General features: G+C 37.5%; 1 long non-coding RNA gene across 1 annotated transcript; it reads left to right on the top strand.

Annotated features, from left to right (window-relative positions):
* The first annotated feature begins 42,807 nt into the window (after nt 1-42,807).
* On the top strand, nt 42,808-45,198 carry LOC127132812 (uncharacterized). The gene is made up of 2 exons (XR_007806855.1): nt 42,808-43,243; nt 44,767-45,198. It is a non-coding gene; the product is annotated as an uncharacterized LOC127132812 (long non-coding RNA).
* The last annotated feature ends 26,891 nt before the right edge of the window (nt 45,199-72,089 follow it).

Below are 72,089 nucleotides of genomic sequence, written 5' to 3'. Positions count from 1 at the left end.
ATGATTTTATTGATTGAATGGCCTCTGAATAGGCATTTACATCAGGAAGCAATCCCTGGAAAGAGGTAATCGCACAAAAGATAAAAACAGAAATTAATCTAATGGCAATGTGAAATGGATTTCTATTGGGTTCCAATTCTGCTATGACCTGCCCATCTTCAAGATCCTCCAGATGATCAGCCTTCTGAAAAGGTGATTGGACTGTTTCCTACCTTTCGAAAATTTCCAGTCATCGACATGAGATGAGATTCAGAACTAACTCAGAACGCAGTCATTCGCTTAATCCCTAACTTTTGCCTGGATCGCCCTTTTCGGGTTTTCAATCCACCGGGATACCCATTTTTGCCTAAGTTGCCTTTTCAGGTTTTCAACTTACCGGGTGTACGATCTTTTCATTTTTAATCCCTAATTTTTGCCCGAACCTTTTCATTTTCTTGGTTCGTCGGGATGCCCATTTTTGCCTGGACTACTCTTTTTATTGTCCAGCGGGTCTATTTTATGCGAAGTATTTTTTAACTGCGTCTGAGTTCACAGGGGAAGTGAAGTTTTCACCATCCATAGTTGCAAGCATTAAGGCCCCACCATCCAAAACCTTGGTGACAATATACGGTCCATCATAGTTAGGAGTCCACTTGCCCCTGTGATCTGTCTGAGGAGGAAGGATCCTTTTCAACACTCAATCTCCGACTTGGAAACAATGAGGACGCACTTCCTGATCAAAGGCTCTCTTCATCTGACTCTGATACAACTGCCCATGACAAATGGCTTCCATTCGCTTCTCTTCGATAAGACTCAACTCATTGAACCTTGTCCGAATCCATTCGGCTTCGTCTAACTTGACATCCAACAAGACTCTTAGAGAAGGAATCTCCACTTCAACAGGTAGGACTGCTTCCATACCATACACCAGGGAGTAAGGGGTTGCCCCGGTCGATGTACGTACTGAAGTGCGGTACCCATGCAAGGCGAAAGGTAGCATCTCATGCCAATCTCTGTACGTGACGACCATCTTCTGCATAATCTTCTTTATGTTCTTATTTGCCGCCTCAACAGCGCCGTTCATCTTAGGGCGGTAAGGGGAAGAATTGTGATGCTGAATGTTGAAGTTCTGACACAACTCCTTCATCATTTTGTTGTTGAGATTAGAACCATTATCAGTAATGATTCTTTCGGGAATCCCATAGCGACAAATGATTTCTTTCTTGATGAAACGGGCAACCACATGTCTGGTGACATTCGCGAACGACGCTGCCTCGACCACTTGGTGAAATAGTCGATGGCAACAAGGATGAAGTGATGCCCATTGGAAGCAGTCGGTTCAATCTTCCCAATCATGTCAATACCCCACATAGAAAACGGCCACGGCGAAGACATCACATTCAGAGGATTCGGCGGTACATGCACCTTATCAGCATAAATCTGGCATTTATGACACTTCCGAGCATATTTGAAGCAATCTGACTCCATGGTCATCCAATAATAACCCGCTCTCAACAATTTCTTAGCCATTGCATGTCCGCCGGCATGAGTACCGAAGGAACCTTCATGAACTTCCTGCATTAACATGTCCTCCTCGTGTCTGTCCACGCATCTGAGCAAAACCATGTCGAAGTTCCTCTTATACAGCACATCATCTTTGTTCAAGAAGAAACTGCCTACCAATCTTCTCAAAGTCTTTCTGTCATTGTTGGAGGCCCCTGCAGGGTACTCTTGATTCTTCAGAAAGCACTTGATATCGTGATACCAGGGCTTGTCATCGACTACCAGTTCAGCAGCAAACACATACGCGGCCCTGTCAAGGCGCATCACATCGATCCTGGGAGCATGGTTCCAACGAATTACCTTGATCATGGAGGATAGAGTAGCAAGTGCGTCTGCCATCTGGTTCTCATCACGAGGTATATGATACAATTTTACTGTTGTGAAGAAAGTCAACAGTCTTCTCGTGTAATCTCTGTAGGGGACCAGAGTGGGTTGGAGAGTATTCCAATCACCATTCACTTGATTGATCACCAGAGTTGAATCTCCGAAGATGTCCAGAGTCTTGATTCTCAGATCGATGGCTTGCTCAATACCCAAAATACAAGCCTCGTACTCAGCTTCATTATTTGTGCACTCAAAAGTCAAACGAGCGGTGAAAGGTATGTGGGCACCTTTTGGAGTTGTAATGACAGCACCAATTCCACTTCCTCTGGCGTTGACAGCCCCATCGAACAACAAAGTCCACTTTTCGTTTGGATCAGGTCCCTCCTCAACAACTGGCTCTTCACAGTCTTTCCTCTTGAGGAACATGATGTCTTCATCTGGAAAATCAAACTTCATCGGCTCATAATCATCAATCGGCTGCTGAGCAAGATAGTCCGACAGAATACTCCCTTTGATGGCTTTCTAGGATGTATATTGGATATCGTACTCTGTCAGTACCACTTGCCAACGAGCAACCCTTCCGGTGAGAGCTGGCTTCTCGAATATGTATTTGACTGGATCCATCTTAGAAATCAACAAGGTAGTATGGATCAACATATACTGCCTCAGTCGGCGAGCAGCCCAGGCCAAAGCACAGCAAGTTTTCTCAAGCTGCGAATATTTGATTTCACAATCGGTAAACTTTTTGCTAAGGTAGTATATGGCATGCTCTTTTCGACCAGACTCGTCATGCTGTCCCAATACACACCCCATCGAGTTCTCAGTTACTGACAGGTACATTATCAGAGGTCTCCCAGGAACTGGAGGTATAAGGATTTGAGGTTTCTGTAGATACTCTTTTATCTTCTCGAAAGCCCTTTGACAATCTTCATTCCACCTGATAGCCTGATCTTTCCTCAGCAATTTGAAAATTGGCTCACACGTGGTTGTTAGGTGAGAGATGAACCTTGCAATATAGTTCAACCTCCCTAAGAAACTACGAACTTGCTTCTCTGTTCTTGGCTCTGGCATTTCCTGTATCGCTTTTACTTTGTCGGGATCCACCTCAATCCCTTTTCCGCTAACAATAAAACCCAGCAATTTTCCCGATCTCACCCCGAAAGTGCACTTGTTCGGGTTAAGTCTCAGTTTGAATTTCCTTAAACGCTCAAACAGTTTCTGCAAATTCACCAAATGTTCTTCTTCTGTCTGAGATTTGGCAATCATATCATCCACATAAACCTCGATTTCATGATGAATCATATCATGGAACAGAGTTACCATAGCTCGTTGATATGTTGCTCCGGCATTTTTCAGACCAAACGGCATCACCTTGTAGCAGAAGGTGCCCCATGGGGTTATGAAAGTTGTCTTTTCCATGTCTTCTGGTGCCATCTTGATTTGGTTATAGCCAGAAAAGCCATCCATGAAGGAGAATACCGAGAACTGAGCTGTATTATCACCAAAACGTCGATGTGAGGTAATGGGAAATCATCTTTAGGGCTAGCTCTGTTCAGATCCCGGTAGTCGACACACATCCGTACCTTTCCATCCTTCTTAGGTACTGGGACGATGTTTGCAACCCATGGCGGATAATTGGTGACTGCTAGAAACCCTGCATCCAACTGCTTTTGCATTTCTTCCTTTATCTTGACAGCCATCTCTGGTCTTGTTCTTCTGAGCTTCTGCTTGACCGGAGGACAACCTTCTTTGAGAGGCAAGCGGTGTACCACGATGTCTGTGTCCAGCCCAGGCATGTCCTGATAAGACCAGGCGAAGATGTCAACGTATTCTTGCAGCAATTCAATCAGCCCTTTCTTCACATTGTCTTCTAAAGCAGCCCCTATCTTGATTTCTCTCTTGGCGTCTTCGGTGCCGAGATTAATCACTTCAACAGACTCTTGATGCGGTTGAATAACCCCTTCCTCTTGTTTTAATAACCTGGTAAGCTCTTCAGGGAGTTCACAGTCTTCATCACCCTCTTCTTCAGCTTGAAAGATTGGATTTTCAAAGTCGAAACGAGCCGTAGCAGAAACGTTATCAATAGGATCCGGTGACGTGCATCTGCATGAGTGATGGTATGTGCTTATGAGTGTGAAAGAAAAAAGTGGACACTAAATAAAACATTGTCATTTTTTTTATTTTGAAAAACTGCAAAAATAGAAAGACAGGGAACGAAATATTTGAATGCAAAAATACGTCCTTTATTTATGATAAAAATGCAAGTGTCATATAGACGGGCCCTACAATGAGTCATTACGCCCTGGGCGGAACGTAAGACTTGGATATGCATGAATAAACAAAGAAAATTACTCTTCAAGAAGAGTGACTTGGATAATCTCTTCAGAAGACCAATTGTTGATGACTTCACCCGGGATCCTCGGACGCACCAGTTGTCGATGTCACAATCATTATCCCCATCTTCATTGTTGACCGCAGAGACCTCACTGGGAATCACAAAATTAACAGGAACAACATCTACGAATTCATCAGTAGCATCTTCAAACCCTTCTTCCTCAACCCCTTCCACAGACTCTTGGACAGACAAATCTTCAACCTGGAGGATACCTTTGTCGAGCGAGGCCTGGATACCCTGTTGTAGCTTCAAACAACCTCCACTCTGCGTGGCACAATCCAAACAATCCTTCCCACAACCGGGGAAAACATCGGCCTTCAGCAAGCATCCTTTAATATCCAACAATGGAGTCTTCAACTTCAACACATCCTTAATGGACTTGGCTTTTCCTTCCATCATATTAATGTTTGCACCACCATGTTGCGGCATGGGATTGTTGACGACATTAGGAGCCGGTGCAAGGTTGATGGCTTTTGAATCTATGAGGTCCTGAACTACGTGCTTAAAATCTTTGCAGTTCTCAATGTTATGGCCAGGTGCCCCAGAGTGGAAGCTACACCTAGCGTTGGCGTCGTAACCCACCGGAAGTCTACCAACAGGAGGAGCCAGAGTGCGCAATTGCACAAGTTGTAGTTGTTGAAGACTAGAAATCAACTGAGCGTACGACATTGGAAGGGTGTCGAAACGCCGGTCCATCATCCTTTGCCTCTGTTGATAAGCGGGTCTGTTACCCGGTTGCTGCTGCTGTTGATACTGAGCTGGTTGACGTTGTGGTTGTTGTTGTTGTAGTGGTGCTGCAGCTGGAATGGTCACAGCCGCAACATACGGTTGCTGATGATAATTCTGAAAATTATTCCTCTGGTTATCCCTGTTCTGATAAGAAGATATGGCATTTGCATCCCCTTCTCTCCTCTTCTGTCCCTGAATGAACGACTTCTTCACCCCTGATGAAGATCCATCTCCGCTCTGGGTCTTGTATGTCTTCAGGTAATTCTCCACCCTCTCTCCGGTAGAGACCACATCAGCAAAGTTGGAAGCATTGCACCCCACCAGACGCTCCAGATAAGGTCCAGGCAGCGTATTCATGAACATGTTGGCCATTTCCTTTTCCAACATAGGAGGCTGAACACGGGAAGTTGTATCCCTCCAGCGTTGAGCGTATTCCCTGAAGCACTCATTGCTTTTAAGAGACAGATTCTGAAGTTGAGTTCTATCCGGAGCCATGTCTGTATTATACTGATACTGCTTCACGAAAGCCTCTGCCAAATCCCTCCAGCAATGGATGTGGGCTCTGTCCAGCCTCATATACCATTCCAAGGATGCCCCAGCTAGGATATCCTGGAAGAAGTACATAAGTAGCTTCTCGTCATCAGAGTATGCAACCATTTTACGGAAATAGGCTTGCACGTGAGTTTTGGGGCAAGAGCTGCCATGGTATTTGTCAAATATCGGGACCTTGAATTTCGGTGGCACTCTCACACCTGGGACCAGCCCCAAGTCAGCAACATCTACTCCCAGAAGATTATGTCCTTCCACTGCTTTCAACCTCTCTTCCAATCTTCTAAACATGGGGTCCATGCCAAAGTCTTCCTGAAGCAAGGGGAACTGATCATCCTGACCATCCTGAATGGGTTGTTGATCTAGGTTGACATGCGGGATCGGGATAGGCCCCGGTCCATTGGGACCATTAGCCTCTCCAGCTGGAGGATCAGCCAACGTCTCCGGTTGAGTAATAGGGGGATCCCTCTGTACCAACAATCTAAGATCCTGCTGTCCTTGAGCCACCCCTTGAACCAAATCCATGAATTGATTCATGCGAATCTTCATCTCGGCGAGCTCTGCTTGTAGGCTCTCTATCGCTCTCTGTTGATTCCTTCGGGTACCGTATCGGTGAATGCCTGAGTCAGCTATCCTGCTAGTGGGACACCAAACAATATGAGAACACTGCAGCGGTACCTGTTATGCAAGATATGACAATGAATATGTAAATGCAATGCCATGTTTATCAAATCCAAAAGGTATTCTACCCCCTTGATTCCAGTCTCACATCAGGCGAATAGTGCAAGAAGACTGAGTCATGGATAAACTTCTGAGATCAAGATGCAACAAAGGGAAACCAACATACAAATGAGTTCCAGGAAAGGGGCCTTAGCCAAAAGTACATCAAAAGAGGATCCCCACAACAAGCCTGTGGATTATCACTACACAGCAACAAAACAAAAAGTAAAGGGAGGAACATAAACTAGGGATCAGCCTCCTGTATACAACCCATAAGGACTGCTCCTCACTTCATCCAGTAATGCCACCGTGTCAGGATGATCTGGAGATTCTGTCAAATGCCGGATAAGTAGATTCCTCTTGTGAATGATCCCATCCAGTTCGTTGATGTGCTCTCTGTAGTAATTCCCATCATCTTCTCCGAATACCTCTTCAACTCATGGAGTTGATCTGTGATGTAGCCATTAGTAGAACGGGCGCACAGAAGCTCATTGTTTTTCCCCTTCAGCAAAGTCGTCAATTTCTCTATCTGACCAGTCAGTTCGGCTACTGTCTCCTCCTCATTTGCCTTCCGAGAAGTTGAAAATGCATCCCATTGCTCCTGCCACCCAGCTAATTTACCATGAGCATCTACTAACTGCTGCTTGACTCGCCTCAACTCAGAACTGGATGATCTCAAGGCTTCGTCTGTCTTCCTGAAGAAGTCCGCCTCCACAGCAAATCTCCTCTCTGCTTCCTTTTGCACTCTGACGGCTTCCCCCTTCTGATATTCTGCCTCCTGGAATCGATGCATACAGTCTTGCAACTTCTCACTTAACTCTGAGTTCTTGGTTTGAAGTCCCTCCATGGCACTCTTCAACTTGTCGTACTCCTCTCGGCTCACCATTGTTGACTGCTCAGGAGTAGGTGGATACAAAGGTTCTTCAATAGGGAACGGCAGACCAAACTCTTCGACTCTTCCTTGAAGCCACTCTTCATACCGAGGGTAAGTTCTACAATCTCCTTTTCCAAGGACGGTTCTTCCTCTCTTGATCACCTTGAGCCAGGCCTCAGCTGCCTTACGGGATACCGTCAAATCAGGCGAAGAATGGAAAAACAGAGATTCTTCCACATCCTTTTCCAAAGGCGGAGTTCTTAAAGCATATCCAAACTGTCTAACTGCTAGAGAAGGATTATAGTTGATTCCTCCTCTTCTTCCTACCAACGGAACATTTGGGAAGTTCCCACAACTATGAATAATATATGCCCGAAGCAAGCTCCGGTCGGACCACCAAGGAATATCTTCAGCTCTCAACCCCATCAATCTCTTCGACCAACTCAACGAGTCCTTGACATTAACGAACACTCCTGATTTGGGTAGGTGAGAACTGAACCACCTATAAAACAAAGGCACACAACAATTCAACAATCCCCCTTTTCTATTCTTATTTCTGTGGTGCACTGAATGAAAGAAATCTCCTAGCAAGGTCGGTACTGGATTTCTCAACACGAAGAGGCGTATTGCGTCCATGTCCACAAATTTGGCGACATTAGGGAACAAGACAATCCCATACACGCAAAGAGCCAACACAGCATTGAAACCCCTCTGGTTACCGTCTTCCAGCTTCTTCTTTGCTTCTCCCAGTAAGAAACTCAGATGAAAACCACTAACTTCTCCCTTCTGACACATATTAGCCTTCCAGACTGATTCCTCCAAATATGTGGCTGAAGCAACCATGCTGAGATCGGACAGAAACTCAGAACTGTAGAACAATAACTGTGACCTGATAGGAACTCTGAGAAAACTGGCAATCTCCTCCAGAGTAGGGACCAAAATATAATCCGGGAAAGTGAAACATCTAAGTGGAGGGTCATAGAACTGTAGCAGTGTGAATAGGGCGTCATGTTGATCTTTGGAAAAAACCGTGACGAAACTTAGAATCAGACCGTAATCCTCTCGGAATCCTTCTAGAGAACCAGGATCCATTAACTGCATCAACTGTTGGATGGGCTCCAGACAGACCACCGGAAACTTGTAGGCGACAAGTCTCTTTCTGCCAATATCCATCGTAAGAGAACCAGAAAAACTCCGACTGGAATCAAGAAGAAGTTGTAAACCCCCTTGAAATGGATAAACATGTGTTAAATGATATGAATGCAAATGATGTGATGATGTGAATGCAATGCAGTGGCATGTCAATCAGGATTGTTGTATCTGCTTGAACATCTGTCGGGTTACACTGTCTGAAGAGAAAACCACTGAGGAATATAATACAAGATCAAAGCTCTGCTCTAGAAAACCGGGTTGGTTGGAGGTTAAGGTTTCCTGAATTTAGCCCGCCCCTCACTGGTAGGTTCTAAGAACAGAAGTTCGTCAACTTCAGCCCTTCAGTCGCGAATAATACGTTTACCACTGAAGGTTTGGCATTATCACGGGATAAAAGACCTCCACTGACTCCCCTCAACAGGACATCCAAAAGCAAGTTCCCAGTCTCGGGGTCCTCGGATTGATCAGCGAGAATGCGCCCACCAGAGCTAACATAATCACGTCTCGGAGGAGAGGCCTCGACTGAGTTCTCGGGAAATGGTCACCAGAGTCGACGATTTCTAAAGGAACATCATGTCGTTACGGAACATCCGTAGGACATAATATATCCAAAAGAAACCTCGTCTGGGTGTGGTTCTTCACGAACGACTTAACGTAGCAACATGCCACGCAAGCCTCATGATTATCCACTCTAAAACCTGTGTGTACACTCAAGCCTGGGTAATGGGCTTATCTCTCGTAGAATATCCCATCCTAACAAACAAACAACAGCTCCAACAGATACAGCAGATGAATGCAAGCAAGTAAGTAAATAAATGTACAAAAGCATGAACACCCAATAAACAAGAAAATCACACAAGCTAGGAGGGACTCGCTTAGGGAAGATGGACCAGCAAGAGGTCAACTTCTTGGTCCCCAGCAGAGTCGCCAGTTGTCGCAACCTGAAAAATACAGTGCACGAAAAAAACAACCGGCGAAAGAAAAAGACAGAAGAGTCGCCACCGTGCGTTATTCATCCCAAAGGAGGGAAAGGAAACGCTCGAAGTAAACCTGAAAAAGGAAAGGACAAGACGGGGTCTCACAACCAAATCATGGGTTCGGAAGTCGGTTATGCGAAGGGAAGGTATTAGCACCCCTACGTATCCATAGTACTCTACGGGATCCACTTTTGTGGTTTTTGTCTAAAGGGTGTGGGTTTACCTAATGTGTTTATTTACTAAAAAGGTTAAGAGAAATGACTCGCGCGGATGTCGCATCCACTGCATACGTATCTCATCTGAATATGAGAATCAGAGTCTTCGTAGCTCGGCTGACCTATGGGTTGGGGGATGTGTGCTCGCTAAGACATCGCGTCTTATGCCTACGTATCTCATCTGGAATGAGAATCAGAGCAAGCCGTAGTTCGGCTAACTACGGGGTTGTGGATTGGGTTTTGGATGAACGACGTTACTACGCAATCTACCAGATGCTCGACCTTTGGAGACTTACTCACCTGTAGTAGAAGGAGTAAACGTGTGTTATGGATTTTAGGGTTTGGGATGCTCGAGGGCAAACAGGCAGTCCTTGACGAAGGAACCGCGCTACATGTGGGGATATGAATACAAAACACAAAACATGTATCTCAAAGTAAAATGCCACCAAGGGGCTCAAACATTGCCTCCTATTGAGGTCTTCCAGCTAAGAAAGCGATAAAGTACGAGAAAAGGAAAAAATTACCACACGGATAAAGATCCGAAGTTACAGCAATTAAAGGATTAGCAACCCTGAGATCTCTCCAGCTAGACCATCAAAGAAAATCAGTCAATACGAGTAATCAGAATAAACCTCCGGATGGTATCCCTGCAAGAGTATGTGAGCCCTCACAAAAACTCAACAAAAGGGTTAGTGAAACACGATAAGCATTTTTTCATGGATAATAGTATGGTTTCAGAAACCTCAAACCCTGTGGCATACACTTCAGAAATTAAACGATTAAGCATTCAAGGCATTATTTATACATTCATACATAATTATGAACTCGTGGGCAAAAACCTAATGAAATTCATCCATCATACCTCAAACATTCAGATGATCCAAATTAAGAGCATAAAGGTAATGGGAATAAGGGCAAACCTGATTGGAGAGCTTGATTGAAATTGAGTTGCACCCGTGAGGTTTACAAAACAATCTTTAGGGTTTATGTGAGGCGGTGTGAACTTCTTAGGGCTGCCTGAAGATCGCTGCAGAGTAGTTCCTAGGTTTCCTTCTCTCAAAATCTTTCTCCAGTGAATCTTCCAGTGTAACTCCAAGTGTGTTTTCCTCTACTGAAACTTCAGTATTTATAGATTGATTTTCGTGGGTAGTGGGCTCAAATGAGGGAGACCCAAGTCCAAAAAAATTTGTTATATTTTATTTATTTATTTAATTAATTTTATTTATTTATTTATTTTTAACTTTTTTTTTTCATTTTTTTTTTCATTTTTTTTTTCAGGAAAAATGAAGGGTAAATTTTGGGGTATTACACCGGATTACGTAAAGCCACCGTTCCCGATAATTAAAAAGAAACGGGTTCAAGATGATGAAGTAGAGTTGTTTACAAAGTTTAAGGAAATTCTAGATACTCTCCAGGTAAGTATTTCGTTCCATGAAATTTTAGAACTAATGCCCAAATTTGCTAAATTTATGAAGGCATTACTAAAGGGAACAAAAGAAAAAGTGGTCAAGGAACATGTAAACATGACCGAAAAGGATGAAGTGGTAATACCTCAAGCTTTGCCACCAAAATTAAAAGATCTAGATAAGTTTACTATTTCTTGCAATATCAGTGAGGTGAATATTTCACATGCTCTGTGTGATCTTGGATCTAGCATAAATGGCATGCCACTGAAAACAATAAAAGAATTGAAAGTGGGTGAGATCACACCGAGTAACATGACTCTTGTCATACCCCAATTTTGTCCCATTTTATTTTTCTCATGGATGCCACAACACATGCATTTCCAGTCATCATAACCTTAATTCCCTTATCTCTTCGCATTTTGGAACTTTACCAGCTTGCACCTGGGGTTTAGGATTCACCAAGATCTTCTAAGTGAAAGTCTCATTGCACGTTCCCTTAATGATCACATGGGTGTGTACTTGGCTGAAGTTTGATATTAAGTGCATTGTTTGATTATTCGGTGGGAACCTTTTCATTTGTCCCCGTGATTCCATGGACTAAAGGTCATTTAAAAACATGGTATAGTTCATAATAGCAAAGTGTAAATACAAGTCTAGTTGGTTGGCATCATTTACAAGTTTCATCGATTTTTGTTTTCTTCTTTCGTTAACATCTCATTTTGAAGCATTCCATATTTGAATTTACATTTTTCCCACCTAAGTGGACCAAGGTCAACAAGCTGATGATGAGTTACCTAAGATAGATTCATGGCGTCCCGTTTACATCTTTCCTATCTAAAGTCATTTGGGCCAGAACATGAAAAGTTTATTAGTTTATGGGTAAGAGTCCATTTTTGTAGTGAATAATCCGGGAATAGTAACGGGGCCAGTCCGTAAAATCTCATGCATAACATCATGTAATTTGACCTTAAACGTGAATCATTGATTTCGGTTTTCATAAGTAAACTCTGATTAATAACCGTATTTGTTCCAATTCCATTATGAGAAAACATAACATATTTCATCATTTACATGGAATTCTCTTTATCTATTACCACAGAGCCGAACGAAAGGATTAAATTTCTATAAAAAAAACAAAAACTAAAAAATTAAAACTACGCATCAACCTGCAGCAGCCATGCGAAGTCAACCAGTGGACTGCCCAAATATTTCTACCATTGCTTGCAAACATGCTGCAATCTTTCAAGAATTTCTACAGCACACTAAATTACAAGTTTGGAACAGATTTAAAATTATGTATTTTGGCATCAATTGACGGTCCAAGAGGGGAGGTCAAATGGGGATGTTGTTGATGCTGAGTTTAATGCACTTGTTGCCGAGAAGTCATACTCCCTTGCTGGAGATTGGGCATGTTTAGGTCCTGATATGTTGCTATTTGATATATGTTGTGGGACAGGAGCAATTGGCTTGACATTAGCGCATTGTGTTGGAATGGTTATTGGAATTAACTAACCATAATTTGCAGCAGATCCAAACTGAACATAGGCAACACACGTGACCAAACTCTATTACCATAGTATGAACAACCTTTCCAGTCATATCGAAAGTGTGATGCACAAGTCGCGATGAACCACTGGTGGAAGACCAAGAAGAGCAAACAGCAAGTAGTCCACGCCTGTAAAAAAGGGTCATCGACAGAACATAAGTAGAGTGCAAACAAATGGGAAGTAATTCATTTTTCCATGGATGTTTTGCACCAACTCACAGGGTTTGAGTTATTATTGAAATTGAATTAACCAAACCATAGGGATTTGAGTCCAAGCATAATTGTTTCAAATACCATTAAAGAACCCCACATTGTAGGTAATAACAATCATAAAACCTAAAGCTATGGCGCAATATAAGTAAGAAGGAATAAAGTGATGCCTCATTTGGATGTCGTTTGTGTCCATTTCTCAGGATGTACTAAGGTGTTCCAGATCTGCAAGATTAAACACCAGTAAAAAAACCATGTCACGAAGAGTCAGTACGCCAGTAAAACAGAACATTTACCGCAATGAAAACTGAAATAAATGGTTACCACAGAGCATCATCAAGAAATTCTTGCAAGCGCCACGTAATCGCAGAAGAGAAGTTCTCACTCACTACAGACAAGAACGAATCCTCGTCACCTTCATTTCTAGGACCACACCAAGATCTAGAAAGGATTTTATCCTAACGGATTTTTGGAATCTTTTCCAGCTCATGGATGAGAAAACCTCGTACCCCCAAAGCTCTATATAAAGACCATCCATCATTGTAATGAGAGGACCCTTTTCCAGCACCGTTACTCTGCACAAATAGAAGCAAAAACATCACTAAATCTCTAATCTTTCTTTTGGAGTTTGTTGAAATTTCATATTGAAACTCAGCAAACTCGAGCTAAAGCCACGGTTTACCCCAAAGATGGTTACGCAGCAGTAACGGCGACGTAAGAACCAAAAAGAAGGAGTAGAGGCAAGAAGCACAAGAGGTTGAGAAGAAAAGGAAAGGAACTTGAAGGAGGAATAAAAGGAACCACCGCGTGGCCGAAGGAGAATACTTACTCGAGGTAATTTCGGACACCGGAATCTTGCCAGATTTTTAAGGCTCTGATGAGGTGTTTACTTATCGATCTATGTCTCTGAGTCCATTGTAGTTGGGTTTTATTTTTCGCTTACAGGCTTGATATGATATTTGTGAACGTTTCATCGTTGGTGTATGATGATTTCTTGAACTAAGCATCTTTTTAGATTGTTAGATCTATCGAATCCATTGGACAAGCTTGTGAGGCTAATGTTGTTTTTTAGAACCAGTATACATTTGAACTTGTTTGCTTCGTCTTTCTGGATTGGCCATTGTTGGATGAAATCTGTTTGAGATGGGGGAATGAAAAAGGATTAGTCACGAAAATTGCATGAGAATTTTTTTTATATAACGGGTGTGTGTCTGTTTTGTTCGTATGTGTTTGTTTTTCTTTCTAAAGTAGCAAAGAGTGTAGAATGGAATTGATTTTCATTTGGATGGTCAAGTGGAAAATGGTAGGTGAAGTTTATAAAAGTGAGAGGTAAATAAATAATTCATGATCCATTATTTTATTTCGGTTATAATGAATTTTCTTTCTTATTTATTTAACGGTAACGCGTTCATTGATGTGGTAATAACTTGGTCAAACTTCCATTAGGTAATAACTTATTTATGATATTAGGGTAATATGTGTACAGGTTTTAATATATTATTTAAAGATCATTTCAAATTCTCAGACAACACTTATTAGTAAGTTGGTAGAATCTTTTGTGAAAAGCCAGGGAACCATCATGAAGGAAAGGGCGTCTGCCCCTATCTCCCATTTCATTTTTTTTTAGTCTTGAGTTTTAAGAGTTATTTGGATTTGGGCCGGGCCTCACCAGAATTGGTTCCTCATGTCATCATGGAATCATTTTCTTCACCCCCCAGCGCCCATCAGGAATAAGCGGGCCTCATGCTTTCAAAAGCCCATTCAGTGTTTACTAGTCAGCATTCTCTCTTCCTCATTATTATTCTACACATTTTTTAATTAAGCATGATTAAGTTAATGTAAACTTTTAAATCTCATTTTCAATGGGGATAGTTAAGTAGTTTAGAATCCATCCTATTAATTAATTTTGTTGGATTGACCTTAGAATAATTTAATTAATTAAATATTTGCATTTCTTTAATTAAACTATCTAGGTAATTTTGATCAAACCATTTCCCGACTAATTTCATGAAAACTTACAAATTCAAAAACCTATTTCCAAATTAAATTATTTCTAAAGACTTTGTAACTTTAATTTTGGATGAAAAGAAGAATAGTGAGCATTCGCTTCACTATCTCTCGATTATTCGAATAATTGGCGTTCGTCATATTGCTCAAATTTTCGTCATTCAATTAAAACCCTAAAACTCCATAAAATTAAAATCACTCACCCAAATTAATTATAAATTCTAAAAGCTTTATTTTAATAATTAATCTTTGAATGAAAAGGGGAATAATAAGCGTCTGCTTCACTATCTCTCATTTATTCGGATAATTGGCGTTCACCACATTGCTCGAATCTTCGTCATTCAATTAAAACCCTAAAAAACTTACAAATGCAAATCATCTTCCTAAATTAATGTAATACTTAAAAATATATTTCTTTTATAAACATTGGATGAAAAAGGTATAGTAAGCGTTCGCTTCACTCTTGCTCAAGTACTCAAGCGATTGACGCACGTCATATTGCTCAAATTCTTGTCATCCAATTAAAACCTTAATCATACAAATTCAAAATTATTTTCCTATATAAACTAAGACTTCTAAAGACCTTTTTTGTATAAATTACATTTTGGATGACAAAAGAATGGGAGGCGTTCGCCTCACCATTTCTCGAATAATTGAATGATTGGCGCTTGCCATATTGCTCGATTTCCTTTCGAATTCTGATTAAGATACTCTAATTAAATTTGGATAAAGGAATGAGTGGCGCACGCCTTATTGTTCCTTGAGTAAGCAAGTGGGAGGTGTATGCCTCACTACCGCGCATATTCGATTTCCGCAAATAACTTTCGATAATAATTTGAATGAAAAGGGAGTAGAAGGCGTTCGCCTTATTACTCTTAGAAAGAATTGAATGATTGGTGTGCACCATATTGCTTAATCTTTTGTCGTTCTTCAAAAAAATATCTCAAACATATTAAACCCAATTTCTCGCCCCTGTGCGGTCGAAACCAATCAAACAAAACATCTAACATATCAATTCAACTTGTCGCCCCCGTGTGACCAAAACTCTTTTTCAAAAAGAACACTGTTAATCCTTTCTAATGCGTACAACAAACTAGTGCTTAAGAGTCCGCCGAGAGTAGACAAGCCAATGTTTAGCCTTTAGAACTCAATCTAAACAGTCGTTCATTAAAAGACACCAACCAACTGTAGTTCCCCGAACTAAGAATGCTCTGATTTCCTTATTGCACCATAAGGATACGTAGGCACGAGATTGCGAGATCTTGGCGAGCACACTAATAAAAAACATCCCTTTCCCCCTTTCTGAGGTTTCCATCCATCTCTATTTTTAATCCTTTATTCACTCGAATAAAAACAAACAACATAAGCTAACATTCAAACCGCAAATTGAACTAAAAGGTTCTCGTTGAGTACAGCGGACGTGAGGCGTGCTAATACCTTCCCCTTGCGTAATCGACTCCCGAATCCAAATATGGTTGCGACGACCATTATTCTATTTTTCAAAGGTTTTATCAATATTTTGCTATTCCTTTATTGGAAAAAATAAAGTTCGGTGGCGACTCTGTTCGAACAATATTTTTTCTACAACCATCACGAGGAATTGTATTTTTCGAGATGCAACAACTCTAAATTTAGCTGACTCGTCTATTACTCAACCAGTTGGTATTTTACACGATGTGTTAGTACATGTCGATGGATTTGTGTTTCATGCAAATTTTGTAGTGCTTGATACAAAAGGAGATTCAGGGGGATCTTTTATTCTCAGGCGTCCATTCTTGGCAACCGGGAAAGCAAAGATTGATGTAGAAATGGGTGAGCTTATCTTAAAGTTCAATAAAAAGAAAGTTGTTTTCAAAGTGTATGGCTGGACACTGTATGTTGAGAATTTTGATACCTGCTGCCATCTGGAGGAGAAAGGTAGCAAGGTAGGCAAAGGACAAAGAAGAGGTGAAGTGACTGGTGTGAGGGTATCCCTTGCATATGACGTACCTTAGACATGGACCGTTAAGCTAGTGACGTAAAAATAGCGCTTGATGGGAGGCAACCCATTGGTAAGAATTTATTTTTACGTCATAGTGAATTTTTAGTTTTCTAACCTTGTCAATTTTTGTGTTATATTGTTGGAACAGAAAATAAGTGAATGAAGAAAAGAAAGAAAAAATAAAAAGGGAAGAAAATAGAAAAAGAAAAGAGAGGGGAAACTTCCATCCCATGGAATCATCACGCAACCTATCACGTGTGTGATAAGACTCCATTGTGCACACGATATAAGCATCGCACGCGCGATAAAGACGTTAGGGGAGATTCTATGTACCATTGGCATCGCTTATGCAATGAGGCTATGGCGTGCGTGATATGGCCGTTTGTGAGAGACGTTGGAGGTAACCGTTGCCATCAGGCACGCGATGCAGGTATAATGTGCGCGATGGGCAATGGTTAGTTGGCATATAAATAGTGATTTTTCAAATCACTTTTTCCTCACAATTCTCTTCTACTCGTTTGCTTTCTACTCTTCATTCTGATCTATCTCTGCGCAATTTTCTTCCTCTCTTTTTTCTCTGCGTGTATTGTTTTTGATGTTGTTGTAGGTATTATGGATTCCAAAAGAGGATGCATGTCAAGAGGCTCATCATCAAGGGCTTCCCCAACGCCTAGTGCTTTAACCTTCCCAAATCTCAAATTTTTATCCGAAGCGCATGCTGAAAAATTTCTCAAGATAGTGGATTACCATATTATGAAAGAAAGAACATTTGATTTGAATTATTTGCGAGGTTTTGAAGAAATTGGTGAGCATTTACAAAGAAGTCAATGGGTAAGTTTTAATAATTTGATTCGTGAAAAAAATAAGAGTATTGGATTAGAATTTTATGCGAATGCGGCTTTTGGTGTTGTGAACTCCTATACATCCTATGTACCAGGTAAGTACATTGAATATTCTCCTTTTACTATAAACTTTCTTTTTAATTTGCAATCTCCTCCGGTGTATGCTCTCTTGAACTATAGGCGAGAGCACAGGGTCATAAACGATGAAATGGCCTAGGTAATGTTAGATATTTTTTGTAGGCCAGGGGCGACATGGGTGATTGAGCGTGGGTTAGCAATACGTCTCAAAACCGCCAAATTCCGCCAAATTCCTAGGGTGTGGGCCTCATTTTTTGTTCAACCGCGTCTAATCAATCACAATTCATTGTGAATCGGTGTTTAGGTTTAGTATCTCTTTTGAGGGGGAACCTATCAATTTGGGGTTGTTAATTACTGATAATATTAAATATATAGTTAATGCTGCATAAAAGGCTTGTGGGAATTTCTGTGTTATAAATGAATTGTGCAGGAGAGAAGGTGTGCCCGTGTACCCCGATGATGAGATGCTCATCCCAAAAGCACCACTAAACACTTCGGCAATAAGGAGGTTACAAAACATGCATTAAGGAGAAGTTGTTCAAAATGATCAACAAGAAAATCAACAAGGGAATGATAAAGAATTCAACCATCCACAAGAGCAACAATAACCACAGCCAATGCAAGGTCAACAAGCATCAGAATTTCAAATAAGGATGGAAGTGTACGCAGTAGGGGTTACAAGGTGGATAACGAAAGTTGCACCCACCTTGTATGTTGAACCTCCCAGATTTGCACTGGTGTTTAGAGACTTCTATGAACAACAAGAAGACCATATGCCAACTTAGAGCTTAAGACCCAAGTTTTCACCAACTGGAGGAATGGAGAGTTACTTCACAAACCAAAATCAAAAGCAAGCAAGGAGGAGAGACCACGTGTGCGCATAATGGACAGGGCAAAACAATGACTTCAACAACATAATGCATGATATGCATGATCTTTTCCGCAATAATAACATGTGAAAAGACATGTAGTTGTTTTTTTTATTTTTAGAAGACTTTATTTTTTATTTTCAAGTGTAACCTAGAGAAGAGCAATAGTTATCATAAGTGATATTCATCTCCCGTTGTATTATCCAAATTATTGTCTTTAATAAACAAGTTTGTAGTTGTTTTGTTTCTTTCAGATTGCGAGTTTAGCACTTTAGCATTAAATAGATGATCCAAAAGAAACTTTATCACCACAATAACAACTAACAACTTGAAGGCGAAGGATGAAAAAAGCATCAACGAACTTGTACTCGACCTACAGATACCTTATATAGTAAGGTTTGAGCCAAATATTTCCATTGTTCACTTTTCTTTCTTTATGAGTATATCCATGCATTATTCTCTTATCTGGTTTGGTTTATTTTCGATTAAGTTATTTGGTTTGACCAACACACACTGTGGCAATTTTTTTATAACTTTGAGCCTTTATAAACCACCCTGTAGTAATAATTATATCCATTGCTAACCACTTTGAGCCTAAGCATTTCTTTCGGTGTCGTAGCCTAAAATTCTTAGCCTTGTTACTCGAAAGATATTTTCTTTCCTCCATCTCTTTGGAGTTAGGTATAAGATTAGTTCCTAAAGTATCTGAAAAATATTAAGTTTGGGGTTGCTCTTGGAAGTGAGCAAGGTTTTAAGTTTGGGGTTGGGGTACTAGAGAATATGATCCAAATTTTCAAAAATTGTTGTGAAAAGAAATGAAAAAGGACACTTATTTAAAAAAAAATGAGAAAAGAAATTAATGATATTATAAGAAGGATAAAAAACTCTCTAGTACTATCAAAAAGGAACAAAAAGGTATGATAATAGAAGGAGAACTAGGAACCTAACTCCAAAGGTTTAAACCTACTTTCCTCAAAATATCATACCTTAATATAAGCCAAGTTACAACCTGGAAAGTCCTTTAATGTGCGTATGTTGTGATTTCTATGATGAACTCTATTGTAACATGATCAAGCTAAGTTTAATTGATTTTGCATGTTGATTGAGAGATAACCATATCCATTGAGTGAGTTTTAGTGAGCAGAGAGACAAGTTTAGTACTCGTCAATGTTGAAAATGTTTTTCTAAACTCACCGGATAGAAGTTGGGAGCTAGAATAATGGTCAGGTAAAAGAAATATTTAATTTGGTGATGTTAGATTGTTATTGGGCGACTTGTTGTCTGTTGAAATGTGTAGTTGCATGCGAGTTACTTGAGGATAAGCAACGATTCAAGTTTGGGGTTGTGATGACAATTCGTCATTGCATATACTTAGTCGAAGAATTGAAGCAAAACAAGTGAAAGTTGAACTAAAATGAAGAAGAATGACCAAAGAATGAGGAAAAATATCTAAGTGTGAAAAGTATGGACTTAGTGAAAATTGGAGTGAAAAGGGAGCAAAAGCATGCAGCTACTAGAATAATCACACGCATCATCGCGCACACGATAGGGTATTTAAAGTTGCATTTGCGCACGCGTTGGTCACTTTTTTGGGCTTTTTCTGATGTGTTCTAATCCATTATAACTCCTTTAAAATAGTATTTTCTGCACTTTCACAAGGGTTGTGAAATTGGGAGATTGAAACACGATTTTAGGGCACAAGTGGATATTTTTATAGCATTTAAAGCCATTAGAGGCCATCACTTCAAGGGACTTCTCATATTATTTTTATCTATCAATTATGGTATTGTTAATTTCATTATGAGTAGTTAAACTCCTCTAGGTTAGGTTGTGTTATGATGAACCTATTTCTATATTGTTGGATTCTATGTTAATTTGACCATTGTATGAATCTATTGATCTATAATCTTATTCAATTGCTTCTTATTCATAATGCTTTTTATGTGAGATTTTCTTTTAATCTGATTTTGGGAACATAGGGAATACTAATCATTAGTCTATGTGTTGGACCTAGGGCAATTGTTGTACTTACGCTGGTTGAATAGGGATAGGAGACCCTGAGTTGTGGCATAGAGAACTAACGTTATATATATCGCCTAACCCTGCTTACGCTAGTGGACTAGGGATAGAAAGCTTCGAGTAGTGGTTTGTGAGTTATTTCGTGAGGGATCGTCTATAACAGTTTTTTTAATTCGCCGTGGGGTTATAGTGATTAGATTATTCATACAGGGCATCAAACATCAACAAGATAGGAATAGGGGATTCTAGAAAACAACCTGACCACTTTGGTGACATTGTTTACTTGTTTATTTACTTTTCGCCCCCCCCCCCCCCCCCTTTTTACTATATTTTATAAATTGCACATATTTTGTCTTGCTTGGAGGTTGTCCCTGTGGATTCGAACTTTTTATTACTTCGACAATATTGGGACACTTTCTGAGTAGTCATCAATGACATTCACCAACAAGTCTGTTGAATTTTTCTCCCCAAACAAAGAACAAAACCTTCTCCCGATGGAGTCTTTTCTGGAAATTTTCTCCCAATAGATGAACATGTTGAATGTCTTATCTGTCAATTTTAAGAGATTCTCAGTTGTACAGTTTTAAATCCTGCTCCATTCTTATAGAGTTTCAATTGTATCATGAGAAATGTTTCTCTGACAATTCTCAGAGAGTCTCATTTGTTTTGTTTGAAGTGATGCTCTGTCAATTCTCAGAGAGTCTCAGTTGTATAGTTTGAAATGCTGCTCCATTCTCGGAGAGTTTCAATAGTATAATTCGATGCTCTGCTCTGCTAATTCTCGGGGAATCTTCTGATGACTATCTCACTGCATTTCATCTATGCATCTCGAAGGAAATAATTCGGGGTCTTTTCATATTTAATCATCTTCCACCCCATGCGTACGAAGACCGCTGTTATTCATACTTTTGGGTTCAAAGTAATTAAATAGGGGCAACTGTCATACTCCAATTTTCTCCGAGAATTTTAAACTTTCATGCATCCTACTCTATTTTGCTTTGCTTAGAATAAACTTTCGATTTTACAGAATGACCGATTGAGTAAACTAATTCATTTAAGTTTGTAATAAGGCTATGCATTTGTGACATCGGAGCTAGGATTCATATTTTGGAATTATTATGTTGACATTATGTTTTTGACCAAAGTACTTATTTATGATAAGTTTACATGTTATCTATGTTATGTGATACCCTTTATATTTAAGATTTACTTATTTTGAAATGTATGTCATATTATGAAAAAAAAATCTATTAAGGTTTTAGGCTGTCTGATCAGTGCATTTAGATGCACATTCATCTATATTTATACTTATACATTTCCATGTTTTAGTTTGGTTATTTTTCACTTTTAATGTGTTTTTATAATTTATCTTATTTTTACACTTATTTAATTTTCGTATTTAATTTTCAGCATTAGAAGCTTTCGTGAGAAAAATCATATCTTGATCTAGGAGTATCGAATTGAGACGTGCTACCAGTCGATGGAAAGCTAAGAAAAAGATCTACAACTTTTGTTCAGAAGTCGAGAGCTGAATCAGACTGTAGCAGGGCCAGAAAATTCGTTGAAGTTGCAACATTAATTTTATTTAAGTTTTGGATCATTAGTTTTGGGCTTGGGTTATGTTTTCGATCCAGTTGGATTGTAAACCAAATTCCTTGTTTTCTATATACCTAGCAGCCGCATAACATGAGGATAATCACTATTCACAAAATACTTGAAAGCTTTGGCAAGAATTCTCATGAAGAACTAATCGATCCAAACAATTTGCTGTATTCGGGTTCCGATACCTTGAGATTTTTGTAATTCTTATTCAGGTTTTTTATTCCTTTCAATATTAATATATGTATTTTGTTTGCTTAATCTGATTTACATATGCTATATTGATTTAATCCGATTGATTGTGTGATCCTAACTATAGTCACGATTTCGTTTGCTTAATTCGTTATCGAGTTCGTTTAATTCATGTTTGCTTAATTCATGAAACTTAATCCCGTTTGTTTAATTCGGATAATAGGAACATGCAACTTATACTATCAATTTCACTTTTCAGTTGATATTATAATTGAATAGGAATAGTTAATCTGCGGTTGGAATTACGATAGTCGATGATAGGCAAAGACCGAATCAGTAAATTGTTGCTACAGCTTATTCAATAATCACTTATTTTAATCTATTTTTTTTAATTGAGTCCTAAACCAACCAAAATCCCATTAATTGTTACTATCATTGGTTAATTCATTCAAGAATCCTTGTGAGAACGATAATCCGAGTCAATTTGTCGCTAACTACGTTTTGTCAAAAATACTCGTTTTTGATCCGCGCGCGACAGCGGATCAAAAAATTGGCGCCGTTGCCGGGGATTCTTGTCGAATTATCCAATAGTTTAGTTTTAAGTATTATGTGTTTTGTTGTTCTGCAATTTCCTGTTATTTTTCCGAATTTTTCTACAGTTTCGCGTTCGGAGTTGCGTCTAGAGTCAGAAAAAACTGGTTTTTGGAAAATTTGTGTTTGATTGTATAAGTTTTTTGCCTACTGGAAACAGAAAAATCGTGCGATCAATACTCCCTTACTTTAGAAGAGTAAGAGACTCTGACGTCAAATTTTCCAAATTCCTTATTTTTCTATTTTTAATTAATTTTTTACTGTTTTCATAGTGTCGAAAAAATCCAAAAAAAATCTCAAAATTTTTATTTCACGTCATTAGATTAAGTTTGGTGCTTTTGTATTTTTCTGAATTTATTTTAATCGTTTTTCTTCTTTCTATTTGTTTTTGTCTATTTCAGACATAGTTGGTATTTCTGTGTTTTTTCTATTACATGGATGATCAAAGAACATTAATGCAGTTTGTTGCTCCTGATGTTAATTATAATGACTTTTGTATTGAATATTCTGATGTTTCGGTTCCTTTTGAATTGAAATCTGGTTTAATACACTTGTTTCCAAGGTTTAGTGGTCTTGCAGGTGAGGATCCGCATGAGCATCTGAAGGAATTTGAGGTTGTGTGCTCTGCACCTTCTTGACCTTCACTAGAAGATATTGTCAAACAAATGGCTGCAAATAATCTTCAGTTTCAACAACAAGTAGATTCTACTTTAAAGACTTTGTAAACACAGATTGGGCAGCTTGCCACTTTGGTGAATGCCATGCAGCAAGCTCAAGGATCAAACCAACAACCCTTGGAAGAACATTGTGTTTTTCAAATAGATTTGATTTCTGAAATTGTTGATGATACTTGTAGTGATTTGTTTGCATCTGATTTTCCATCATTGTCTGGTTTTGATGATGTTTATTCTTGTGATATTTGTACTGAAACTAAAATTTGCTCTGTTTGTGCTGAAATTGAGGCTGCCTTGCAAGTTGATATTCTTACTGTAGATGAGGTTGTAAATAAAGTTGTTAATGTAGATAAAGCTCTTAACATCCCGGCTGCCCCAAACACTCCTTCTATTGAGCAGCCACCTTCCCTCGAGCTGAAGCAACTTCCTGAAAATATGAAATATGCTTATTTAGAGATGAATGAAAAACTACCGGCTATAATTTCTTCTAACCTTGATTTTGATCAAGAAAATAAGCTTTTGCAGGTTTTAAGGAAGCATAAAAAGGCATTTGGTTGGACATTGGCGGACATTCCAGATCAGATCACCTTCACGTGTCCATTTGACACTTTTACTTTTAGAAGAGTCTTTGATCCTGGAATAAAAGGCGAAGATACTAATAAAAATTTCAAGTTCAATGGACATTACCCAAAGCTATTCCATGACAGCCCCACATTGGAAGAAGAAAATGTAGAATATATCTCTTTGGAAAAGGCTGCTTATGTGATCACCTATCCTCCTTGACTACTCGGGTGTGTTCTTTCCTCTCTCTTCTCTCTCTTATTTTATGTTTGTTTATTTCATTGAGGACAATGCATATTTTAAGTGTGGGGGAGGGAATACTTTATTTTCTTTGTTTTTGTTCTTTGTTTTGTTTTTGTTTTCTTTCTAAAAAAATGGATCTTCTTGAAAGTTTTAGGCTATAGGTTACTTTGACTCGAGTTTGCGGAGACTTGGGAAAAATTCACAAGATCGGTATTGTTTTAACACCGTAAGTCTCCTGCATATGGAAATTGAATTGAATTTTTATTATGTTTTAGCCTTACATTCTCATCCTCTGACAGCTCTTGAGTAGTTTATTTCAGCAGTCAGCACCATCTCACACACACTCTACGCAGGGAAGCCGATGAATATAAGTGAGTGTTCCAAAAAAAAGAGAAAAACAAGGAATGCACCTTCTAAGTTTGGTGACCCTCACCCGGTCACTTAACCCAACGGATGTAGAACCTTCAAAAAAAAATTGAAAATAAGACTAGTTGTCAGTTGGTTCAGCGGTTTCTGGTACTGAACTTGGTAGGGCGGATTACGGTCCGATCCCCCGCAACTACAATTGAGTAAGCAAAAGGTTATACCACTTAAGTACCAGAACCCCATGTAGAAAAGGATCAGAGTCACTAACCGGTCGCCTTGCTATGAGTGTGTGGAGATAACGGACTTAATGTGATTGCGCCTGAATGAAAAAGAGCCAAAGAAGGATGAGTAAGTTAGGCTTTAATATAATAACATGATTCGAGTTGATTTGTGTATTCAGGAGGTTTATGTCTGCATAACTGTGGATTAGTGTTCGTACAATGTCCTTAGTGTGCAATATTAGCACCTATCGAAGCAAACTTAACCGAAGATGACTTGTAGCCTAGGATGAGTAACTAATGATGTGTTTGTGTTTTCTTTGTTTTATTTTAAATTTTGCTCGGAGTGCAAAAGTTTAAGTGTGGGGGAATTTGATCAGTGCATTTAGATGCATATTCATCTATATTTATACTTATGCATTTCCATGTTTTAGTTTGGTTATTTTTCACTTTTAATGTGTTTTTATAATTTATCTTATTTTTACACTTATTTAATTTTCAGCATTAGAAGCTTTCGCGAGAAAAATCATATCTTGATCTAGGAGTATCGAATTGAGACGTGCTAACAGTCGATGGAAAGCTAAGAAAAAGATCTACAACTTTTGTTCAGAAGTCGAGAGCTAAATCAGACTGTAGTAGGGCCAGAAAATTCATTGAAGTTGCAACATTAGTTTTATTTAAGTTTTGGGTCATTAGTTTTGGGCTTGGGTTATGTTTTCGATCCAGTTGGGTTGTAAACCAAATTCCTTGTTTTCCATATGCCTAGCAGCCGCATAACATGAGGATAATCACTATTCACAAAATACTTGAAAGCTTTGGCAAGAATTCTCATGAAGAACTAATTGATCCAAACAATTTGCTGTATTCGGGTTCCGATACCTTGAGATTTTAGTAATTCTTATTCAGGTTTTTTATTCCTTTCAATATTAATATATGTATTTTGTTTGCTTAATCCGATTTACATATGCTATATTGATTTAATCCGATTGATTGTGTGATCCTAACTATAGTCACGATTTCATTTGCTTAATTCGTTATCGAGTCCGTTTAATTCATGTTTGCTTAATTCATGAAACTTAATCTCGTTTGCTTAATTCGGATAATAGGAACATACAACTTATACTATCAATTGCGCTTGTTAGTTGATATTATAATCGAATAGGAATAGTTAATCTGTGGTTGGAATTACGATAGTCGATGATAGGCAAAGACCGAATCAGTAAATTGTTGCTACAGCTTACTCAATAATCACTTATTTTAATCTTTTTTTTTAATTGAGTCCTAAACCAACCAAAACCCCATTAATTGTTACTATCATTGGTTAATTCATTCAAGAATCCTTGTGAGAACGATAATATGCCTCAATTTGTCGCTAACTACGTTTTGTCAAAAATACTCGTTTTTGATCCGCGCGCGACAGCGTATCAGTGTCACATAGTTGGTATTAAAGCAGGTTGGTCCATCTGGCCTTGTGTATTATGAGTCTATTATGTCTGTGTGTACAACATGTGTGTTAACATTGTTAGTGTTATATTCCCTTAAGCGGGATTTTCTTTACTGTTTACAACCAGGTTATATTTTTATGTCTGGTTTGTGCCGGAAGAAATGGATGTTGAAAGAAATGATTGTGATAGTTGATGCCCTGGACACAATGGCTAATGTTATGGCTTGAGCTACTCAAGATTTTCACGGTGCTAAGAATGTGAAAGCAGATGAATTTTGTGGACTGGGAAAACTTCATACGAATAACCCTCCTACATTTAAGGGGAGGTATGATATAGAAGGTGCTCAAATTTGGATCCAAGAGATTGAGAAATTTTTTAAGGGCAATTATATGCATGAATGAGCAGAAGGTATCATTCAAAACTCATATGCTAGCTGAAGAGACTGAGTATTGGTGGGATAATGCTCTCCAGAGATTAGAAACATCAGGTACTTCCATTACTTGAGAGAATTTCAAGAAATATTTTTTAGATAAGTATTTCTAGAAGATGTCTGCATCAGAATTCAGTGAGCTTAAAAAGTAGCTAGAAGTGCTATTAGAGATGCACTTTATAAGACCTGGCATATAACCGTGGGGATTTCCTGTCTTGTTAGTTAAAAAGAAAGATGGAACCATTAGGTTGTTCATAGATTATCGGCAGTTGAATAAGGTTGCTATTAAGATTAGGTATCCATTTCCTATGATTGATGATCTTATGGATCGACTAGTGGGAGCTTGCATGTTCAGTAAGATAGATTTGAGATCAGGTTACCACCAGATTAGAGTGAAGTAGGAAGATATTCCTAAGACAACATTCAGAACTCATTATGGTCATTACGAATATTCGGTTATACCTTTCGGTGTGACTAATGTGCCAGGAGGGTTCGTGAGGTATATGAACAGGATTTTCAATCCCTATTTGGATCAGTTTTTCGTATCATTTATAGATTATATTCTGGTATATTTTAAGTCAAAAGAAGAGCATGCATAGCATCTGAGAACATTATTGCAAACCTTGAAGGATAACAAGTTGTATGCTAAGTTGTCGAAGTGCGAGGTTTGGTTGAAAGAAGTTAGTTTCCTCGGGCATGTAATTTTTAGTGATGGAATATCAGCAGATCCATCTAAGGTAGATGCAGTATTATAGTGGGAAATGCCTAAATTGGTAACTAAAATCAGGAGTTTTATGGGATTAGCCTGCTATTATAGAAGGTTCATAGAATGTTTCTCAAAGTTAGCATTGCCTTTGACTTAGTTAATTCGTAAGGGTCAAGCTTTTACGTGGGATACTTAGTATGAAGAAATTTTTCAAGATCTGAAAAAGGAGAGTGAAGTCAGCGCCAATCTTGATTTTTCCAACTCCAATTGAATATTTTGTGGTGTATTATGATGCATCTAAGTTGGCTCTAGGTGGTGTGCTTATGCAAAGTGGTCAAGTTGTAGATTATGCTTCTAGACAACTCAAGACTCACAAAAAGAATTATCCTACCAATGATTTGAAATTAGTGGTAGTGGTTTTTGTGCTTAAGATTTGGAGGCACTATCTTTATGGATCAAGATTCAAATTTTTTAATGATCATAAGAGTTTAAAGTATATGTTTAGTGAAAAGAATTGAACATTAGGCAAAGGAGGTGCTAGAACTTTTGAAGGATTATGATTTCAAATTGAGTTATCATCCAAGTAAAGCTAATGTAGTCGCAGATGTTTTGAGTAGGAATTTGTTGCATATATCTGCTTTAATGGTCAAGGAATGGATTTAATAAAGCAGTTTAGAGATCTAATTTTGGTGTATGAACTAACATCGAAAAGTGTGAAATTTGATAAGTTAAGGTAACTGACAATGTGTTAGAATATATTAAAGAAGGTTAGAAGTTGGATTTACACTTATTGGATCAATTGGCACTGATAAGTAAGGGAAAATAAGTGGAATTTGGTGGTTATGGGGTTATGAGATTTTGGGATTAGATTTTTGTGCCAGATATATCAGAAATTGAGAAGACGATTTTGAGAGAATGTCATAGAAGCGGGTGAATATTTATCAGGGAGCTACAAAGATGTATCAAAGTCTTAAGAGAATATTTTGGTGGCCTGGTATAAAGAAGGATGTTGCACAATTTATGTATTCTTTCTTTGTTTATTAGAAGTTGAAGATAGAACATCAGGGTAGCGCAGCGGTAGCGTGACATGAGAATTAGAAAGTCAAATGAAGGAGTCTTAACCAAACTTGTTTGTTTTGGGGAAAAAATTCAAGAGTGAAAATTTAATAAGTGGAAGAGAGTTGTAACACCCCTGATTTATTTGAATTTTATTTTTTATTAATAATTCAATTTTAGTGTGTTTCATGATTTTACTGTTAAGGGATTTTATTATTATTAAGAATATGAATTATTATTATTATTATTATTTTGATTACGGAAGGCCTAAGCCTAAAAGACAAAAATATTACAAAGAGTAGAGCATTTAACTTGACACCCTCCCCCACCCACTTGGACCTGACACTCCCCTATTTTTAGCAAACTTACATTGATACCCTTGGAAAAATCTTAGAAATTTTGGCATTTACAGTATGGTATTGAAAAGTTTGACTCTATATCGAAAATTTTGTAAATTTACAGGTTTTTATCGCTCCCGTGAGACATGTATCGTAAATTTCAATTTTCCGGTAAAAACATTTCGAAATTTTCAAATTTTTCGATTAAGATATTACCGAAATTATGAAATTTACGTAAAATATCCAAAAATCTCAGAAATTTTAAATATCCAGAATATCGGAAATTTCAAAATGGCAAAATTTCCGGCATGTGCCAAGAATTTCCAAAAATATGAAATTTCAATATTTTTGACACAACAACCTACGTAAATGGTTCCATAAAATATTCATCACATATAATAGATACGTATTTTCCATAAAAGATGTTCTACATACAAGATTACATAACAAGTTAGGATGGCTTCCTAACTTCAACTTCCCGGTGCCTAATTGGTTATGCATATGTGTAGCGGGGTTTTCATTACTTTTAGATTTATTGACTAAACCAAAAGTCAACATACAATTCGAGTCGCCACCGCACTTTTATTTGTCCAAAGGAAAGGCTAAAAAGCGAACAAAAGCCAAGTAAGAAGTTTTTCAAATCAAAAATTAATAAAAATGTCAGAGATCTAGGTAAGGGGGTTGGTTATGAAATGGGAAGATTTTATGCACCCAAAACATCCTTAGTACTCTAAGGGAACCCTTTTTGCAAATATGTGTTGTAGGTTGGTGTTTTGTGAAAATATGTGCAAAAGATTGGAGGGATGAGAAGAGAATAGACTATATTTACAAGTTTGTTGTTTGAATGGATGAACCCATTGCCTACGTACCATCACAAAGGAGGATCAAAACCTTGTAGTTCGGGGTAAAAATTACAAAGCTTGGTGAATTGATTTGATCAAAAGCCTTAAGGTCTTTTGTTATCAAAGGGAGAAAAATCAACCTAAACCAACAATCCACCATGTGAGGAGAGCTTCAACATACTAGTGAGGGGTTAACCCTATAATAAGTATGGAAGACTTATAATCCAATCACTAAGGATAAGGTGAGATTTACATCAACCACTATGATAACTCAAATCTATGACTAATGTTTATGAAAAGTTTTAACAAAGGTGGCCATTGGGACCACAAAAACAACTTGAAGTGAGTTATATTTACAAAATAGATTTATTTACAAAATGAAGTCAAAGTAGGATTAAGATTTATTCACAATGAGTATTAATAAAAAAATGTTGAAAAGTCAAAGGCATAAGGCCTAGGTTTCTAGTTTTAAACAAAGTCAAAGTTTATAAGAAAAGATTTTGGCTTGGTTAGAGTGAGGAGAAGAAGAGAAGGGCTAGTCCTAAAGCATACAAAAATAAGATGGAGAAGATAAAACCCTTGGAGTTCCTTTTCTTGAAATCATAGAGATGATTCAAGACGCTCCTTTCCTTTGGACTTAGCAAACAATCAAGCAATCAATCAAAATTTGGATTCAAGCTCCTAGGATCTCCATTTGGCTTGTCTCTCTTAACTTGGCTACTCATGACAATGGTCCTCTTTACTATCTCAAGATGGAATCCCTATCATACAAGAGCAAACATCAAAAGGTTCACAACACAATAAGGGGAATGGACAAAGAATAAGTTTAGATGAGAAGTCCTTTAAAGTCAACTTTGGAATTTAGCATTCTAAAGGCATGAGGCCTATTTGCTCTTCAACAAGTTTAGCATTCTAAAGGCACGAGGCCTAGTTGCTCTTGAACTCCTTTAAGCATAGGTAAGTCCTAATTCTAAGTCCTTTCTCCTTTTGCATTTGGTTCACACAAAACAAACACAAGATATCAATATATTTATATACAACAATGAGCTCAAATGAGCAAAAGAAAAATGACATAAACATAAAATATGTGCTCAAGTGATCAAAGTGAAAAACAATATGAATAAATGAGCAAGAAATAAATTGCATTAAAGTAAATTGCAAGAAATTAAATGCTCAGATTAAAGTTAGTAATTAGTATGGTTATGTTAGTTTGTCATAAGACAGTATAGCGCTATGTTAAGCAATCGTAAGTGGACTAATATAGTAGTCACACCTATCTGAGGCCGATCAATAAAACTATAGGCAAATAAACACAAGTTAGAGATCATGACTAGTAAGCCAAGCTCCACAAACTTGCCATGCCAAAACAAAGGGGGAAGAGCCTTGTATGGACTTTAAGTTTTTTGCTTGACCAAGAAGCAACCTATCTTGGACACAAAACAACTCACTTGATCTTGGATCAAGTTGAGTTTGGTTTGGATCAAAGAAGGTTAAACCTCTTATTTGTCAAGACCAACCATAAGACATTAACTCATTGGCCAAATGATGAAAAGAATGGGATGAAGATGAAAGGGAGGGAAAGAGAATTCAAGTATCAAACTCAAATGGTCAAATGTGAACCAAGTCATCATCGATCAATGCTAAACAGAAAAGAAATGAAGATTACAAGTCAACAAGTCAACCATAATTTTTTTGGTATTTTTGAATTAAAAATAAATGCAAAATAAAATAAACAAAATATGGTCAAACCTAAAATTTAATTCAAATCAACTTCAACAAATCCAATTAAATTCTCATAGGTCTAACATGGTCAAACAAACTTTGACAAATTTTCTCAACAATTTTGGAAATCAGAAACTATTTAAAAACAATTAAAAACAATGAAAAATAACACAATATGAATTAAAATCTCAAATAAATCTCAAATCAAATAAGAAATTGATGAGACTATTTTTCATTGACTTATCATTATCCATAGGTGTTAGGAAAATATTTTTGGATTTTTCAAATATCAAAAAGTAATTAAAAATGAATTAAAACTATTAAAAATCAAATAATTCACAAAAAATATTAAATGAAGTCACAAAAATAATTAAAAATCAAAATATGAAACTAGATTTTTCCAGGAATTTTTTGGAATTGGTCTCATATTTTTGTGACTTCAAATAAATTTTTTATGAATTTTTGAAACTAAAAGGAATTAACTGAAATTAAAAGAAAATAGGAATAATAGAAAAATCCAGCGCCACAGGATCAATTCATTAAATGACATGGCAAGGAGAAACGGTCCAGATGTGAGGGCGCATGGTGTGACCAGGTCAAACGCGTGGCAAAGTGATTTAAAAAAAGTAAACACGATGGATATTCAGGATTATAACGTGGAAGCATGATCCAAGGGTTGAGAAAGCAAACACGTGGTGATGGTGGTGGAAACCACCATCTTCTCCGGTGATCCAACAATCTTCGGCCACCAGTTGCAGAGAAAAAATTTGTAATGAAAATAAAAAGTAAGGACATCAAAATGAAGCTCAGGTGATGTATATCACCACTGTATCCATGGATCATCCTCACTCTTCCTATTTAGAGAGAAATGTGAGATGGAAGATCATGGTATATCAACTGGAATGGCACGATTTGAACAATTAAGACCACCACTGGCCTGCCTCAAGTGAGAGGACTTCAGAAAACCACACAAATCAAAGAAAATCACATTGAATTACAAGATCTAGATCCAAAAAGTTTGAGGTTCTACCTCTGAAATGGAGCTTCTAAGGCCATGAATTCTTCAAGATCTTGATCTGCTTTGGCTCTGGAGATGTAATGGAGATGATAGGCTAAGGAATTAAGCTTTGAAAATCAACTAATGATGTTGAATTTCAAGCTTGAAAAAGAAAGAGAAATCTGAAAATTCCTTTGGTGAGGGTTGGGATTTCAATTCTGCAGCACTTCAGGTCTCCACTCGGTTGAAAAATGAATGAGAAAGATGCTTTATTTATAGTTGAAGAGGGTTGTAAAGCATGGTTCCCTCGTGTGCATGGGATTTGAATCTTCCTTGCATGGGCCTATACAGGCGCATGTAAGGCCCAATTATGGGTGATAAATCATGCTGAGATCAACTGGAATTGAATTGGACGTGTAATTGAAGTGGAATTGGCTTGCACATGAAGTTTCAACATGAAATGCAAAAATGAACATAAAGAGAAAGCTCTTCGAAACTCACACATGGAAAGTCCAAAAAAGTAATGTGAGTAATGGTTGGAAAGCCCTTGAAATAAGGAACAAAAGTCATGTTGGGAAAAAATTCATTTGGCATTTGGAAATTAGTGAAAACTGGCTGTGAAAGTTTGGGCACAAAACATGTCTAAGTTCCCCTTTGAAACTTTTCACCAAAAGCAAGCCTCTTCAAGCCCCTATGTTTCCATGATGCAAGCTTAAAATGAAAAAACCTCCAAAATCAAAGTTATAGATATTTTCAAGATGATCAATTTAGACTCAAATTTTGCATAATTTGGATTTTTCATGAAAATGTTATGGGCCTTTGAAGTTGGGTACTTTTTCAAATTCAATGACTTATGTCCAAAGTGACCTATAATGTTTTGTATTATCACATGTATTTCTTTTAAGATTATGAAATTTTGTCCAACATAACATTTGAATTATACATCTTAATCTTTCTAATTCATTTGGTCTCACTTAAAAATCATAAAAATTAAGGAAGTTAGGTCCTTGGGAAGTTGACCCAAAATTAGGGTTTCAATCAAAATGACCTATAATGTTTTGAAATGAATAATGACCTTCCAAGTTTAAAATAGATTTTTGATGAACATTAAAGCTATTCATATGGTTCTTAAGAACATTTTTTCTCTTAGGATCATCTTTATTTGACAAACACATCACAAGTTGTATCTTAGTGGACTTTAGTTTAGTCAGATGACTTGACTGGTCAATTTTTCAAGGCCAAACTTCCAATCTTGATGAATAAATGATTGAGGGGCCTCACATAGGCTCATATATGCATAAAATAATTAATGAAAGAACTTCCCTTTTATTAAATTTGATCATAGGCTGAGGTTGCTTCATGAGCAAGGCACAATTGAGGCACAATTGAATTAGGGTTTCCATGGGAATCAATCCTCAAGCCCTTTGGGTTATCTTGATCAAATTGGAAAATTGAGATACTTGGGGGGCATATATGATGATTAGGAGCTTTATGGACCATTGTCATGATTTTTCTCATCTTCATCTAGTCATTGCATTGAGCTTAGGAGCCTTCTATGAGCATTGGAGCACATGATCACTTGAGCTTCAAAACAATAAGAGTTAGTGACATATTTTTGTGATTTTGGTTAGTAATCAAAATAAGAAAAGCAATAATACACAATACAAGCATGCTTGGTGGTCTCAAACCACTCACACAAGTCCTAACCCTAGGGTTAAGGAGCCAAACATGCTATGATCCTTGAGGCAATGCACTGAGCAATGATATGATGCCATGAGGGATCTTAGGGTCAAAATTAGAGTCTTACAATATGCTGATTCACATGCTTTTGCATCTTCAGTACAATTTTGTCTCTAACGGACAGTAATCGGAGGCAATGGACAATCAGGTTTCAACTTTACCTGAACCCAATGATTTTCTTTGACAAAACAAACAATGATTTTATATCTGCTTGTATACATAGGTGGAGCTAAGGTAAGAGGGAAAAAGGTAATGTTAAGTCTCTTTCACAGTGATACAAATACGACAATATACCTATAAGCAATAGGGTAACCCATATCAGGAATCATCATCCATTTTTCTCGATCATGCACACCCAAGTGTTATACTTTTAAGGCATTCCTAACTTCATAGACGATGTCTTAGAACAAATTGGAAAACAATTTAGGGTGTTGATGAACTTAAGTATCTAACTGCGTCCGAACCAACGATCATGGCTCTTCTCCCCATCCAAGTAAAACTACAATAGCCCTAAAACCACAATTCCCATCGCCACCCACATCAACAATGTCATCAATGTATGGATGCAAAAACCAGGAAATTGAGACAAGTAAATATGCCTCGAAGATGTAGTGGACGGTTGACTTTGACCTGGCAGACTTGATGGTTCATTTCCTGTTAGGTTCGTGCATTAACTCTTTATAGTCTGACTCCCCAACAAGTCCTCACTATACTCCCACTGTGAAGGATCATGATGCTCATCACTCTCTTCACCTTTTCTTCTATTCTTAACTCTCTTCTTTGGCTTGTACTTCACCGGTGAAGGACACATTGAAGTTATGGATGGATGTGTTTGTTCTTGAACCTTTTTCATCAACACCCTCTGGCCTACAATATCCAAACAATTGAAATATTTCTTCAACTCTTCACACTCTACTTTTAAATCCAACTTTCCACCACTATTTTCATGATTGACATCATTCTCTTCAATGTGTAATTTCTTCCCAAAAATCATGACTTGGATCTAAAGAAACAGGATTGCCTTGTATTTTAAAACCTAAAAGTTGACACACACAAGGTAACCCATATGTTTTTCTAATAAAGCAACCACAAGCATTTTTGCTTGTACCAACAAACTTTACCTTTTTCCAGTTCCTTCCCTATGTGTTATATACACTACCTAGAAACAAAACCGAGCAAGTTGGTATAGAATGAAATGTTATACCGATGCTCAATATTGATAATAATTTTTTGGAATGAGACCCTGATTGAACTTAGATACAACTTCAACATGGTGTTCACAACATCCCAAATTCAGCATAAATCTCCCCAACTTAGTCAACATGTTTTTTAGTCTCCAATGAGCATACTCCACCTTGTTCGTTGTTGTGTTCCCTAAATGAGTGGCTCTATTAGTCCAAGCAATAACAATCTTTATTTATAAGGTCTCAACCATGTTTCACTCACATGCTTAACAAACAAAGGAATATCGACACAAACAGTCTCAATGTGCTTCAAGTGTGCAACAAACTCAATTTCTCTATTAGCATACATGATGTTGTTCCATATATCCATGACATGCTTGTGTCTTTCTGATTTAATATATTATTTACATTTCATACTAATATTTTTTGAAATATGTAACTAACATGGCAAATAAGTTGAATTTGGAAACACAACCTCAATTGCATTTGTAACAACCCAACTTTTAGTATTTATTTATTATACTATTATTACTTATGTGGAGTGTTAATTAATTATTTAGTTGATAGGAGATATCATGAATAATTGAATTAATTAACTTGGTGGATATATGGTGTTAGTTTAATTTATTTGAATTAAATAGAGATATTTAAATATTAGGTCTTATTGGGCCTATTAATTAAATTAGAAGTATAATGATTTAAGCCCAAATAGAATACTAGTATATAAAGGGGAGGAGAGTGGGAATTAGGATTCATTGATCATTTGACAACAATAGAGAAAGATAAGAGGAAAAGTAAGGAGAAGAGGGGAAGAACAAGAGAGGAGCTAGGGTTTCCAGAAAATTGAAGAGGTAAGGGGGGAATCCTTATTATTATGGGTTAGTATGATTGGGTCAATGGGTAGATGTATGTTTAGGTTAAAATCCCTAATTTTGTATGGTTGTTTGAAATTGTTAGGTTAATGAATATTCTTGATTGTGGTGATTTAATTGTGTTAAAACTGAAAATTAACGTTATATAATTAGGGTATTGTATGAGTTATAATTTTCTGAACGTGTGGCTTTTTACGGAATCGAAATCGGAGGTCCGAAAGTCCTCCAACGATGAAAAATGCAGAAAATTCTGCATGCTGTTTTACAGTAATCGGTTACTCACCGAGTGTTAACCGGTTACTTGCTTAAAAATCTGTTAATTTTGTTTTACAGTAACCGGTTACTCACCGAGCGTTAATCGGTTACTTGCTTAAAAATCTGTTAATTCTGTTTTACAGTAACCGGTTACTCACCGAGCGTTAACCGGATACCACTATTTGAAAAGTGAAAAATTGAGATTTTAAATGCTGTATTTATTTTGAAATGCAATCTAAGTGTGCGTAGTTGATAATTAGCCTATAATTGTGAATGTTATAATGTTATAAATGTGCATATGTACCATTGGTGGATTGTGGATGATATATTGTTATGAATGTGTATATGTACCATTGGTGGATTGTGGATGATATATTGTTATGAATGTGTATATGTGCCATTGGTGGATTGTGAATGATATATTGTTATGAATGTGTATATGTACCATTGGTGGATTGTGAATGATATATTGTTATGAATGTGTATATGTATCATTGGTGGATTTGTGAATGATATATTGTTATGAATGTGTATATGTACTATTGATGGATAATTCATAGAGTTGAATTATGGTGATATGTGGAATGTTAAGATGGTAGAGATGATCTTAATTGCATATGTGTTGGTATTTATACATTCATTCATGGCATGATCGGCTTCATTGTGGAAGCGGTGAAACTGTGGGTTCACATGGTAGCACACGTTGATCCTTAATTGGAAATAGGCGTGGTATATGTAGCACACGTTGATCCTTAATTGGAAATAGGCGTGGTAGATAGACAATGATCCTTAATTGGAAATAGACGTAGCACACGTTGATCCTTAATTGGAAATAGGCGTGGTAGATGTAGCACACATTGATCCTTAATTGGAAATAGGCGTGGTAGATGTAGCACACGTTGATCCTTAATTGGAAATAGGCGTGGTAGTGGGTTTGATCTTGTCCGGATCAGAAGCGTGGCTTGGATTCTAGATATTGAATCGGAAAGCGGTGAAACGTTGGGTTCACATTATGGTACCACATGCATAGAGTCACATGTCTTGCATTGAGTCACATTAGAGTCATGTGATAGTTGAATGTTTGTATTGCTGTGATTGTGATGTGTGTATGAGATATGGTAATTGAATTTGATGATGTTTGGATACATAACTTGGCAAATTATGTGATTATGTGATAATTGTCGTTATGTGTATTTTTGGGAATATACTATTGGATTTGAATATTATACTCCTTGAGTTTTTATGTGTGCTTGAAACATGTGAAATAAATGTTGTTTAATATTATTTACATGGTTATATGAAGTGTGACGAATTCCTTTAATTGTTGATTTAATCATTGTGCTTGATTAATACTTCTTCATAATGATTTGAATTCTCACCCTTTCTGTTTGAATGTTACCTTTACATGGGTATCGCGTAGATACTCAGGAGTAGTATCGCTGAAGTAAGTGGATGATAGCTCACTTGAGATTAGCTGGAGAGTTACGGTACTTTGTTTAGAGACTAAGTAGTGAGTCAATGCTCTGGTCATGTAACACTGGGTAGATTGGTAGTATGGAACTCATATCTGATTTGGATACGTTTTATGTTATTAATTGTGTACATGTTTAATTGAATAGATTATTGAGAGATGATCATGGTATGGGACATGGATCATTTGATGAAATGCATGGATATTCGTTATTTTCCGCTGCAAACGCATATGCTTGAATATTCATGATAATTGAAATGTGTTATTTTAAATGATCAGGTGTATTGTATATTGATGATGAATGATGTTGGTTTTTGAAAGCTCTTAGTTTTTGAAAACGTAGATGTGACGCCCTTTTGTTTATATGCGTGCTTATTTACTATGATTATATGTTAAGTATTTTGGGGTAGAAAAAGGGGTGTTACAACATTCATCAATGCAAGTTCTCGGTGTATCACCATAACATTTGGTTGAAATTTCTTGGAAGAGAACAACTCATTGAGCTTCTCTAGTGCACATTTGAATTTCTCATCCCTTTCATGCTCCAAATAGTCAAAGCCTACCAAAAACGTCAATTATGTTGACGTAACGCCAACATTCTCAAGTAGTGGTAGTCGAGACCTGTATTTTCACGATACAAATAATTAAAAATATGATAAATCAAAGTATGTAGAAATTATATCAATGTATGTTCACGATGCACATTACCTATTTGTCTTGTATGTACAATCAAAAATCAACACCAAGTGAAACATATTCAACAACTTCACTAAATCAAGATATGTCCAGAAGATATCATCATCAACATTTGAGTCTTCCCTATTTCTTGTCCAACACATATATTTTTCTCTATGAATAAGAGTCAACAACATTTTCATTTCCTTCAATGAACCTCTCTTGCTTGCATTATATATAGCTCTAGCTTTATACACTTGGGTAACATTTGTGAGGTTTTCTGGATCTTTGTCATTCAATGCAGAAACTATGTATTGTAGAGCCATGTTGTACTTCGTCGTGTCATTCACAAACTGTCTCTCATGAACTTTTAGACGACCCAATATGTCATGGCCATCTAAATCCTAAGATATTTTATTATTATGAAACCCACACCTAACCATCACCTTCCAACCGCTATCACTCGGCGCAGATCTCAGCCTAAAAGGGCATTCCACTTTCATACTATAAATGCCCTATGAGGATTTACTGCTTTCAGATGTATTCTTACTTTTATAATTTCCTCCCCTCTCACAACCCATAATCAATTTATCTTTCCTACCTCACTGACTATTTGTAGTATTAAAATGAACAGTCACAACTATAATACCATGTTGTTTGCCAATATTATGTGCTTAAGCTAATACTACAAATTGGGACTCAAATATCTGCCATTTACATCACATAAAAAGTACACTATCAATATCATGTAAGGGCGAGAAAATATTTAATTTAAACTTATTACATAGAAAACATACTTTGTCCATGGTGAAGAACTACGTACAATCGCTACACAAATGTATAGATAACCCTGTCGGCTCCGGACCATACAAATAAAGCATTTCCCCCAACTTCCACTCGGTTACCAAAAATTTCAAATACATTCAAAATTTTATGTATATCGGAAATTTGAAAATTTCCAAAAGTTTTTGTTTTTTACCGAAAAAATTTCTGGTATTGGATATCGATTTTTTTTTAATTTCTGATATTTCTTCCCAGATTTTCTAATATTTTTGGTATAAATGCGTGAATTTTGAAAAATGCAAAAAATGACGTACCGAAAATTTCAAATCAACTACCGAAAATTTCGTTTTGGTATGTTAGGAAAAGTGAAAATTTTGGATGAAAGGTAAAATTTGATAGGTAAATATTAGCAAGGGTATTTTGGGAGTTTTGAAATTTGGGGGTGGGGGTGCCAGGTATAATATGGGGGTGGTAAGTTAAAATCTCCAAAGAGTAGAACTATCAAGCATATCTCAATTGTCCTTAAGAAAGACATTTAACAGAAAATTTGGGCATTCATCATAATGACAAATCCTTTAACGAAAAATCTGCACAAAACAAACATTCCCATCTTGTCGAATTAGCCTACAAATTTTATTATCAATTCTCGTTCCAGTCCCATGATTGAGAGAAGTTCCAGAAACAGTTGTTAGCACTTCTTTACTATTTGTTTGAACCACTAACTTCCAATACCCTTTACCAAGCGCAAGGTTTAAGCCTTCCCACACACCTCAAAGATTTGTTATTAAAGGCTTGCACTTCCCAATTTTCTTTGAGTAGCCTCCCATCCATATTTCGGCGATGTCTATTAGTACACCCCCACAACCTACATCATCATTAAACATGACAGCACCATTTGCATTGAGACAAACAAACTCTGCATCATTGAAGTATCGTCTATGCGGATTCCTCACGTTTTGATGGATAAAGACAACATTCTTCAATTCGGTAGCCAGATTGTACCTTTAAACTTCTTCCTTTATGGCCTCAATAAGATTATAAGGAATTGTTGTGCCTTGAAAAATACCCTAGCACATCGCATGCTCGAAATACAACAGAGTCGCCACCGAACTATATTTATTCCCGAAGGAAATGGAAAATATCGATAAAACCCAAGGGGAAAAGAAAAAGGGTAAGGAGGTCGATTATGCAAGGGGAAGATATTGACACCCTCACATCTGTTGTACTCAACAGGAACTATTTTGATTGTTCTTTATGTGAATGAGTGTTATTATCTAAATGTGACTTGCGATTGATTTTAATAAAGGGGGAAATAATTTATTAATTAATGTGTTCGCCAAGGATTCGAACCCTTGTGCCTACGTATTCTCATAGTGCAATGAGAAAATCAGATCTCCGTAGTTCGTGGTAGAAAACTAAAAATTTGTTGGTTATTTTTTTTTAATGATGTTATAATCGTATCCTAGAAGTGTTTCAGTGTTAGCTGATTTTGATCCTCCTTCGGATGCTCTAAGCTTTTAGTCTGACTGCTAAGGAATGAATTATAACAATTTTTATGAAAATTATTGTTGTTAATTGGAAAGGTTTGTGATTGAATTGAATTGAAATAGTTTGTGAAATGGTGAAGGTGTTGTTTAATGTGGTGAAAATATTGTTTGGACCAAGAGTGTATTGTAATAACCCATAGAATGGTGTATCTGAACCAAAGAGTATGGAGTTTAACCAATAGATGGTGATTAGCCAATGAGTTGTATGGTTTTACCTAGATCCAGGGATCAAGACCTACAAGAAAAGGGTATTTTCCTAAGCATGAAGCTTACAAGACATGAATGATTTGCCTAAGCACGAAGCTTACATGACATGAATGATTTGCCTAAGCACGCAGCTTACAGGGAATGAATGATTTTCCTAAGCATGGAGCTTACAAGGAAATGCATGAAAAAGGTTTTCCAGAGCACGAAGCTCACAGGGCAATGCGTGTAAAGGTTTTCCTGGGCACGAAGCTCACAGGGAAATGCATGAAAAGGTTTGCCTGAGCACGAAGCTCACAGGGCAATGCATAAGCTTTTCTTGAGCATGAAGCTCAAAGGGTAATCCATGAACATGTTTTCCTGAGCACGGAGCTCAAAGGGAAATGCATGAAAAGGTTTTAACCATGAGAAGGTGATTAACCTAAAGAGAGGGGTATGGTTCAAAGATGGATGCTTAACCATGAGAAGGTGATTAACCCATATAGGAGGTGATTAACCTCAAGAGTGTATGGGTATTCAAAGAGAATAGTGTTTGCTTCAAAGAGAGAGGTATAGTTAATGTTGATTGTTGAGGTGTCATCTGCGGGGAAGAAAGTTTGAAAATTGTTTGATTTGAATTGCACTAAAGTCTATGAACAGAGGCGAATATTTTGAATAATTAGGGCATACGTCCCGTATTCAAAGATACTCATAACAAGGATAGGAAAATCCCTCTCATTCTTCTCCATTGCTTAAGGCTCGTGGCGCACAATTCACATCATAACTAACAGGTGTTTTGAAAGAGAATAGTCTTTTTGTTTGTTTTGAAAAGGTTGAGGTAATGTGATTGAATGGATGAAACTTAACAATGATCAAGGTCTTGATGTCCCACTATCTTCAGAGTCTTGAATGTGAAGTGTTGACTATTGGCTTGAAGGCATGACCACTCAATTCAATCAAATGATCAAGGGACTTATGATCACTCAATTGAATGCGAGTCTTAAGGGGAATCATGTAATTGTTCATGAAAATCTAGGACAAGACTAGTCATGAGGCAAGTAATTAATTGATCAAAGGTAAATTTGATCAACTAATTAATCTAGGACATGATCATATTAAGAATTATTCATTAAGCACGTGGAATTAAGAGAAAGAAACAAGGCATTAAAAGTTCAGGTTAATCAATGTTAATCCTAATCTTTAACCAATCATGAAATTAAACTAAAAATTCTAATCAATTAATCAAAATTAATAGCTAATCGTAATTAAAATCTAATCTAAAAAAATTGTATTGTTTTTATAGTGCATTTTTAAGTATTTATATGTGTAGGAAAAATATTTAAAAAGGAAAAGAATGAACAAATGATTAATAAATAAAATTCCACTTCTGCATGGGGATATGCATCTGGATCAGGGAATATGTCCAACAAAAAGGGCGATATGCCCATGTAGTGAAGAGGCCCAAAGTTCCTTTTTTGTTGAATTCAGAGAAGATGTGGGGTGAGCAAAGGCATGATACGTGCAGTAAAGCCCTATGGGATTAGCATAAGAGATCCAATCGTGTTTGATCCTCACGGGAGGGGGTGTGTATAAGCAACTATAAGGAATAATGAAGCAAAATTCCTTGGGCTTGGACTTGTAAGGCCCAATGTGAAGGGCCAACAAAATTGAGAGGAGTCAGAAGCAATTCATTTCCATATCACTTCATCAGGCGTCCCCTCGCTCTCTCACATATCAACCCTTGTCAAAAATCGCTCCGCCGCACCGGAGACGGTGGAGCAACCCAGAACCTCACGTTAATTCCACGATTAGAACCCTCTCACTCTCCTCTCTCTAATTCTCAAATCCATTTCATCAAATTTTCAATGAATTCATCAAACCGAACCCCAAACTTCAAGAACCCTAACTTATTCAAACAGAAATTAAATGCAATTAGAGGGGAACCAAGTCACTCAACCTATTCCCCTCAGTCTGGTCTTCATTCTAGTATCACGATTAAAGCAAAACAAAGGAGGAAATGGAAATAGTCACCAACCTACAAGGCTGAGGTTAGCCTTGGAAGTTATTGAAGATAAAGATGGAAATGCTACTGAAGATGGAAGACTTGAGATATATCAAGTAATAATTCGAATCTTCAACTTTTTCCTGCATTAATTTCTTCTCCTTCCTCTTCTTGAATCTAGTCTGTAGGAACTGAAATTGTGTTGTTATTGTTGATTGAAATGAGTAGTGTGTGGAGTGTGTAGAGAGAGAGGGTAATGCTCTAGTTGTAGAAAGCTTCAAGGTGAAGTTTGCACAACCATGGAGGATGAGAGAGCTCTGAGTGTGGTAAGGGAGAAAGATTGAATTGCAGAGAGAGAGAGTGATGGGAGTGAAAATTTGCAGAGTGAAAATTTCCTGCATGATTACAGAGTGAGTGTGATTATATAGAGATTGAGGTGGATGAGATTGTAACTGAATTCGGGCAGAGATTAGGGAAAAGTAATTACAGTTAGGGCATGGGTTAGTGTTAATTGATCTTATGATCAAAATTGTTAGAATGTTAACTCTGTTAATTAGTTAGTTTGAATCAGTTAGAAGTTAGAAACTATGTTAGTAAGTTAGATTGGATTAGAAGTTTGGACTGTGAGGAAATGAACTAGTGTGTTAGTTATGTGTTAGTATTAGTTTGAATTGTTAACTGGTAGTTAGTGAATGAGTTCGATTCAAACTGATATTTAGATTAGTTAATATTCTAGGGAGTTAGTTAAGAATGGTTAATGAATGTGACAGATAAACTGTTAGTGAATGTTATAATGTGTTAGAAATTCATAACCATGCTTTAGGAGCTAGTTAGTTTGGTGTCAATTAGTCAATTAGGATTTTTATTGCTACCTAGTTAGCATTGGTAGTTGGAGATTTTAATGAATAGGTAGGACATCACAGTTAGAAGTTTTGGAATTGTGTTATTGATGGCAAGTGATAACTAGAATGGCTTAATTGTTAAAAGAATCAATTAATAGTATGCTTTGAACTAAACTGTTGGATAGCTAAATTATGCTTATGAAATTTAAACTGCTATGGGATGTTTGGACTAAGAACTGTTAGTGAGGTTTTAGCAGGCTGTTTGTATGTTAGTATTGGTTAGAAGTTAGCTTAATCATTGGTTAATAAAAATCAGTTAGCATGATTAGGTTAGAGGGGCTGGTTAGAATGTGTTTCAAAATGGAAATGTTGATTAGTTAGTTAGTGAAATGTTAGTTGATTATTATGGAGAATAAGTTAACTGCCAAAGGTTTAGAAGTGATGTTAATGGCCTGTCGATGTCAATTGAATTACTATGTTCATGAAATTGAGTTAGTGTCATGAGATAGGATGTTAGTCTATTAGGATCTTTGTTCAAATAGAAGCCATGTTTGTGATGCTGGAACCAAAAATTATGACAAGGTTAGTGTATTGCAAACATGGTTATGCTACTAATTGTTGAATGTTTATTTGTACATGGTTGAATTTTGTACATTGCATGTGTTTATGTGTATGTTTGTATGTTGGATGTATTGAATCAAGGTGAATTAATTTCATCATTTTGCTATGTCTTGTGAAGTGTAAAAGTTAGAGTTTATAATGTGAATTGTATGACATGTTAAAGTTTGGTTTTGCAGGGCTGGTGTACCTATGATGGACTGACCTTGGCTTGGCATGAAAATGTCATCATCAAGAATGGCATGGCACACAAAGTTGATAAATGTATGGGAAAGAAAATATTTTGGAATGCATCAAAAGCATGTAGAAATGGAATGTCTTGAGGATGAAGATAAAAGTAGGCTAGGGTTAGTTTGACTTTGGTCAACTGTTGACCAAAAAGTCAGCAGTTGACCAAAAATCAACTCTAGGTCAAATGTGTATAATTTTGTGTAGAATCTTGATTTTAACTCTTTTGTAGTGAAACTTTGATATTTGTAATGAAAAAAGATCCTTTGGAATGTAATGTGTGTCTTGTATTCCTAAGTTAAGTATTTCCCTCCAAATCTGAATTTGAAATGCCCTTGAATGCTTAGATTTGAACTTGAATTTTGAATAAATTTGAATTGCAATGTCTGGAATCAAATAGAACAAAAGCCAATGTTAATCAGTCAGTAAGACCTCATAAGAAATTGGTCAATAAAAAGTCATCCTTTCATGGTTGACTTTGGTTGACCAAAGTCAAACTTGAAAAGTGATGTCCAGATCCCAATGCCGTGATGTAGTCAACATGATCCTAAATGTCTAGTCCAATATTCGGGTTTCTAAAAGACTTAAATCAAGAAAAAATATCACCCAAAAGCTTGTTGTGCCCAAATAATCCAGATGAAGCATAATGAACACCAGCTTGCAAACCACAATTCAATGCCTTGTATCTTAAATAAGAAAAACCTTTGAATCAATGATGCCATTTGGAAAAATATAGTTGTAAATGAATCATCTAAATGACTAGAGCATGAATATGCAGATCAACAATAGACGAGCCAATGGGGAAAAGTAGGGAAAGTTTAGGGGTATGACAGTTCCCCCTATTTAATCATCTTAAACCGTAATGTAAGAATGGTGATAGCTTTTTAGGCATTCAAGGTAGAAGAGAATTAAATATAAAATATCCAAAATTTTGTTCTTTGATAATGGAGTGGGTGTAATATAAGGAAGATAAATGTAATGTAGGGACAATGTTTGTTGGGGATGTGGAATGGAAGATATGCTTCTTTGGGTTTATCTACTAGGGACTGACTGAAATTCTCTGTCGAGGAAATAGATCAGTCGCAAGAGAGATGTTTATTATGCATGATGTATGTGGTGCATATGCTTGATTCATGAGGCATGAGATTATGCGTGTTATGCAACAATGTGGGTTATCTTTGTAGGCGAAATAACTAGTGTCTACAAGGAAGAAACTCTTTTGTGTAGTGGTAGACTTTTGATTCTCCGACCTTTGATAACTAAACTAGAGAGTTCATATAAAAGGAGAGGACCTCAAGTTACCATAACTGTTGGGGATTATATCCTAATTCTTCCTAGGAAAGGGGGTGGCTTATGATCCTATCGGACAGTCATTGAGATGCTTTCATATATTAAGTGCTAATTATAGACTATCGAACTCCCTTAAGAACTTTCCAAGTAAACAAGGTAATGCAGATGTTTTTCCTTTTTAGTTTTTTATTATTCTCGGTGTTTTTGCAACATTATATATAAAAAATAATCAATATTTGCAAACAAAATACAAGAAGAGAAAATTGATAAAAGAAAAGAAGTTAGTAAGAGGAAGAGGATTTTTATTGGATGTTAAAGAAAATTTGTACATAAGATGTGAGTATAAAGGTGCAAAATCCTAGAAGAGGAAATTATAAAAAATTGAAAAATAAAAGTAAATGGCAATGGAAAATGTATATGGAATTACATTGATTACAACACATGTTGCTACCCACTGTAAGATCTGAATCTCAATACTTTGCTTCAGTTGACAATGACCGGATCGATCCTTTGCCGTCTAATGTGGTGAAGTAAACTCAAGTATTGTAGTCAAATGCCTTTATCCCTAACTTTTTCCTGGACATTTTTCTCACTTTTTTTTCGTCCACCGAGATACCCATTTTTGCCTAAGTCGCATTTTCAGGTTTTCAACTTAGCGGGCTCATATATGATTCTTTTATTCGTCCCTAGTTTTTGTCTGGGAATTTCTTTTTTGGCCCACCAGGATACCCATTTTAGACTAGGTTGTCCTTTTGGATGTCAACCTAGAGGGATTTTTGTTCATTTCTTTTTAGGCATAATATTTTTTGACTGCGTCAAAGTTCACGGGCAGTTTGAACTCCTCCATATCCATGGTGGTGAGGATCATGGCTCTTCTTAAGAAGGCCTTCTTTACGATTAAGGGTCCTTCATAGTTAAGAGTCCACTTGCCTCATGGATCCGAGTGTATTGGAGAGTATTTCTTGAGCACCGGGTCACCTTCTTGGAGTATTTCTTAATCATTAATAAATGGAGGTGAAAACTTCACACACTTTAATCTTACATACATATTTCTATATTCCTTGTTGCTTTCAATATTGCACTCACCAGTAATGTTCACAATGAATTCCTTGACCAACTTTTCATAGCAAATACCAATATCAGTTACAGTCTTTATTACCCATCAACTTTCAGTAACTTCATAATCTCTTTACAATCAAGAGCTTATTTTCCTAGCTCTCTTTCACAAGCATTCCTCTTTTGGAACATATACGTTCACTTCTGAACGCTTGTTTTAGCATGAAATGAAACATTATCCATGGGAGCAGAGGGTACATTCACATGAACTCTCTTCCCATCAACCTTTCTCCTTACAGTGTGCATAATATCCAGGACATCTTCTTCATCATCTGTCTTAGAGTCACTTATTTGAACAAGCTTTCTCTCCAGGTATTTCTTCTCATCACTTTTCTCTTCAACCTTTCTCTTCTTTCTAATTGACTTCTCTTGTGCAATTTTATCATTCACAGCTTTAGTATCCTTCATGGAGAATTTGGGGGTTACATTTTTCTTCTTATTTTTCTCTTTTACCATATCAGTAACATACCTAGTTATACTCTTCATCACAGTAATAACATGTTCTTTCATCAATTCCAGTCTCTCGATCCACTTCTACCACTTCTTTATCCTTTTCTTTAGTATCCTTGTCTTGAGACTTAGTTACATTCTCAATTATTATCTTCATTATGTTGGAAATAGGAATGTCATCATCCTCATCAACTTCCACATTCTTTTTATCTTGAACCTCCGGCTCTACATTTTGAGGGTCTCCATCCCTCAACTCTTCAATAGAGTCATCATCTTCATCTAAGATGTCGATCAAATATGTTTCAAATAAATGTACGTTAATAGTTGGTTCAGTAGTGGTTTTAGTAGAGGGTTCAACATATGGTTTACCAGATGGTTCAACATGTGGATCAATAGTAGTTTCAGCATAATCCATAATATTTTTAATAGGGGTGGTATCAACATCATTAGCCATTGAATCAACAGGCTTATCAAAATGAGCATTCACAGATGTGTCTTTGTCAAAGGGACTTACCTTTTCAAATGTTTTTGTCTTCTTCGAGTCAATATTCTTAGATCTTTTTGTTCAAAGACCAACTGGAATAACCAACTGAGGAGGAACATCGTTGTATACCACATCTTGTTCATCAAGCTTGCTGCTTGACTCAGAAGCTCTAGATTTTGTTGTTGTTGCTTTCTCCCTCATCTTAAATCCAAGTATTTTGACCCCATATGCATTAGTAATGGTTCTATGTTCAGAGGTCTTAGTGTTTTCATATTTATGACTCATTTTTGTACAAGGTTGAAAGACTTGAGAGAGGAGTAGACGAAAAGTGTTGTTAGAACAATAGAGGGAGAGGATGATCTTCATGTATGTAAAAGTGGAATAGTTATGAGTATAATTTGAAATAGGATGGGTGTGCCTTATTTCTCGTGCAACAACGATCATATGAGAGAGAAACTTTCCTTTTATTCTTGCACGCCTTCCTTGCATTAATTTTTGTAAGTTTTAACACATGAAAATACCAAGAGCATTCCTTAGATTTCCAAACTGAACATCATCTAAAGCTTTAGTGAATATGTTTCCTAGTTGCTTTTTAGCTTCTACATGCTCAAGGTTTACAATTTTATCTTCCATAAGTTCCCTGATGAAATGATGACGAATGTCAATGTGCTTGGTTTGACTGTGTTGAACATGATTCTTTGAAATAATAAAAACACTTAAATTTTTGTAGTATAATGTCATGACATCTTGTTCGGCATTGTACTCCTCCAACATTTATTTCATCCATACCCATTTTGTGAAACAACTCCTTGCAACAGTGTACTCAGCTTCTATAGTAGAAAGAGAGGCACAATTCTACTTCTTGCTAATTTTGTGGTAATTTCTTTGCACCCACTAATATCTTACTCTTTTGGCAGTAGGTTGATCAATCATTGTTTGTGAGATAATCAGGCCCTTAATTCTTTATTTAGTAGATATGCTAAGTGTAACACCCCAATAAAAATAAGATAATTATTTGATTTAAATTAATATTATATTTATTAATTTAATTAAATAATTGGAATTATTGGATTATTATTATTATTTTGGAATAATAATATAAATTGGAAAATATATATAAGTTGGAAATAAGGAAAAGAATCCCATTTGGTAAAAAGAGTTTTACGTGAAACAGAGAAGCGGCTGAAAAGTGGAAAGTGGAGAAAGGGCAAAGAGGAAGAGCAAGGGCAAAAGTTGGAGAAGAGAAAAGCTTGAAGCTCAAAGATTTGCCGGATTAATCAGGTAAGGGGGGTTTATCGTCGTTTAATGGGTATTATGGGTTAGCATGTAATGGGTAGTGATAAACCGTTGAATTGACCCTAATTGGGATTGTGAATGCTGAAAATTATGTTGGATAAACTGTGTTAAAAACTGTAATTGAATCGATAGTCGTGTGAGTCGTAAATTGCTGGACGTATAGCTTGTTACAGAATTGGAATCGGAGGTCCGGAAGTCCTCCAACGGCGGAAAATGCGGAGAATTCTGCATTCTGCCTTGTGTTAGCGCAGGAACAGCTTTCTGTCTTGCGTTAACCGGTTAACCCAGGGTGTTAACCGGTTAACACTGTTATGTATTCTGAATAATTGTTGTTTTGTCTGCGTTAACCGGTTAACCCAGGGTGTTAACCGGTTAACACTGTTGCGTTTTGCCAGAAAGTGTGTTTGTGCTGCGTTAACTGGTTAACCCAGGGCGTTAACCGGTTAACACTGTTGCAGAGTGGAAAAATTGTTAATTAAAATGTTGTGTGCCTAATTGATGGTTGCCTATATCGGTGTGTGATATAGTAGGGATTATTTCCCGCTGTTTTGAGCAGTATAGGTATTAGTAGAGTGTGCTAATACTGTGTTTAATTATTTGACATGATATGATGTGTTGATACATGTGTTGATACTGTATGATGGTATGCATAACGTTGTGAATGTGTATGTTATGCATGTGTTGTGAATGGACTGTTTTGTGGCTTAGAGAGTGAGCATCGGTCCATTGTGGATTATTGTTGTGATGTTGCATTGCTAGGTGATTAGCGTGCATAATGTGGCCTTTATGGTGGTAGCTAATTCCCATGGTGAGGAATTAGTGATGTTAGTCATTTTGGACTGTTTTTGATGTTTGTATGCTAGGTGAATTAGCGTGCATAGCATGGCCCTTGGGGTGGTAGCTAATTCCCATGGTGAGGAATTAGTGATGTGAGTCACTAGGTCTCAAATGAGTGGGACTAGTGAGCTTGGTAGCCGTACCTGGATTTGGTCGGTGAAGTTGAACTATATGTTCACGAATAGTCGGTACCGCATGCATGGAGTCTCATTGCATAATATATGTGTAGTGTATAATATGAATGGATGTATTCCAATGTTATACGTGTGTTGTGTTGGCATTGAGCATGAGTATGAATTGTGTTGATATTGAGTATGATGTTTGAGTGGATGTGCCGTTACTGAATGTGTGATACGATTAGGGTGATTCATGTGTTAAATTACTTAACATGACATTATATTCTATAATGCTTATTATATCGATTGAGGAACTCACCCTTACAACTATTTTTCAGGTAACGAGCAGTGATTGAGTAGAAGCTAATGCTTGGAGTCTAGTGTAGTCTCCTTAAGTGGGTCATGCTCTGATAGATGTAACATCGGGAGGGAACATTTTAATTGTGTTGTTGATGTTTGCTGAACCAGTTTACATGTAGTATGTTACATGTTTTGAATGATCGATTTGATCTCTATCCGCTGCGTATTGTGCAATACTTTATGTTTTGAGTTAAATAATGAGCATGACTAAATAGTATGACGAATGGTGCGAAATAAATGTGTGACACCCTTAACTGCATGATTACTCTGATTTATATGTTGTTATTTTAATTAAATATTTGGGGTATTTTAGAAGGGTGTTACACTAAGGATGATTCATTGGCAAGTTATGAACCTTTGTCATGCCAAAAGTAGTCAGAAACGTAGTTGATATTTTAAATAGTTTGTATTTTTTATGGAATAAGCTTAGCTGTAGGATTTAGTTTAGGGGAGGAAACACTGGTAATTAAGGCTATCTAACGTAGGACTAGTGCATTTACTAATGCATGTGAGAGAAAAAAAGAATTGAAAATGCTAAAAAGCATGATGAAATAAGTTCATGTGCCCGAAACTAGAGGAACAATGGGTATTCCATGCTGAGTAATAGGTTGAACTCATTGTAAGTGAGATCCTGTCAGGTAAAAAGGTGGAGTACCTAGCAAAATAAACTTAGAAAAGTAGTGCAATTATAATCCTTAAAAAAGTCCAAAAGAATAAAAATCATGTGAAATAAAAATCTAGTAATCCCCCCTTCTTAAACTAAAAGTAAAGTCTTGAACCATAGGAGAAAACAACCAAATGAGGATTTAGACTAACTATCTTTAATGAAGACTTCTGACATGACATTCGATGTCATGGGTTACAAACACACACTAGATATAATTGAATCTAACCTAAAATACCGAATTGTGCTAATGTTTGAATAAAGTCCACTGTAAGAATTTAGAGTTAATGGAAATGTACAACTAATACTTAGATTTTATTTGTTATTTATCCCCCACCTATTTGTCGCATCACCTGAGGACAAGTAATGATTCAAGTTTTGAGGTGTGATAGCTCATTATTTGTGAGATAATCAGGCCTTTAATTTTTTGTTTTAGTAGATATGCTAGGATGATTATAAATATGTAGTTAGGTTTTAGTTCTTTTAACTTAGTTTGTAGTGGATCACACTAGGTACTCCAACCGCGGTGAAATGTCAATAAACCCACTTTTCACCATGGTTGGAAGTTTCAACCATGGTGAAAAGTAAGTCAACCTAATTTTTTATTTTTACCATATGTTTTAGCTTACTACATTGAGAACTTCCATCATAAAATAAAATATTAAATATTTTTAATATACAAACAACAACAACAATAACAACAACAAAAATAATAATATTAGTAATAATAACAACAACAACAATAACAATAACAAAAACAACAAAAACAAAAACAAAAACAACAACGACAACGACAATAACAACGACGACGACAACAACAACAACAATAATACCAACAACAACAACAACAAAAACAACAACACACAACAACAACAACAATATTAACAACAACAACAATAATAACAACAACAACAACAACAACAATAACAACAACAAAAAGAATAACTACTACTACTACAACAACAACAACGACAACAATAACTACTAGAATAATAATAACAACAACAACAATAATAGGCACATAAATTTCCAAAATATTCTCATCATCATTGTTATTAACATCATGACTGAAATCATTATTAGTTATCACTTCAACCTGCTAATTGAGACATGCAATGTCACTGTCATATTTACTCAAGTCCTTATTAGGGTTCTCCTTACTTTCTTCAACATCATCAACAAATTGATTCTCTTTTTTCTCATCTTTCGCATTTCCTTCAACATCATCTGTAACTTACTCTGACACATTTTTATTAGCATCTTCTTCTGATACACTTTGTTCACTTTGAGGAATCTCATCCTCATTGTTACTAATAACTTTACTAACATCTCTACCATTATCTTGATTGGCTTCTAACTCATCATCACTATAAATTTCATCATCTATGATAACCTCTGACATATTCTTGTTGACATCATAGACAACATTTTTACAAATAAAATTTGGGTTAACTTCAACATAGGTTTCACGCATGGATTTATTTGAACCAGTGACATCACTTACATCACATGCGTTTTTAGGGTTTTTATATTTTAGGTTATGTTATCAATCTCTTCATTCACAGTTTTATTTGTTTCAACATTAGGTTTTTACACTACAGGGACATCTTTAGGAGCATAAAGATTAGATCGTTCAGTAGGTTTAGAGTTCTTGCCTTCATCCTTGTTGGGGGTGAACAAATATGAGAGGAACTACTTCCAAGGGAATAACAAAAGGATGGCTATTGGCTTTAGCTTGAGGGCGAGTGGAATCCTTGGTGGCTTTAGTTTTGTTGGTTCTAAGTGTTGGCAGCAACTTTGATAAAACAAAGAGTGTTCACAAGATGTTGCATGTGATGTCTTAACATAAGATATCTTGTACCTGCTGGTGGTTTAAAAACATAATTATGCAGGATTGTTCCAGGATGTCATACACGATGTTATGACATCTGATATTATGTACCTGCTGGATATTTAAAATGGAATTATGCAGGATTGTTCCAGGATGTCAGACCCGATATCATGACATCTGTACGCAGAACATTCAGGGTGAATGTTATGTGTTATGTGATTGCGCTTTTAATGGAAATCTATGTATGATTGAAGATCTAATTTACAAACACATTCAATCATTAATTAGAACCAGATTTACTTATTTTCCAAAGAGATCTAATCAGCTGTCATGAGAAGATTTGAATGGAAAATAGTTTTAGGGTTTTATGATGTCCAAGCCCAGCTGAAAGCTTATATAAAAAGGACATGGAAAACCTGATTTGATACACAACCAATACAGAGCGAAATATTGAGAGAGAATAAGGGTTTGTGTCTTGTGTGGTCGTGTGACTTGTAAGCCATTCAATTCATCCATAGATGATTGAATTGGTATGATTTGTGAGTCGTAATTTGTCACTCTAAGCTTTTAAGCATGAGTGTGTGTCTACTTGATTGAAGCTGTTAAGTAAGATCAAGTGTGTGTCTACTTGATTGAAGTTGTTAAGTAAGATCAAGTGTGTGTCTACTTGATCGAAGCTGCTAAGTAAAATCAAGTGTGTATCTTTGAAGAGTGTCTTCTTTTCATAAGTAATTGTTGTTTAAAATCACTGGTGTGATTGAGGGGGAGTGAGTGGGTTCTCATATCTAAGAGTTCTTAGGTAGAAATCATACGGGTATAGATTAGAAGAAAAAGACTGTAACTTGTGGAGTGTACTGAGAGTCTTTGAACTGATTCTATTTAGTAGATTTCCTTCATGTATTAGTAGCCCCCAGACGTAGGTGAGTTGCACCGAACTGGGTTAACAATTGCTTGTGTCTCTTGCTTTAATATTCTTTATCTTTATCCTGTTTGGATTATTCAGATATTAGTGTCGTGACATTACCTTCGACATCTCATATCTGATACCAGAATTTCAATTGGTATCAGAGCAGGCATCCTGCTCTGGTTCTGGGTGAGATCTAGGGACAATACTTTCTGGTACTATGGAGAGAGATGGAGGATTTGTTCACAGGCCACCAATTTTGGATGGATCTAACTATGACTATTGGAAACCTCGAATGGTAGCTTTCCTAAAACCTCTGGATAATAAGGCTTGGAAGGCTGTGTTAACAGGTTGGGTACATCCAGTAATTACTAAGGAAGGAGAAGCCACCATTGACAAGAAGCCTGAAGAACAATGGTCCAAGGAGGAGGATGATCTAGCCCTTGGAAATTCTAAAGAATTGAATGCCATATTCAATGGAGTAGACAAGAATATCTTCAGGTTGGTAAACGACTGTGAGGTGGCTAAAGATGCTTGGGACATTCTCAAAACCACTCATGAAGGCACCTCTAGAGTTAAGATGTCTAGACTACAACTGCTCACCACCAAGTTTGAAAATTAAAGGATGAAAGAAGGTGAAAATATTCATGAATCTCATATGAGTATCCTTGAAATTGCTAATGCCTCAGGAGCCCTGGGAGAGAAGATGTCAGATGAAAAATTAGTAAGAAAAATACTCAGGTCACTCTCTAAGAGATTTTCTATGAAGGTGACAGCCATAGAAGAGTCTCAAGACATCTCCAACATGAGAGTTGATGAGCTAATTGGTTCCCTCCAAACATTTGAGATGGGAATGAATGATGGATCTGAAAAGAAAACCAAAAGCATAGCCTTCATGTCAAACACAGAGGAGGAAAATAGTCAGGATGTTGATGAAGATCTGGCAAATGATGTAGCAATGCTGGGAAGACAGTTCAACACGTTGTTGAAAAAGATGGATGTAAGATCTAAGGCTAATGTCAAGAACATCTCATCTGACATCAGTAAATCCAACATTGCTGGAAGAAGAACAAGGTCAGATGATAAGCCCAAAGAAGGAAAAGAAGTACAGTGCTATGAATGTGATGGGTATGGACACATTAGAACTGAATGTGGAACCTACCTCAAAAAGTAGAAGATGAGTCTTGCTGCCACTTGGTCTGATGAGAGTGAAACAGAAGAGTCTGCAAATTTGGTGACTGCCTTGAATGGAAGATGGGGTTCTGATGAAGACTCAAGTGATGATGAAGTAACCTTTGAAGAGTTGGCCACTACCTACAGAAAGTTGTGTCACAAAAGTGCAGAGGTGTGTAAACAGGTTGAAAGCCAAAAGAAGGTAATAACTCAACTTGAGAATGAGAAGGTAGAACACTTGGAAACCATCTCCAAATTAAAAACAGAAGCAGTGATTCTAAATGCCAAGCTAGATGAAAGTCAATAAGTTGAAATCCAGAAGAAAGTGATAGTACAATTGGAGAATGAGAAGGCAGAACATGTGGAAACCATCTCCAAGTTAAAAACTGAAGTTATGTTCTTGAATTCTAAACTGGAAGAGATGACCAAATATGTAAGAATGGTAACAATGGATTTGACTCCTTAGACAAGATTCTCCAGACTGGACAAATAACAGGAGACAAATCTGGCATTGGGTTTAATGGATCTAAGCCTGAGTGCAACTACACTGGTAACAAACCTAAATCCAAACCTAACTACAGCCATATTAAAAGCAAACCTGAGATGTCACATCATATGTCACAACATCAGAAGGGAAGACAGCAGAAAGGGAAACACCAAAGATGGAGATGCCATTACTGTGGAAAATTTGGCCACCTAAAGCCCTTCTACTATAAGCTGTATGGTTATCCTAGCACTGGTCATCATCAGACTCACTATCAACCTAAACCCAAACATCACAGGCATGTCAACAAAAAGCAATGGGTTCCTAAGACTAATGTTACAAGTCTAATAGCTCACACTTCCTTCAAGGTTTCAGCCAAAGAAGATTGGTATTTTGGCAGTGGGTGCTCCAGACACATGACTGGAAACAAAAACATGTTCACTGGCCTTCATCCTCATGCCACGAGCTATGTAACCTTTGGTGATGGATCAAAGGGTGAAGTCAAGGGGATTGGTAAGCTTGACTGTCCTGGAGTTCCTGATCTTGACAATGTCCTACTTGTTAAGGGTTTGACTGCTAATCTAATAAGCATCAGTCAACTGTGTGACCAAGGTCTAAATGTTAACTTCACTAAAACTTAATGTCTAATTACTAACAAAGAAAGTGAAGTGATTATGAAAGGAGTCAGGTCCAAAGACAATTGTTACATGTGGAGCTCTCAAATTGGTTATTCTTCAAAATGTACCTTAGTCAAAGAAGAAGGAGTGAAGACATGGCATCAAAGGATGAGCCATCTGCATCTTAAAGGGATAAGAATGATTATATCTGTTAGAGGAACTCCCAAATTGAAGATGGATGAAAGAAAAGTCTGTGGGAAATGTCAGATAAGGATGTCACACCAGAAACTCAAACATGACATCACTTCCAAAGGAGAAAAGCTCATGGTGGCTAGGTTTGGTAGGAGGACATATCAGATGGTAGAACATGTTGCTAGTCAAATGCAGTCTGAAGTTGGAAAGAGCTTTGTTGAACTTGTGCTACAAGTCAAGCAGATAGAAGGGTCTATGTGTCTATCTTAAAGCAAATGTGCCAAGAACAATGTTAAGAAGATTGGGATGGAGAGTGAAAGGACGCCTGCTCCTACACATTTGAAAGATGAAAATGGTGTTTGTGCTATATATCAAGCTGAATATATAGCAACTGGAAGTAGCTATTCTCAACAGGGTTGGTTGAAACTAATGTTGACTGAATACAATGTCACACACGATGTCATGACATTTTACTATGACAACCTGAGTGCTACAACTATGTCCAAAAATCCTCAGCACAGCTGGACTAAGCACATTCATTTTTGTCATCACTTCATTAGAGAATTTGTGGAAGACAAAATCATAGCACTAAAGCATGAAATGCAATTAGCTGACAAATTTGCAAGGGTTTTGGATGCTAATCAGTTTGAATGTTTAAGAGGGAAATTGGGGATTTGTATTCATGTGAAGTTATAGCAATTAAAGTGGAGTGGAAAAGGTAATAAAAATATTGTCTGCCCACTTAAAAGAAAGTGCCACATTTATGATAAATCATTACCTAGTATTGGAACTAGTATCTATGCCATTTCCACACGCTACCTCAACACAACCATTTCCATCTTCATCCAACTTCTCAGACAACCTCTGCTAGGGCAAAAAGATTTTTATCAAAAGTTCAACAAAATTTCACAACATCCCTCATCCTCAGGATCAAAACCCACTCACAAAGGAAGGACTCCCTCCATGGAGTTTCTGGATGAAGATATTTTGGAGGTCATTCCCCTCTCTATTATTCCAGGCGACGTCCCTGGCCCTTCTTCCACGGCTAGAAGTAATCAAGGTAACATTCCTAATAAACCTCCTCATAAGGATGACATGCACTTTACAGATCGTGCCATTAGGAACCTAGTAACTAGGATTCTAAATTAGGGGCATGCAGTCAAGGGTGTTTCTACCCCTCTGTCTAGAAGGGACCCCTCACCTGAGGTGGAACCCCAAACTGAGAAAGATGATGATTCATCTAGATCAGAGAAAGAAGTGGTTGCTGAGGGATTATGCTCTCTAGGTAAAACCTTGCCTAGTAAGAAACCAGCAGATGTTTCTCATGAAACTGCTGAGAATGTTATTAACCTGGAGGAAGAGAGTTCAGAGGAAAAAGATGACACCTTGGTCCATCATGTGAAACCAAGTGTTGCAAAGAAACTGAGAACCAGAAAAGGGAAGACTGTGGCTGAAATGATGACAGCAAGAAGAGGGAAAAAGGTTGTTGGTGTAGGACCCTCCAAATCATGGAGTAAAGTAGAGGTTAACAAGAGGAAGGTCAGAGAGAGTTCTGACTCTGAAGAAGATGTTGAGGACGATGTCCCAGACATCTCTCCTGCTAAAAGGCAGGCTGTTAAAAAGTCCCCAGCCAAAGTTGCAGTTGTGCACTTAAACAACATCTCTTTCCATCTGGAAGATGGTGCTGCCAAGTGGAAGTTTGTCATTCAAAGGAGGGTTGCTGTTGAAAGGGAGCTAGGAAAGGAGGCTGTAGAAGTGAAGGAAGTGATGGAATTGATCAAGAATGCTGGTCTGATGAAAACTGTGGTTGCTTTGCCCCAATGTTTTGAAGGGTTGGTCAAAGAGTTTGTTGTGAATATCCTAGAGGATATTTCTGAAAAGAGTAGCAAGGAATTCTTCAAGGTCTTTGTAAGAGATAGATGTGTGAGGTTCTCCCTAACCATAATCAACAAGTTCCTAGGGAGAGGAACTGAAGGAGGTGTGGAGTTAGAGGCTACAGACAATGAAGTCTGTAGGACTATTACTGCTGGCCAAGTCAGAAGCATCTATCAGCTGGCAAGTTAACTGTTAAATATGCCATCTTGCACAAGATTGGTTCAGCCAACTGGGTGCCAACAAACCATATCTCAACCATCTCTAATGGTCTTGGAAGAATCATTTATGCTATTGGAACCAGGCTAAACTTTGATTTTGGAAGGTTTATGTTTGAACAGATTGTTAGACATGCCTCCACTAATGCAGTAAAGTTGCCTATTGCCTTTCCATCTATCATCTGTGGAATTATCTTAAGCCAGCAACCAGGCATTCTCAACACAAGTGATATTCCCAGTAGAAGGAAGCCTCCACTGTCCATTCACTACAAGTTGTTTGAAGGAAGCCATGTCAATGATGTTGTCATGACATCTGCAAGGAAGGAGCCAACCTCTCAAGGTGGCTTGATTGATCAATTGAAGGAAACTTGTAAGGAGTTGGATACTGGTATTAGGGTTGCCAAGGCAAGAAAAGAGGCGTTAGAGGTTCTTATTAGTAGCTTAGAGAAGGAAGAGATGGATAAGGTTGGTGAAACCAAGGATTCAGATGCCAATACCTCAAGTGAGAGGTCCAATGCTCAATCTAGTGGCAGTTCTGATTCTGAAGGTGAAAATGATGTTACTTCCTCAGACTGAGTGGTAATGGTTCCCCCTGTTATGAAGACTGTGTGCTGTTATAAAGACTGGTCCCCCTGGTGGTTTGGCTGTTTTGGATGCTGAATGTTTTGTTGTTTAATCTGGTTAATGTGTGTAATTTTTGTGGCAGTCCTTACTGATGCCTTGATGTAATTTTTGGGCTCTTAATGAGTTCCATGGATTTCTAATTATCTCGGCTATTACAGCTGTGTATAATTATGGTTTGTATCTCCTAACATTTATGTTTTAACATTTTATATGTTATAACATCTCTTGGGACATTCTCTGCTAGGCTGATTGACATTTATTTTGTCTAATTTGTCACCTTTGGTCTAAAAAGGGGGAGAAGTGATTATGTGGAGAGTTGCAGTTAAATGTGTGAATTATGGAGATCTGCAGTGTTGTTGTAGCTAGCTAGGCTAAACAGGTGAACAGCTGAAGTTGAAGGAGATGTTTAATGGGAGACATAATAATGTTTTGTTCTGTGATGTTGGAGGAGATGTCTGATGTGGGACAAAATGAGGTTTTGTTCTGTGATGTTAAAGAAGATGTCAGAATGTGATTCTGAATGTTACAGATGTTGAAGGAGATGTCATAAGGATATTCTGATTGTTACAGGTGTTGTTATTACAGGTGCTGTTATTGTTAAAGGAGATGTCTGTGTTGTACAGACTTAGGGGGAGAAGAAGTACCCTTGTGTATTTGTGTGTTTTACTAGTTGCCATTATAGCTAGTAATTCTGTTTGCTTCTGCTGCTGCTTAAACTGTTGTTATGTTGTTTAACTGCTGATGTTTTTTTCTTGTGAACAAAATGGACAGATATATGTTTTAGCCAAAATTTGTCAAAGGGGGAGTTTGTTGGTTCTAAGTGTTGGCAACAATTTTGGTAAAACAAAGAGTGTTCACAAGATGTTGCATGTGATGTCTTAACATAAGATATCTTGTACCTGCTAGTGGTTTAAAAACATAATTATGCAGGATTGTTCCAGGATGTCATACACGATGTCATGACATCTGATATTATGTACCTACTGGATATTTAAAATGGAATTATGTTGGATTGTTCCAGGATGTCAGATCCGATGTCATGACATCTGTACGTAGAACATTCAGGGTGAATGTTATGTGTTATGTGATTGCACTTTTAATGGCAATCTATGTATGATTGAAGATCTGATTTACAAACGCATTCAATCATTAATTAGAACCAGATTTACTTATTTTCCAAAGAGATCTAATCAGCTGTCATGAGAAGATTTGAATGTAAAATAGTTTTAGGGTTTTATGATGTCCAAGCCCAGCTGAAAGCTTCTATAAAAGGGACATGGAAAACCTGATTTGATACACAACCAATACATAGCGAAATATTGAGAGAGAATAAGGGTTTGTGTCTTGTGTGGTCGTGTGACTTGTAAGCCATTCAATTCATCCATAGATGATTGAATTGGTTTGATTTGTGAGTTGTAATTTGTCACTCTAAGATTTTAAGCATGAGTGTGTCTCTACTAAATTGAAGTTGTTAAGTAAGATCAAGTGTGTGTCTACTTGATTGAAGTTGTTAAGTAAGATCAAGTGTGTGTCTACTTGATTGAAGCTGCTAAGTAAAATCAAGTGTGTCTTTGAAGAGTGTCTCTTTTCATAAGTAATTGTTGTTTAAAATCACTGGTGTGATTGAGGGGAGTGAGTGGGTTCTCATATCTAAGAGTTCTTATGTAGAAATCATACGGGTAGAGATTAGGTGAAAAAGACTGTAACTTGTGGAGTGTATTGAGAGTCTTTGAATTGATTCTATTTAGTGGATTTCCTTCCTGGCTTGGTAGCCCCCAAACGTAGGTGAGTTGCACCGAACTGGGTTAACAATTTCTTGTGTCTCTTGCATTACTATTCTTTATCTTTATCATGTTTGCATTATTCAGATATTAGTGTCGTGACATTACCTTCGACATCTCATATCTGATATCAGAATTTCAAGTTTCCTTTGTTGTAGAGACGATTTCTGATCCTTTTCCAATTAGATCAGCCATCATAAGAGGAACATGACCACTCAACTTATTTAGTTTATTTTTTTAACTCCTTAGGATGTTCGATGGAGGAAGGACCTCCGGTCAAATCATCGATCGTTACACCAATCATAGTTCCTTTCATCTGAACCCCATAAGTATATTGTTAAAATTTTCTTAATCTTCTTAATAATTTTCTTCTCCTTACCAGACGTGTTGGTTCCTTGTCGGGTACCCACCATGTTCACAATAAAGTTGAGAGGAAAGTGAACAACTTGGGAGAGACATATATTTTTTAAGGAAGATGAATAGCCTTCTAGAGGAGTGAAGCGCAAAAAAGAAACATAAACTAGAGACTTAACTTCTTCTTTTTTAATTTGAATATTTTTAGTATTCTCATTAGTTTTGATAAGATATGCTACATGATTCTTAGTTTTAAAATTTAGTGGAATCTATAGCTTTTGCAAAGACGTTTGTTAGTTGTTTTTCAATAGTAACATGATCAGGAGAAATCGTTTTTTCTTCTACAAGCTCTCTGATGAAATGATATCTAATGTTAATGTGTTTTGTACAACTATGTTAGATTGGATTCTTTGAGATGTTGATTGCAATCATGTTGTCACAATATAATTCCATGACATCTTATGTGACATAGTACTTGATGGGAAAATAGCAAGTGTACTATTTTTCTCACTGTAGTAATAAAAGGGAAATTCCCCGTTTGTCGATCTCAAGGACTGCTTGACGATACAGAGTTTATCGATTGTTTCAATTAGACAAAAAGCTTTGGTTTTTGTGATATGAGCAATAATACTAGCAATTGCAAATAAATAAAACAAATAAAATGGTTGAACGAGAGATAAATTAGAGTAGATTGCTAGGGTACGGTGAATGAAACTTCCTGTGACATATATATAATTTATGAAGGCTTTGATAATAATTTCGTCCGATTGATTCCGGTTCTCAAGGGTATCTATTCCTAATTCCTTAGTGAAAAGACATTTGATTATGTAACCTAATTACTATGTCCATAAATAATTAAGTTCATACTCAAGCATTCGAATATCAAGAATTTCCGGTCAGATAGAAAATTCCTAGTCCTAGGTAAATTTTACTATCCAAAGTCCTTATACAGATCAATAAATAATTGTTGTCCAGCTTAAACTATTCATAATAATCATCATTCGTTGGTCCTACGAATAAAGCATGAAGAACGGTAATCAGAGCAAATCAATTGAGAGGAAGAAATAGTCAATGCATTCATAAACATAAAATTTGTCACATTCAGAATCAGGGTCACCCCCCTAGCAATGGGGGGTTTAGCTACTCATAATAGGAATAAAAACAAAGATAGAAATTGTTGTCATTACAAAATTTCTTGAGAAATCAATCTTCAATAGTCGAAAAACTCTTGAACATGTGAATCCTCCGATAATCCTTGAGTCTCCAGCTCTCAAAACGCGTCTCTTTTTTCTCCAAAATTGTCCAACCCCCGCAAAATCGTGTTCTGGCCTCTAAATAGCTATGCAACTGGGCTTTTCCTGATTTTGGGCTTCATACGCGTACTGAGCTGTTTCATACGCGTATTGTACGTATGACAGTATATGATACGCGTATTGCTATGTCTCATACGCGTATTGCCCACTCCCATACGCGTATCACCAGAAGCTTGTTATTTTGCTTGATTCTTCACCCTTCTGGTCATACGCGTATGCTAAGCGTACTGGGAAGGTCCATACGCGTATCATGTGAGGCAGTACGCGTATGGACAGCAGGTTCACCAAGAATTGATGTTTTTTTTCCGTTTTCTTGCTCTGGCTCAACTTCGCATCTGACGTTTGATTTTCTGAGCTTCCAACTTAGTTTATGACCTGCTAACATACCCAAAAGTGTAAAATATCCTCAAGAAACTCATAAGTAACAACACACTCCATATTATAGAATTGAGCTTCTATCTAACTAAAAATGCTTAAGTTTACGAGTTTACCTGACTTATTTACGATTAAATAGCGAAATACCTAGCATAAATGGTGACTGATCACAACCCCAAACTTAGCTTGTTGTTTGTCCTCAAGTAACATTCTATCATCATCAAAGATCATGTCACCCCAAACTTACTGTAAAATAGTTCTTGCCACAATACTGCTGAAATCTTTCGCACTGGACCTCTTGATGTTTTCTAAGGTTTTCTGATTTTTCCACATAACCAACGAGCCAAAAACTCTTTCCCTCAGAGATATCACTTTACCTGTCAGCTCATATCACACTCTCACCAAGCCTCTCTGGGTTAAAGTGTTATCATGCTCAAATCATAGTATGCAATATCAAATCAGAAGTTTGAATAAATTCTCTCATCCTATCAACATGTACAATCACACACACTTTTTGAGGTCTTTTGGGTTGTAACGGGGCTTTGGTTTAGGTAGGGTATGAAAATGGAACAAAGGTTTTTGGTTCAGAGTACATGAAATCGTTCTCTCACTACGTTTATTTCCTATTATTCCTGTTGGGTTTTGTATTCCTCTTTTCCTTTTATCTATAGTGAATGTAGCATTTTTCAAAAGCTGTTCTTTTATAGCTTTTCGCTTTTCTCTTCTTTTTTTATTTTATTTTTTTATTATACTACATTCACTTACTGCAAAGCTACCCCAAACTTAAAGGTTGCTATTCCAACAGCAACCCCAAACTTAGATAGAAACGTAGAGATGAAATTAATCCTCACACACTCTGAACAGGGTAGGATAGTTACAAGGTTATGGATTGAGAAGGAAGGGTATATCAGAAACAAATGAATAACAGGCTCAACAGGGTTAAACAAAGGATAATAATAATAGATGGGATGGCACGAAAGGCTCTAGGTGATAAACAAAAATATGCCTTAGTGTGTGTATTCATACAACTAATAATAAAAAGAACATACGCAAACCATGATTGATAAAGACATACCTGATATCTCTCATATGATGATAAGTGTTTGGCTTTTTCTGATCTCACCATGACGGGTTAAGCTGACTTGTTCTATCATACCTCTGAGTTCAAAGCTCATGTGCTCTTGGTTCTGATGTTAATCTTAACCAGTGCGTCCAATCATAAACAACAGCATCTACAGTCAAGGGGACTGAATGTGATGACAACCAAGTATTTGGTGTAAGTGATCAAGATACCCACTAGCCAGACATAGTCACATATCTAACGAAATAAACAGGAAAATGTATGTAAACAAAATCAAATTCATTAGATTAAGACAACCCATAATAGGCGATTACATCAAAGCAAAAGAAAATAAAAACTGAATAAACCCAAAAAAAAGAAAAATACATAAAGAAAAACCAAAAGTACAAAAACATAACATAATCAAAGTCAATCACCCAGTCCACCGTCCTGCATATGAGTATCAAAGTCAATCTCATCTATAGGATCCAACTGAGTGTGCCCCCGTGCGAAGGCAGAGATAGGTGTCAATGTCTCCGTGTGGCCTGAAGGAGTATGCTGCTGCTGAGGTGGTGTCTGGTGCGGTGGCTGTTGCGGCTGCTGCGGGATCTCTCCCCCTATCTGAACTGGCTGGTTCCATCAAGGAAAGGTGAATTGTCCAAAGTAAGGTGCTAGAGGAGGTCCGGAGAATCTCTCTCTAAAGCGATGTGCCTCCTCCCAAAGATCTGTCTGATGGGTAAGAACTCTCCCTGACAGTCCATACTGAAAACAGAACTCCTGCATAACACAAAATTGTGACATCTGCATCCGATACTCCCTAGAGTTTTCATCAATCGGAGGAGGCTGAGGGGGTTGTGTCTCCGTATTAGCCGGCTGAGCATCCTGGCGTGGAGCACTGGTGCTACCCTCCCTGTCATGTGGTCGCCGCAGAGGTCGGGGCGGATCATCTGTGATCGTCCTCTCCTTCATCCAACAGGCGTTCAGCGGTGCCGCAGGTCGCAACATCGTTGAGTCATGGAAATCCGGAACACCAGCTTTTTTGCACAGCAAATAGATCACAGTCGCATGGCCTAATGATTTTTTTGGCGACTGAGCAATCTCATCAATATCAGCAGCAATTATCCGTCCAATATTCACCTGTTTCTTCTGCAGGATCTGATGAAGAAGTAGGGCACGCTCCGATATTAATTCAGACCCGCTCCGATTGGTGCTTAAATTGTGATGAATAAAGTATGCCATGGCCTTAGGAATCGGAGCTAGATCAACAACCATAATCTTTACCGGAGAGATTTTTGAAGTAGGTGCCCAATCACGACCCGACCTAACCATTGATTCTTTCATTTCATTGTATGGCCAGTAGTTTTTGTCAGAACGTTTTAATTCGGCAAAAGGGCAAACAGAATCATAGAATTTACACTTCAAGACACTGTTAATAGTTTTCCAATCATATATAATAACCTTGCCTCTTACCCATGAAACGAAAGCTTCATTCCCTATTGGGTCTTCTTCATCGGAGGTAACCCGTTGTGCATTAGCATAGAATTCCCATATCAAATCCAGCGCAACAGTTTGGATTTTGTCATTGAAATGGATTAACTTCTGCTTTTTAAGAAGATTAGTGACCTCTGGAAATGTTTCATTCTGATATATCCAGTGTTTCTCTTCAACCATATTTCGACTTTTGATTTGATCATATCTGGCTTCATGGTATGTGGTGCGGAATATCCTGACCTCTTCTGGTGATTGAGACATTGTAGGACCTGTAAACTGAGTGAAAGAGAAGAAACAGAGAGAAATCACAGCAATACGCAAAAAACACGTAACAAGAGCAATGAGAAAATGAAGCCCGTACGGACAAAAATTATATAAACAGGCCCACAAAATGATACGCGTATGATACGCAGCCAATACGCGTATCCAGCTCCCTTACGCGTATCATACGCGTAATTATCTCTCTTACGCGTATGATACGCTGCTTAAACCAGTGCAAACTGTGATTTGCGTAACAGATCACGTATCAGAGCCTGATACGCGTATTACATGGTCCCTTACGCGTATCATACGCGTATTTATCTCTCTTACGCGTATCATACGCGTTTCACCAGAGGAGCGCTATTTTGCAATCCAATACGCGTATCATGAAGTCCATACGCGTATTGGCCGGTTTTATTTTTTTTTATTATTATTTTTTTTTCAAAAAAAATCACTGACTCGGCAAAATTAAAATAACAAAACAATTCAAACCTCCCTTGGGTTTCCTCCCAAGCAGCGCTTCATTTAACGTCGCATGGCTCGACGGGACACCTCATACTCAGATGAGTTTAACAGTTTCAATTGGTCCCCCTTCACCGGGATTATATGGTTTCAACCACTGACCATTAACTTTGAAGGTGTCGCCATTCTTCTCATTTTTAAGCTCTATTGCTCCATGAGGAAGTACTTTGTTAATGACGAACGGTCCGGACCATCTTGACCTCAATTTACCTTGGAACAGCTTCAACCTGGAATTAAACAACAGAACGAGTTGTCCCTCCCGAAATTCCCTCTTCTGGATCTTTTGATCATGCCATTTTTTTGTTTGTTCCTTGTAAATTTTGGCATTTTCATAAGCTTGATTCCTAAACTCTTCCAACTCATGAAGTTGAAGAATTCGGGACTCACCCGCTTTGAAAAGATCACAGTTAAGGAATTTGGAGGCCCAAAAGGCTTTGTGCTCGAGTTCGAGTGGTAAATGACAAGCCTTACCGTAAACTAGTTGATAGGGGGACATACCTATGGGTGTTTTAAATGCAGTCCTGTATGCCCATAATGCATCATCCAGCTTTACTGACCAATCTTTCCGAGAAGTACTTACCGTCTTTTCTAAGATCTGCTTTATTTGGCGGTTAGACACTTCAACTTGCCCACTCGTCTGGGGGTGATACGGTGTGGCTATCTTATGTTTGACATTATACTTTTTCAACAAATTCTCCATAAGTTTATTTATAAAATGCGTACCTTGGTCACTAATTAAAGCCCGGGGTACCCCAAACCTGGAGAAAATGTTATGCCTCAAGAACTTCACCACCACTTTAGCATCATTTGTTGGTAATGCCACAGCCTCTACCCACTTTGACACATAATCGACCGCAACCAATATGTAATTCTTACCAGATGATGGTGGAAACGGCCCCATAAAATCAATACCCCAAACATCAAACAGCTCCACTTCTAGCATGGAGTTTTGTGGCATTTGATTCCGCTTTGTAAGGTTACCTATTCGTTGGCACCTATCACATTCTCGGACTATAGAATTTGCATCCTTGAATAGCGTCGGCCAATACAAACCCGATTGGAGGACTTTTGCTGCAGTTCTATCTCCACTGAAGTGTCCACCATACTCCGAATTATGACAAGCTTTCAGAATGTCGGCTTGCTCTCTTTCTGGAACACATCTTCTGATCAAACCATCCACTCCCTTTTTATAGAGGAATGTATCATCTTATAGGTATAACCTGCAATCATAAAGAAACTTTTTCTTTTGGTGAGAATTAAAGTCATCAGGTATAACCCCACCTACCACATAGTTAGCATAGTCAGCAAACCATGGTATATCCTGAACAACAAGTATTTTCTCATCAGCGAATGTGTCCTGAATAGGATGTTCCTCCTCAGTTTCTTTGATTGGGGACATGCGAGATAAGTGGTCCGCGACCGTGTTCTCGCACCCCTTTTTGTCTTTGATTTCCAAATCAAACTCCTGAAGGAGGAGGATCCATCTCAAGAGTCTTGGCTTTGATTCCTGCTTAGCAAACAAATACTTTAAAGTAGCATGATCAGTATACACAATGACTTTTGAACCAAGCAAATATGATCTAAATTTGTCAAAAGCATAAACCACGGCCAACAACTCCTTTTCGGTAGTTGCATAATTCATTTGGGATGGGTTAAGGACATGACTAGCATAATAAATCACATGCAATAATTTGTCCTTTCTCTGTCCTAGGACAGCCCCCCACAGCAAGGTCACTTGCATCACACATTATTTCGAAAAGCAAGGACCAATCGGGGGCGATTACAACAGGTGCACTGATCAACTTACTCTTTAAAGTCTCGAAAGCTACCATGCAGTTTTTATCAAAATTAAATTGCTTGTCCTTGACTAGCAAATCAGTCAATGGTTTGGCAACTTTTGAGAAGTCTCTGATAAACCTGCGATAAAAACCTGCATGACCCAAAAAACTTCTTATCCCTTTTTCATTCACCGGAGGTGGGAGGTTAGCTATCACCTCCACTTTGGCTTTGTCCACTTCAATTCCTTTGTGGGAAATTTTGTGTCCTAGCACAATTCCTTCCTGCACCATGAAATGACATTTCTCCCAATTGAGAATAAGGTTAGTTTCCTGACATCTTTTCAAAACAAGAGACAAGTTAGCTAAACAATTATCAAAAGAAGAACCAAACACAGAGAAATCATCCATAAACACCTCCATATACTTTTCAAGCATGTCGGAGAATATAGACGTCATACACCTCTGAAAAGTAGCTGGGGCATTGCATAACCCAAATGGCATCCGTCTGTAAGCGAAAATACCATAAGGACATGTAAATGCAGTTTTCTCCTGATCTTCCGGGGCTACAGCAATTTGATTGTATCCCGAATATCCATCCAGAAAGCAATAATACTCATGACCTGCAAGTCTTTCTAACATTTGATCAATAAAAGGGAGAGGAAAATGATCCTTCCTTGTTGCAGTGTTTAGTCTTCTGTAATCGATGCATACTCGCCACCCTGTCACTGTGCGAGTTGGAATCAGTTCATTCTTTTCATTTAAAACTACTGTGGTTCCTCCTTTCTTTGGTACCACATGCACAGGACTTACCCACGAGCTGTCAGAAATGGGGTAAATCATTCCCGAATCTAACAACTTTACAACCTCTTTCCTTACCACTTCTTTCATCGCTGGGTTTAACCTCCTTTGTGGTTGTACTACTGGTTTCTGATTATCCTCCATCAATATCTTATGCATGCATACTGTGGGGCTAATCCCTTTTAAATCCTCAATAGTCCAACCAATAGCACTTTTATGTTTCTTCAGCACCTGTATCAACTTTTCTTCATCTATGACATTTAGCTCAGAACTGATAATAGCAGGACAATTTGTTCCATATTCTAGAAAGACATATTTAAGGTTTACAGGTAATTGTTTTAATTCAAAATTTATACCTGGTTTACTTGCCTTTTCATCTTCTAATTCTGGTGAAGCTCTCAGATCCTCCCACCTGCGTGGTTTGGATTTCATCCAAAGGGGTTGTGTATCCAGCATAGCAAGCACTTCTTTTTCTTTTTCATCATCATTCTCCTCAATCTCTCTGACCGACAGACTAAGAACTCTTTCCAACGGTAATTCAGGAAACTTTCTTTGAATTGTGCTAGTTACAATTTGATCAATTACTTCCACGGAGTGATTTGCACACATATCCTCTTTATGTTTCATAGTATCTCGGACATCAATTCTGAGCTCTTCGTCATATACCTTTAGGGTCATGTTACCTCCCTCCATGTCTATCATGCATCTACCTGTTTCTAAGAAAGGTCTGCCCAGAATCAGAGGTATCTCTTCATCTTCTGGCATTTCCAAAATTACAAAATCAACAGGAAAAACAAATTTATCAACTTTGACCAGAACATCCTCAACTATCCCAAAGGGTCTCTTCACAGAGTGGTCAGCAAACTGAAGTGTCATTCTGGTATCTTGAACATTTCCAATTCCTAGCTTCCTGTAAATAGACAAAGGCATAAGGCTAACACTAGCCCCCAAATCAATCAGCGCCCTTTTGAAGGACCTATCTCCAATGGTACACGGGATGGTAACAGAACCTCTATCTGGCTTCTTCACTGGAATCTTCATACCCTGCAAAATAACACTACAAGTCTCAGTTAGTATAACTGGGTCAGTGTCAGTGGTGCGCTTCTTGGAGATGATGTCTTTCATGAATTTCGCATAGATAGGCATCTGCTCGAGTGCCTCAGAGAATGGAATATTGATTTCTAATTTCTTGAACAACTCCATGAATTTCTGAAAAAAATTCTCATCTTGCTTCTTCTTTTTGTTTCTTTGTGGGAAAGGAAGCTTAATGATGGGTTTTGGTTCAGGGAGCTTTTCTTGGACCACCGGCGGTCTTACAATTTCTTCCTCAGGTGGTGTCTTGTTTTCTAAGATTTCCAGGTCCACTTCAAGCAATTGATCTTCTTCTTCATCCTTCTTCTTAAGATCTTCAACAGATTTTCCGCTTCTTGTTGTTACCGCACTCACATTATTGTGCTCCCTCGGATTTGTCACTGTTGCACTAGGTAATGCGCCTGGTGTTTGAAAATTTCTTATCTGTTGTGCTATCTGACCCAATTGAATCTCCAGGTTTTTAATGGATGCATTGGTGTTCTTTTGATTATTCCTGGTTTCTTCCTGAAATTGCATACTCTAAGTAGCCATCTTCTCTATAGCAATCTCCCAATCAGCTTTCTTTGGTACTTGTTGCTGATAAGGTTGTTGTTGCGACTGATATTGTGGTTGGTAAGGTGGTTGTTGTTGTGGAGGTCCTTGCTTCTGAATATTACCTTGCTGATCTTTCCAAGAGAAATTAGGATGATTTTTCCACCCCGGATTATACGTATTTGAGTAGGGATTATTCTGCCTCAGGTAATTTATAGCTTGCACTTGTTCTGCGGTTGCAACACAATGCATGGCAAAGTGTGGTCCACTACAAATCTCACAAATCATAGTCTGAACAGGTTGAACTTGAGCAACAGTCTGGGTACCTAAATTCATAGCTTTCAGTCTTCTTTCAACCTCAGTTGCAATCTGGTCTTACATTTTCACTACCTGATTTGCTAGTTTCAAGTCAATTTTTCCCTCTGGCTGACTCACAGTACGATCATATAATTCCAAATGCTCATTCGCTGCAATAGCTTCGATGATCTTTTTGATGCCGGTTGCTGTTGAAAAATTAGACGAGCCACCAGCAGCTGTATCAATGAGTTGCTTCGTTCTCATCTTCAGTCCGTTTACAAAATTCTGCATTTGTTCAGTTGCATCCAGATTATGTGTAGGACATGCAACTAAACATCTCTTGAATCTTTTGTATGCATCTCCAAGTGTCTCTCCGTCTTTCTGTTTAAAATTCACAATGTCATACCTCTTACGGATATACACAGAAGCAGGAAAATACTCGTTCAAGAATGTTGTCTCCATTTGTTGCCACGTAGTAATGCTTCCTGCGGGTAGGGAATAGAACCATTCCTCAGCATCCTCAGATAACGTGAATGGGAACATGACCAATCTCTTTGCCTCTTCAGAATGCCCATCAATTTTTAATGATGTAGTCATAGTCAGAAACCTCTGCAGATGCTTGTTTGCATCCTCATTGATCTTTCCTGAAAAAGGCTTGCTTTCTAACTGACGGATAGTTGAGGGATGTAACTGGAAGTGAGCAACATTAACAGGTTGGTTAACAATGGTCAACCGCACTGCTGGGTTATTCTGTCTACCATAGTCACCTAAAAGTCTTTCTGCTGGAGGCGGGTCTGCAGCCATGTCTACAGTGTCTGGATGTGAATCTGTGTCTGACTCAGATTTTTCGGAGTGAACAGAGACTGGTGTGCCAGGTGTGGCCGGTTCTTCGGTGTCAGAGTTTGCCAGTTTTTTTCTTCTAGCTTCTCTGAGCTTTGCGCGCAATGTCCTCTCTGGTTCTGCGTCAAAATGAAAATCAGCTGAGGCCTTACCTCGCATACATATATTAGACAGAAATCAGTTACAATAACAATAAAAATAAAATTAAACAATAAATAAAATTTTGGATGCAGAGCAACAAAATTCTAATTGA

The sequence above is a fragment of the Lathyrus oleraceus genome, chromosome 1, assembly GCF_024323335.1.
Source record: "Lathyrus oleraceus cultivar Zhongwan6 chromosome 1, CAAS_Psat_ZW6_1.0, whole genome shotgun sequence".
Classification (NCBI taxonomy): domain Eukaryota; kingdom Viridiplantae; phylum Streptophyta; class Magnoliopsida; order Fabales; family Fabaceae; genus Lathyrus; species Lathyrus oleraceus.
The sequence above is the reverse complement of the archived record's forward strand: the minus strand, read 5'-3'. Positions and strand labels throughout refer to the sequence as shown.